This window comes from Rhinolophus sinicus, linkage group LG04, assembly GCF_036562045.2.
Source record: "Rhinolophus sinicus isolate RSC01 linkage group LG04, ASM3656204v1, whole genome shotgun sequence".
NCBI classification, from domain to species: Eukaryota; Metazoa; Chordata; class Mammalia; order Chiroptera; family Rhinolophidae; genus Rhinolophus; species Rhinolophus sinicus.
The window spans coordinates 64,287,317-64,359,189 of NC_133754.1; the positions used below are offsets into that span (position 1 = coordinate 64,287,317).

At 43.5% G+C, this 71,873-nt stretch overlaps 2 protein-coding genes across 4 annotated transcripts; both read left to right on the forward strand.

The window, feature by feature from the left end:
• Nucleotides 1–28,675: 28,675 nt before the first annotated feature.
• On the forward strand, nucleotides 28,676–34,473 carry DUSP26 (dual specificity phosphatase 26). Of its 2 annotated transcripts, XM_019743183.2 has the most exons (4): nucleotides 28,676–28,949; nucleotides 30,867–31,162; nucleotides 32,608–32,822; nucleotides 33,599–34,473. In XM_019743183.2, the coding sequence occupies exons 2-4, from the start codon at nucleotides 30,942–30,944 to the stop codon at nucleotides 33,796–33,798; spliced, it is 636 nt and encodes a 211-aa protein (XP_019598742.1). In that variant the 5' UTR covers nucleotides 28,676–28,949; nucleotides 30,867–30,941; the 3' UTR covers nucleotides 33,799–34,473. The 2 variants fall into 2 exon arrangements, with proteins under 2 accessions (XP_019598742.1, XP_019598740.2); XM_019743181.2 differs by lacking the exons at nucleotides 28,676–28,949; nucleotides 30,867–31,162 and having other exon boundaries at nucleotides 32,184–32,822; nucleotides 33,599–33,948.
• Nucleotides 34,474–45,265: 10,792 nt separating this feature from the next.
• Nucleotides 45,266–58,014, forward strand: RNF122 (ring finger protein 122). Of its 2 annotated transcripts, none has more exons than XM_019743185.2 (6): nucleotides 45,266–45,663; nucleotides 50,291–50,447; nucleotides 54,937–54,982; nucleotides 55,300–55,341; nucleotides 56,594–56,676; nucleotides 56,940–58,014. In XM_019743185.2, exons 1-6 carry the CDS (start codon nucleotides 45,639–45,641, stop codon nucleotides 57,052–57,054), a joined length of 468 nt encoding a protein of 155 aa, XP_019598744.1. In that variant the 5' UTR covers nucleotides 45,266–45,638; the 3' UTR covers nucleotides 57,055–58,014. The 2 variants fall into 2 exon arrangements, with proteins under 2 accessions (XP_019598744.1, XP_019598746.1); XM_019743187.2 differs by having other exon boundaries at nucleotides 56,597–56,676.
• Nucleotides 58,015–71,873: the final 13,859 nt, after the last annotated feature.

Below are 71,873 nucleotides of genomic sequence, written 5' to 3' on the forward strand. Positions count from 1 at the left end.
CACAGATCAGTAGTTGAAGGGAATCTGAGTATCACTGTGAACGTGGATACAAACTCCCACATGAAGCCTGCTGATGGAGTGACTACAAGCTAAGAGACAGAGAGGAACTAACTGCTGATGACATTACCTAGCGTCAGCTTTACAGTGGGATTTTTCAGCCAGATGAGCTAATAAGGTTCCCTTTTGCTTAAGTCAGTTTGAGATGGGTTTTGTGTTATCTACAACCTAACTTACCACTTAGAAGCAAGTTAGAGGCCTGATTTACCAATCTTTCCAAATGTGATATCCCATATTGAGAAGTGATTCAGCAGCAAAGGAGAAACTGAGCTCTGTCCCCTAAGCAATGATATAACTGTACCCACCTTTACCTCACCAACCATCACTCTAGGGCAGAGTTTTCCCAGACTTGGATTTGGGAGGATCTGAGCACATCATCTTGAAGAAAAGCTAAACATTCATTTCAAAGTTTTTCTTAGTTTTTAAACTTTTCTTCCTGTTGTCTATCTCTCCTCCCTTGTCTGAAAATAAAGAGTGAAAGAACCACTGCCAAGAAAGATATTAAATAAAAGGAAACAGAAAAAGGCAAAGAGAGGGAAATCAAAGGGAGAAATTTAGTGCAACCAGCAATGGCTTCATTAAGCTCACAACAAAAACAAGCTCAATTTCTTTCTTACTGATTTGATGTCAGTCCAACATAATAGCCAGGCAAATCTGCTCCCTCTAACTGGGAGGGGGGAGGGGGGTCTCAGGATCTCTGCAGCTGCTTGCAAATTGCTTAATTCCACTAAAGGTCATCTTTCTTGATTGGTTTTCATTCCTTTCTATGTCCAACCAATCAAGTGCTGGCCATGCAGATGGCTCCAAGCTGGTCATCAGCGGCCAGGTCAACAGCTGCAGCCTCACCCGGAGCTCATCTTCCCTCCCCATCATAAAACTCCTTCCAGCAGCAGCTCTTTAACTAGAAACTAAAGGGGCCCGATTGATATTTATTGAATAAATAAAAGTTACTGACTAAACTCTGTGCATAGCACAAAGGCAGGAGCTGGGAGTGGAACAAAGAAATGTAACTCAAGGAATAAAATGAAAATAGCTTACACAATTGAAAAAAACTAAGTAGCAGGACTGAAATTCAAACTCCCATCTCTATATCCAAAATTCTTTATTCCATTAACATGATGTCTGTCTGAGATGGAAAAGGGACAAGAAAAGAGGAATCAAGCAAAGAGACAGAAAGACAGGATGGGAAGAAAGACTTAAGCATAGGATAATGTGTTGGTTTTTCTTCCATGTGGCAAGCATTACACCAGACCTCTCGTGTTACATTGTATCTTACTCCTTATGACAATCAATGCTGGGTAAGACTATCTCTCTTCCTACTCTAATGCACCAGAGACTTAGGTGTTAAATTTGTTATATGATAAAGGCCTGACATTGTGCCCATTCTCTACTACAACTTTTTAAATTTTAGAAATGTTGATGTAAATGTGATTTAATCATTGAGAAATAGATTTTTTTTTTTAAGATATTTCTTTAGTATCTACTTTATTCTGGACAGGCATTCAGTAATTCAACAAACATTTACTAAGAGCCAGTCACTCTGTTAAGTCCTAAAGATGGAAAGACAATTAATATCACCATAGACAGAAATAATAGGTCTGTGGGGAGAGGGAGGAGAAAAGGGAAGGAGGAAGCAAGAGGAGACAAAGGAGGGAGGAGATGAGATCATCCTTAAGAAAAAGTGCAGCTACTGAGAACGGCCAGAACTAGATCTCAGTGGCTGAGAACAGATCTAAGACACTACCTTGCCCCTGAAGGTGAACTTTAGCTAATTATAATGGATTCTAATATCAATACCATTGTAATTAGGGAAAATCTCCACCTCCTGTGCCACCATAACAGTTCTGACAAGAGCCAAATAAAGACAAGAGAATCCCACCTCCCAATGGGAAGGAGTGGTTAGTGAGGACCCACATAGGACCGCTTATAATGCCACCCCTAAGTCCTGACTATTTCACGCCTTCATTTTTAGTGAAATAAATTCCCAATCCCCATTTGTCATGCAGGGTCTCAGCTCCAACTCCCCAAACAAGAACGCAGGACACAGTGAGGCCAAAAAGGAACACCAACGGAGCCATAGATAGGGGAGTCATACCACTGTATTCTCGCTGGCTGCTGGTTGAGACACAAAAGCGAACATCTGCCAGTACCCCAATGAGGGGTCTTCCTGCACCCCAGTCTTGCAGGCGGCCGGGCGAGACACAGGAAGTAGGATCAACACGATCCTCAATGTAATCTGCTTGCTAACCGCACTTGCTGCAACAATCCGTCGTCAGCTTCTCTGCCAACCAACCAACCCCCGAGCGTAGCCACTGCAGTTGTATTAGTGGCTAATGGCTAACCGGTAACAGCTGATGGCCACCCAGCCTCAGTGGATGGCCATCTGATTACAGCTGATGGCTATCTAATAATGGAGCCAGCACCTTTCCATATGAGGCCGAGAGCCTGGAAACTGCTCTCTGGGACTCTGTCCCCATACCACCCCTCTTTGGCATGGTTGCTCCCACCATTTGGGGAGTATATTATCCTCTTTTCTTTTAATAAATCCACACTTACTTGACTTACTTGATGCATCCTTGAATTCTTTCCTGTGATGGTACCAAGAACCCATTCCCTCAGGAAGCTTGGAGAATACTGGAAAAAGTAGAGAAATAGACAATTACAAAATAGTGTGCTTACTGCCCCTTAGTTTAGAAGTCCATACAGGCTGCCTAGGGATCTCCGAGGCAGGGAAATGAGCATAAACTGGATAAAGCAGAATGTCAGGAAGTATTTCTTGGAAGAGGTGACATATGAACTGAGTCCAGATGAAGTGGAGGTGAAAGCAGGGAATGGGGAAAGTGTTCTGGGCAGAGGGAACAGGGAGTGCTCAAGCTCAGGGAGAGTACGAGTATACTGCACGCCTGAAAAGTTAGCATTCAGTATAGTTTAGGCATCAGCTATTAATAAGCACTGTAAAGAGATTATGGGTTGGGACTATGTGACAGCTAAGGGCTCCAGAGTTTATTTTGAATGTTATAGGAAATCATTGAAGGTGTTAATCAGGGAAGAAGCAGAGTCACATTTGCACTTGAGAAACCACTCCTTGATCACTCACTGTGAAGAAGGGCTTGGAGGGAGCCATACCTGACAGTGAACAAGGTTTAGGGATTGATTTGTTTCCGAACTCTGCCACTACTAGCCATGGGAATTTAAGCAATGTACTTAATCTCTCTGGGCCCATTTCTTCTACATGGGGTAGAAACACAACAGAGTTGTGAAGACCCCACCAACATATTAAATGTGGCAAATGGAAATTCCAGTGCAGATTCTGACACGTGAATGAAAGCTATTATGGTTCATTTGGCTATCTGTCAAATTTTGCCATATTAATAAATGAACCCCATATCATTTTTTCCTTGATCTTATTATTTCGCTCTGTTCTCCTGGGCTACACTCGACTCCAGGTGCTCTCATTTCAGGACCCAAGTCAATGAAGAAGCTCCTGAGACATACTACATGCTCACAGCAGAGAGCAAAGTATAAGAAGGTGATCACATTTAAAGCAATGCATTTAAAGTTTCTGTTTGGCATGTGTTTCTTCTACCCACACTCTACTGGCCAACTCAAGTCATAAAGCCAAAACCAAAGTCAAGCGGGCATGTGAACTCTGCTCAGGGAAACACAACAAAAGTAGGAAAAAAATAAGTCATTTGAACAAATAATACGTTCCATTATCTATTGCAATGACTCTGAGCTGTCCAGCATAAAGCGCTCATTGAAGGCAAATGTCAGAGAACACTCAGAAGGCAACCTGGCCCTCACTGAGACGGTTAAGGTTTTTCCAGGCTCTGGACACTTAATTACTTTCGCAACATCCACATTTGTTATCTCTGATTGGTTCCCACAATGGCTAGTGTATTGATTTGCTGGAGCTACTGTAACAAAGTCCCATAAACTGGGTGGCTTAAAACAACAGAAATGTACTGTCTCACAGTTCTGGAGCCTAGAAGTCCAAACTCAAGGTGCAGCAGGGTTGGTTTTCTGAAGACTGAAGGAAAGGCCTGCTCTAGGCCTCTCTCTTTACCTTGTAGATGGCCACTTCACGTAACATTCTCCCTGTGTGCATGTCTGTGTTCAAATTTCCTTTTTATTAAAGACTTAATAAAAGGCGACCACACTACTCCAGTATGATGGCATCTCAACTAATTATATCTGCAACAACCCCATTTTCAAACAAGGTCACATTCTGAGGTACTAGAGGTTGGAACTGCAATATATGAATTTAGGGGAACAGAGTTCAATTCATAAAAGGCAACAATAAAACCTTAAAAGCCCTGGCTTGTTTTTAAGAAAGGACAAGGGATTGGAGAGCTGCTATGCCACTGTACAGACTTTTTTGTCTAGAAAGGAACTCCAAGTAATGCATTTCAGCAGCATGCAATGGAGAGCCGTGAACTGAGTCCCTTTAGCACACTAAACCAGGAACTGACGCCGCTTGCCCACTGATAAAACCAGTGCACAGAGCACTATTCAAATGGACAAGTTCTGTAGAGACACAAATATCTATGGGGATTCTTGGTCAAGTTGAATTCATTGTCTAAGCTGAATACTTGTAATTTCCTTAAACGCCTTCACACAGAGACCCAACAGAATTTATGCTGCATATTTCTAACTAATCACGTACTAGCCTGTTTATCCATCACGAAGAGGCTGGGTGGGGAAGTGCAGCTCCGTTACAAGGCTGTTCAGCTCAGTCCCACTTACAGTGGCTGCAGAAGGAGTCAGCAGTCAATAGTAGGCTGCAACTCAAGGTGCAGCAGGGTGGGTTTTCAGAGCACCATGGAGGATTTCAGCAGCACTCTGCCCCTGCTAACACCTGTCTTCCTTCGACCTTTCTTATTTTAATAAAAGCCATACTCTATCTGGCACTGCAAAGAACAATGCCTCTTCTTCCTCCTCCCTGTGTGAATCTCTTGCTCTCTAGAAAGGTTACTCCTTTCATAGTCAGACAATGTTAGATATCAGCTGACGCCTGCTGCCCTTTCCTAAAGTAAATTATCATTGTTCACTTTGATAGGATTTACTGTTGCCCTAGCTCTTTCTCTGTCTCTCTCCATCCTTCTGATTCCTTTCATTTTCTTTATAAACTCTTGCCCTTCTCTTATGCCCACCCTACCCCGACCCTTACACACTCACATACATGCACACACACACACACTGTTACACATCTCTTACCTATTAAGGCTCAACTTGGCAGTTCAGGAAAGGAGGAGGACGCTGCTGCATACAGCTTTTGTGTTCCCATTAAAAGATATAAACTGACTGTAATGACACCATTGGAACATTCCAAGCCCTGCCTCAAAGCCAAGCTGAAGTATGGATACCTTCTCCTGTCGAACATTTTCTCAGCATCACAAGGCCCCACGACTCAGCCACAGCCACAGGTATAGGCAGAATCTCAGGCTGGGTCTGCACAGAAGGGGTTAACTTGGGAATGATCAGAGGTTCTACTCAGCAGAGCTAAGCTCCTGGCCCAGCGATGTTCCCTGGTATCCGTGACCTAGCACAATATTAGAGAACACGTCTAATAAAACCTCAGTCAACAACCATGCTGGGTTGTATAGACAGCAAAGCCAGAAACTGCCTCCTGCACCCAGAGGTGAGGAACTGGCCTAAAACCCATATCATTATAATACAGGGGGCTGGAGAGGGAAGTGAGATTCTAATGGGCCCATCTGCACTCATAAGGCCCTTATCTGAATACACCTCCAGGTAAACCCTGAGTCAGGCCACCAAGGTTCCTTTCCAGTGCTATCCCCTGACAAAATCTGGAAGGAGGTTAATATTGTCTTTTGTTCTTCCCCCACACCTTTTTCTCAAAATCATCTTAGGGGCCTACAACACTCCTAAGCTCCAGACAGACATGAATGATTGGGCCGGTACATTTCAGTGTGCTGCGGAATCATAAGAAGCAGGTGTCCAAAACTAAACTCCCATCCCCCAAAATCATCACACCAGCTTCCACCCACACAGCCACAAGCTCCTGCCCTGCCCCCTCCCACCTCACACTCAATGGAACCCCTCCCCTCCTAAATGCTTTGGTCCATGTCCCTTCTCCATCCCACCACCTTTTGCAGGCCTTCCTCATCGCCCATTTAGGTGGGATCACGAGGCAGTAGGGCAAGCATTTGAAGAATGGAAAACTGAGCTCAGATCTGAATCTTTCCACTAACCAGCCGAGTCGCTTGGAACAAGGCATCATATCACACTGAAGACAGAATTTATACCAAAATGTGTTTTCAAATCAACCCTATGTTAAGCCATCAAAAAAAAAACAAAAAAAAAAAACACCTTTACTACGCAAACCTGAGTTCATTCATTTTGCATTAAAATATGAAGGGCGTTGATATTTTTAATTGATAAGATGAGAGGTGATATTTACAAATGCTTCTCTGCAAATAACACATTTACTCCCATTTAATGAAGAGAAAACTACTATATAACCACCACTCTATTTCCTCTTTTTACCTTATATTTTAGGCCAGGGACATTCAATGTGTCGCTAAAACATTTGATCAGCAGAAGATAACTCAAATCGATGCTAAAGATCTACTTGAAGGGAATTTGCAGAAATATTTTCAATTTCTCCTAACTTGTTATGTTTCAAAGTCTTAACTTCCTTTAAAAGTCTTACACTTCCTTTCTTCAACCAATGGCACATTATAGGAATATATTAAACAATAATTGATGGACAGTAAAAATCGAGAGTGTACAAAGATTACCATGCTAGCTACTGGTATTCAGCTGAATGGTAACCCATCCGCCAAGTGGGAGAATCACAAATCACTCATTTAAAACTGACTCAGAAGATCTCATGTTGTTCTTTTCAAAGAGCAAAACATATTAAAATACTATTAATGTTATGTGCATTTGTTCACGGAAATTGAAATCCACTACTGCTGCTTTTAGCAATACAGTCACCATGTAACACCTTTGCAAACCAAGCACCTAGGAGCACTTAGCAAATGTTAGATCTCCCTGTTTCCTTTCTGCCATTCAATAAGTGTTTTGAACGCATCCCGTTGCCTAAGAGAGCAACCCATTCCATCCATTCTAAAATCTAAATGTGATATTGTTGCTCCTGCTTAAAACCTTTCATTAGCTCTCTAGAGATTTGGAGATGAAACCCAAATCCCTTTGCAAGAAATTCACAACACCTCATGCAACCTAAGTTTTTGTAGATACCATCCTCTTGTGCACTTCTCTATTTTTGCTTGGATGTGCCCCCCACTCTCTGCTGAGATGTTTTCCCTACTTTTCTACTTAGCTAACACCTTCATATCCTTCTAAAAGTTCTAAGTTCACTCTTCCCAGGAACCTCCGTGATCAAAATGTCTGCCTTTCCTCTACCCCCATGCGTTCTGCTTTTTCTGAAACTTCATTCACAACAGCACTATAATTCTTACCTTAACACTAAAGAAAACTGAGATGTGATGAGGGATGCCTCCTTTCTCACCTTCCCCTCACCTCCACTTAGTTATAGAAGCTATGTGGGAACAACCAACCCCAGAATCTCTAAGGCTGAGAACCACAGAGATTGTTCTTTCTATTAAGCCATGGCTTCACGTCTCATCTCCTGGCATCTAGGTCAAAAAAACAGTCCTTATCTGGGTCTTACTTATCCCTTAGCAGAAGAAGAGAAGCAGGAAATCTAGAGAAACATTCTGATGGTTCCTAAAACTTCTGGAAACTGGTACTCTGCCCTTTTCAATCAGATTGGCCAAATCATATGACAAAGCCTGATACAGGTGAGGTGGGGAGGTACAGTCCTCCTGAGGCAAGCATGGTAAATCTCATGACAACAGGCAGAGATGTATCCTCCTCTTATGGGGAAGGAGAGAGAAAATAATCAGGAACAATAATGCAATCTGCTACAAGCGAATAGCTTTCCTCTTCCCTCTTCACTAATAGGAATTACATCCGTGTATGGTTGTGCCGTGTGGTGAGGCAGAGGCCATCGATACCCATGTCTGAGTAAGCAGTGGCTTCAGATTTCCCATTTTTGTGTGTTGAGCCCCAAGGACTTAACACTTTCCTCTTTTCCCAATCCCTCTTCAAAATTGCCAGCTCTATTTTATTTCACAGGATTCTGTTCCCTACTTCTCCCAACTTACTGTGTAAAAGATTAATTGTTCTCTTCTAGCTCCTTCTTCACAATCTCTACCAAAACAAGCATTCCTATTCTCCTATTCTTTCCCTTCTCCTATTCCTGCTAAGCATGAAAGTAAACAAAGCAGTGATAAAAATGGCCAACAATGGGAAACCACTAAGGTTCAATGAGCCCCCCGGAAAGTCCCCACGGTCGTAACCTGGCTGCCTTTCTTAATAGATATGTGGAAGCTCCAAGATAGCTCTGTGAAGATGGATTCTCCCACCCTCTTCAATCTCTCACTCTACCTATCTTCTTTCCAGTGGCTTAGAACATAAAAATAGCAGGATTTGGTGTGAAGCTAATAAAACATAGCTTCAGGGTTGTATTATTTTCCTACGCTGCTGTAACAAGTTACCACAAACTTGGTAGCTTAAAATAACATGTATTTATTTTCTCACAGGTCTGGTGACCACAAGTCTGAAATCAGTGTCATTGGGCCCGAATCAAGGTGTCTGCACCTGCCGCCCTCCCTCCTGAGCCTCTAAGGGGTAGGTGTTTCTTGCCTCTCCCAGTTTCTGGTAGCTCCCAGCAATCCTGATTTGTAGCCATGTCACTTTAGTCTCCGCCTCCATGGTCATGTTGCCTTATTTTCTTCTGCTTGTGTCAAATCTCCCTTTGCCTCCTTCTTATGAAGATACATGTGATTGCATTTAGGGACCACCCAGATAATCCAGGATAATCACCCCACCTCAAGATTCCATTTGAAAGACAAGGGGATATCACAGTTCCTAATACTCATGACTCCTTCCTTTCCCCAAATCCAATGTCATGAATATAAAATTGAAAACATAAACAAATAAACTGTCACCACGAAGAAAATACTGACTTCTGCCACCTAAGAGTACTTCACATGCAGAAACAGCAATCAAGGGGCTTTGAGCAACTGCCAGCAAATGTCAGGATAAAAGGAGAAAAAAATGCAGTCTCCTGTTTTCAGATTCTGTCCACCAGGTGGCGTGTGCTGAACCTTTGGGGGCGGGGGGGGGGGGGGGGGGGGGGAATCAAAAAAGATTTTGCGTAAGCGACTTGTATTTCCTTCTAAGCAGAAACAGAAACTTTGCTTTCTAGGAATGTGAGGCTAAGCTCAAGAAAAAGGAAACCAAATTCAGGTCCAAGATTAGGGAAGAATTTTTTTGGCCAGACTTCTGCCTTGTATTTTCTCTCTGGAACTATCACCACTGAGATTCTCCCAGATCCTTCCTGATCAATAAATGGTGGTTAAGCTTTTCAAGGATGTCATCTGTTTTCTTCATGTCCTTAAGAATGGGTGGGAAGAACTACTGTCAACTTTTTAGAATAAAATTTTTATTGCTCTTATGAGTCTTAAATATTCATGCTTGAAACAGAAAAGCTTGCCCAAAACCTTGACTTACACCTTGCCATGTAAAAGTAGCATTAAGATTGCCTTGTATTGTAAGGTGCTCAACAATTTGCAAAATAAGAAGGGACATTGGAGTCAGAAGTCCTGAATTTCCATCCTGGCTTCAACTCTTAAAACTGTGAAACTTTGGTCAAGTCACAACATGTAAGAGTGTAAGAGCCTATTTCAATATCCACAAAATGATGAAACTACTGATAAGTGGGAAACCAACTGAGAAAATGTGTGTGAAATCTTAAGGCCTGAGGTACTCAACATCGCTAGTCATTAGCGACATGGAAATCAAAATCACAATGAGCTACCACTTGACACCCATTAGAATGTCTAATTAATTAATTAATTAATTAACAAATGTTGGTGAGGATGTGGAAAATTTGGAACTTTTGTACATTGTTGTTGGGAATATGAAATTGTGCAGCCACTGTGGAAAACACGTTGGCAGTTCCTCAAAAAGCTAAATGTCTACTCATTTTTCAGGCCTTATCTCAGAAGTCTCTCTCTCCTGAAAACAATCCATGCCACCTCCACTCTCACCAAGACTGAGTCTGACTCCTGTCCTTCTAAATCCCATAGGACCCAATTATTATCTCTATATGGTGGCACTAATCCGACTCTTAAAATGAAAGTTGGTGTTAACTTTCCTGTTTTCTCCACTAAGCTGAGAGGTCCATAAAGATAGAGACCATTTGTATACCCAGAATCTCACTCATTATCTGGTATATGGTAACCATGATACATGATAAGCACTCAACAAATCTCTGTTCAATGGTTATGATAGGTATTCTTTCCCTATATTTTAGAGATAAGGAAGCTGGAGCTAAGGAGGTTTAAAAATGTGTCTAGAGCCACAAAGCTTTTAGGTATAACACCTAGGTTTGAGCCTTGGTTCTTCTAGGTCAAAAGTCCGCACTATAAGCAAATCCCTCCACTAAAGTGTATAAGAATTTGAATTAATCAAGGACTATTCAAAAGGTCCCAGGAGTCCTCAGTTCTTTTATTTTCGATAATGCTCCATCAGAACTCCCTCACCATCCAGTGAAAATCCCTACAGCTCATATTTATAAACATAAATCAAAGAAAGACAGGGGCTGTATTTATGTAGTGGGTGTGCAAAGGAAGTTGAAAATATTGGCATCTCCTTTTCCTAACAGTTTGTTTTCTCTTTCAATTGTATATGTTTTGATGGCCCTAATGTCAAATAATAAGGCCTGAGAACTTTACTGAAACCTTCCCTTTTTCCTGATACAGTAAAACCAATACTGATTGAGTTGCCCACCTAATTACTCTGCCCACCTAAGAGCTATTTAGGGCCTTTGGGAAACCTGTAAAAGCCAGTTACATTTCAGAATAAAGGCATTTTCATAAGAACTGGAAGAATTTTCAGGATTTGAGACTTCTCAGTGGTGCCTTCCAGAAAGAAGCCATGCTTCACTGTAAGAAGCCCAAAGTGATCTTCGCCCATTGTGTAGTTTATCTATTGCTGTGCAACATACTACTCCAAAATGCAAAGCTTAAAACAAAAACTTATTATCTCCAATTTCTGTGGGTCAGAAATTCAAAAATGACTTAGCTGGATGACTCTGGCTTGGGGTCTCTCATGATGTTACAGTCAGGATGTTGGCTGGGGCTGCAGTCATCTAAAGGCTTGACTGAGGCTGGAGGATCCACTTCTTAGATGGTTCAATCACTCCTGGATGGCTTTTGGCAGAAGGCCTCAGATCTTCCATAGGGCTGCTGGAGTATCTTCACTGTGATTCTGACACCAATTCCAATGTTTGGGTTCTTCTCCACACCAAGCAATTATCTGACACCAGCTGGGTGTCCCACAATTCAGCTCAATTCTGACACTCTCTACCTGGAGATGGCATCAGATTCCATAGGTTAAGGGTTCTGTCCCACAAGACTGTCTCTACCTCAGATGCCAATCACAAGTCCAGGTTGTCATAGGTACTTCTGACATCTGGCTATAACTCAGAGGTTCCCATTCCCCATTTATTATATTAAAGGATAGGAACCAATGGCTGGAAGAAGAGATACATAGGATGAGGTATGTGGGAAGGGGAGCAGAGCTTCCATGCTCCCTCTGGGTGTGCCACTTTCCCTGTACCTCCACCTGGTCACCAATCCAGAAGCACTCCAAACTATGAACTTTGGGGGGGGGGGGGGGGGTTGTTGAGGCTTCATCACAAAGTCATGATTGATCGAATCATTGGCTGTTGGTGACTGAATTCAATTTGGTGACCTATTGAATCAGGTCCAGATGGGAAAGGAACCAAGGGAGACTGAGGAGGTTCAGCTTCGGGATTAGGCAACCGAAGAAAGGGAGTGCACCCCTAATGAGATTGGAAGTAGAGCAGGAATAGGGAAAAAAAAGAAATCAATTTGGTTTGGAGTTCATTGGGTTTGAGTTCTTGTAGATAATAGATAATAGTACATAGTAATATGAAGACCACTCATTAGTTTGGGTTCACTGGGCAGAGACTAATTTGAGTTAATAGAAATCTAAATTATAGCCTTTATGTAAAAAGTCATAATTGTGTTGTATTTTTGTTTTATTTTCTTATTATTGTTTTATTTTTTTAATTTTGCTTTGTTTTGTTTTTATTTTTACTGTTTTCTATTTGACCTGTCTTATTAAATCTCCTTTTGTAAAAATATAAGAATATTATAATTGTTTGGATTGAAATGGTTACTTCCAAATTCTTAGAGGTACTAGGAAACTTCTTTTCCTGCATATTTTTTAAATGTCACTTTCTAATTTCTTACCCCATGATTCACACAGTGAAATACTTGCAACCAGTTAACATGGTTTGTATTAAAAAATATATATTTAATGAATGGAGAATCGTCATGAAATACTAAGTGAAAAAGAGAAGGTTACAAAGTAGTATGTACAATACGATTCTAATTTTCATAAAAATAGTTCAGTGTCTTTACACAGGGAAAAAATGGAAAGCAAAACAGCAAACTATCATTCTGAGTGTTGGGATTTTGAAATATTTTTTTATGTCTTTATTGTGCCTTTACGCATTTGCCAGATTCAAATCAATGAATATTTAACATGCTAGAATTTAAAAATTAATATTGTTTCCAAATGTTTTGCCTTATAAATTTGTCTTATACCTACAGTGACCAATCTTAAAACTGGAAATAAATTCATCAAATCAGCAGAAGTTATTTTTGGATGGTGGGAATAAGAATAATCTGTTTTCTTCATAGATTCTTTGCGTTTTTTTCCCCATAGTGGAAATGTTTATAATTAGAAACAGGTTTTTAGAAGGAAATAGATTTATTTCCTTTCTCTGTCTCATGAAAGTTAGCGGTCAGGAAAGGACCTCCTGTTAGTCATTTGCACCTCAGTGTGAATTTGACAGCTCTCCCTCAGAGGTATTTATGTTCACATTATGCTCTCTAATTAGGAGGAAATCTGAGTTCTGTAAAGTTCAGATGTCATGTGGCTTAGCCCACCTACTGCCACACCAGACTTTCATAAATAACATCCTTTTGTTCTCAGAGGAGATACCCTCTGCATGATGAATAGCTCTGTGTTCACGTTTTCCTTCTTTGATCATATTTCCCTCATATTTTGGCTTTTCAGAGTTCAGTGTGAGATTCCCTGGCTAGTAAAGCACATTGGCTGCAAGGAGCTACTTATAAGAAAAACCAGAGCAGCCTCCTGTGGCTGGAGAGTTGAATTCCTCCTAGGTCTCTTTTTCTTTTCCCCAACCTGAAGCCCTTTCTTTTTTGTTTTTTTCCTTGCAGCTCATTTACCCCTACAACAAGTCCCAGATTTTCCGAAGTGACCCAATTTCAAATATCCTGTCCCATAATCCCCTTATGTAAACTCATGCTTTTGTCACTTCATGAATTCTGATTCTTGGTTCAGAAAATGTGGTCACCATAGATGACTTCCTTGAATTATTCCTAATACCGCTCTCGCTTTTTTTGCGCCACCTTAAATGAGAAGAGACTCGAGCAAGACATTATACACATATACATAAATAAGAAAAACAAAGGAATGAATGAAAAAATAAAGTCTTTATGGGGGCGAGGTTAGTCTATGCTTTGCACACCTTGGAGTAAAAATGGCTATTTACTGAGTGCTTACTAGGAACCAGTGCTGTGTAAGTGACTTGCGTGCTTTATCTCTTTCAATTCACACCACAAACCAAATCACAATATATTGAGCAAATTGAGATTGAAAGACTTTAAGTAACTTGTCCAGAGCACTCAGGAAGAAAGCCAGGAGTCGGGAAAAGGCTTCCTGAGCCCCACCGTTCCACTTGAAAATAACCCCTTCAATTTGCATTGTGCTTTATGGAGTGTGTATGTGGTTTATGCACCTCACAACAGGCCTGTTGTTGCAGTCTCGAGGCCCACGTGTTTGGCGCATCAAATATTTAATATTCAATAGATCAGAGTTTAGAATAAGGAAATGTTTATTTATTGAAATTGGCGCCATAACGAGAAGATGGAAGATTTCGTTTTCTCAAATCCATCTTAAGCGTATGTTCAAGCCCAAGCCTCTCTTATCACAACGGTAGGGAGGAAGGGGGCTGGGGTGGTAAAGAGGCAGGACATGGAAGAGCTGAAACCTCCAAATCTGTGTTCCCAGTCAGTCAGACCCGAAGTTCAGACAAACACTTCCAGTCAATTAGCATATCTACAGAAATGCAGGCTGAAATTAAGGTGGAGTCAGGGAGAGAAGCATTTCATCCTGTTACATTGTGACATCAACAGGTCCTGGTAGAGATATTCTCTCCATCTACAGGTCTGGAACTAAGGTTCAATAATTTCCACAGGCCGTGTAAAAAGGCCTAAAGCCAATATTCAAACACTGTATTTCTTTATTTACTCCTGCTTTCCTGTGCTCTGAAGTTCCCTTTCTGGATACAAAACCTTTCATTCCATCGTTAAGAAGACATCCTAGATGCCAGCTGAACTTGAAGGAAATGATTCGTTGTGAATAGTTGAGTTTTCTAGATAGCTAAGGGCTTGCTTTCCTATCACCCATTTCCAGTTCTTCCTCCTTCCTTTATCCCTCTTCCTCTGTGAACCCTCAGTTACTTTTAAATTGTCTTGGATAGCCTATATATGGCTCTCTGAATGTGAGCTACAGTGCCAACTCTATCCACATGGCTACTGGAGCCACTGGACCAAATTCCCTAGCAGAACACACCTCATAAGTTACAGCAAGTCGATTGGGAGGGAGGGGAGGATTGGGTTCCTGTTCTCAAGCACTGATGTTTCATTAACCTCCTTCTACAGTTCATCCAGCACAATATATTGCAAAGTTTCTTGCCTTTCTTGAAATACAAGAGAGCTGAATTTACCCTTTGTGTGACAATACAAAATATCATGATAAACCTAATAGCTAATATTTATTTAGTACTCACCATGTGCCAGACACTGTTCTAATTGCTTTACATATATAAATTCCTTCATCAATATTAACTCATTTATTCAATAATTTTGCAGTGCGGGGGCCAGCCCTGTGGCTCAAGCGGTTAGAGCTCCATGCTCCTAACTCTGAAGGCTGCCGGTTCGATTCCCATATGGGCCAGTGGGCTCTCAACCACAAGGCTGCCAGTTCAAGTCCTCAAGTCCTGCAAGGGATGGTGGGCTGCGCCCCCTGCAATGAGCAATGGCAACTGGACCTGGAGCTGAGCTGTGCCCTCCAAAACTAAGACTGAAAGGACAACAACTTGAGTTGGTAAAAAAAGTCCTGGAAGTACACAATGTTCCCCAATAAAGTCCTATTCCCTTTCCCCAATAAAATCTAAAAATAATAATAATAATAATAATTATTATTATTATTATTATTTTGCAGTGCTATAAAGCAGCAATGCCCAAGGGGCTGTTGAAGTATTTGGAGACTATTTGCCTCTGCATTTTTTAATTCATGGATTTTTCTTTCCTTTTCCTGAACCTCCCATTGCTATTAAGTTGCTAAATATCACCACTCTAGATTTTTTATTTGCTTCCTTTAATTTCCTATAGCTTTACCAAGATAAACTAATCATGTTAGAATTATATCCTAAGAGAGGTAAATATGCTTTGATAAGGGCATATAAGTAAAATATATTTATAATATGCCTATGGTACCCAGATAGAACTATACTCAATATATCTATTTCATCCATAAAATAAAGGCACCAGGGCCTTTAACTTTTTATGTTGAAATCATTTCAGATTTACAGAAAAGTTGCAAGAATAGTACAAGAAACTGCCATATACCCTTCACCAACCTTTCACTAACCCTAGTTGGAAATATCCCAGTGAGGTTATAGGATGTAATTTCTCAGGATCACTGGTTAAGAATATGGTCGTTATGGATTTTGTGTAGTCTGTCATACACTTAATCTCCTAACCTTTCCTCCCCCCAAGAATAATTAAGATTTGGCTAAAGTAATGTTTGTTACCTATTTTGAATCTGAAATCAGAAGTATGGAAAAGCTCTAAAGATATCACTGAGGTCACTGACCCACAGTACTATAGAAGTTAACTTGAACCATTTCAGATTGAAGGAAATTAACCCTGACTTGCCGCTATAGTAGTTATTCATTCATTCATTACCAATCTTTACTGCTAGGAACATTCTGTAACTGACATGATACTGTTGGATGTTCTTTTCATCTACTCTTACTCTCTGATATAGAAGTGTTACTGCGGTAACGGCTTGGTTCTTTCGCCGACACAGTCAAGAATTACAGATCAGCAAACATGAAGGTAGAGAGGAAGGAAAGTTTATTAGGATATGTTCTAAGGGAAGGATGGGCCAAGTCAAGAGAGACAATGGCCCCAAAGGATTTGGGGCTTGAGCTTGTATTGTTGGCCCTGGGCCAGCCCTGCGTGTCACGTGCAGACTTGGGTCATTTGATTGAAATGTATAGGTTATATAACGCATTTTTTGTGTGTGCATGTCCTTTCCCATAATGTATACAGAAAAACCCACAGTCTGGGTGATTAAAACTGCAATACTAATTTATTGTAACTATATTATAATGAGGCTAAGGTTAAACCAAGGGTAAGCTTTAACATTCTGCGCAGGCGTCAAAATTCAGATAATTCTAGACGGGTTTTACTTCCCTCTTTTCAGGATGTTCCAAACACAAAATTAATTCTGGGGGGGGGGGGGGGTTGGACCTCGGTGGTCCCTGGGGAGTGGACCTGGGCCGTGCAAAGCCCTGGTTACATTATCGCCCACCCTTCCTATAGCGTATACCTATCTTCTGCCTAACATCAGCACATCTGACCTAATCAAGGCTGGATGATACTTTGATAAACTAAAACAAAAGTGTCTGTTTCATGAAATTATACTAGAAGTGGACAGAATGGAGCTGCCTTAGATTTGATATTAGTTTCTCATGGAGAAGCAGGTACTCATGTAGAATGTTGTACTTACATACCTGCAGACCTCTCTAGAATCTTTAATGTTACTACAAAAGATCTAAGACGTAAACAAAGAAACCAAAAAATTAGATCATTGGTTAATAACACCAAATCTAATTTGGGGGATCTTCATATTAGGGATGTGTACCGTTGTCTTGATTTATGTGTGCACGCTTGGTTCTCAGTGAGAAGTGGATTACAAACTCTGAACATAGTCCTTCTCTTAGTATCTTTGCCTGTGGTGCAGTGTTCAGATGGGTGGTCTCCAGAGTCCTAAATGCTAAAGAGCAAGAGCTGTCTCATCGGATAATTCAACAAATAACTATCCAAAAAAAAGAACAGGAATATCTGATGCTTATGGAGGTTAAAACAAACACCCTCAAAATTTTGGGGATTGAACCAACCATTCCCAGAAACGATACATGATTACGATACCTCAAATAGCAGTGAAGTTCTACATCAATCACATACCCAGATACTAACAGCCTGTTTTCAGCCCAGGCTAAAAAAGTGGCCACAAAAGAGGACAATGAAAACAGTTTGCTGTCTGCATTAACATAACCTTATTATGCCATTGTCTCCATTAGCATAATTTTGCTATCCCTGGAGAGTCTTGTCCAGAAGGTAAAAGTTGCAAATAACCTTATAGCTCATCATAGGAACTTATCAAGAGACACAGAAACTCAAGAAAGCATCAACACTTATGTACATGTTTAATTACTATGCTGTATACCTGAAACTAATATAAAATAATATTGAATGGCAAATTTAAAAAAGAAGAAAGCATCAATATATACAGTGTATATTCTAAGACTCTTTAAACCCCTCACCTCAAAATCCTCACTTTGCTGTTTCCACATATCCTCAACTCTACGTCAGGATAACTACGCAATTCCAATCAAGCCCCTGCATTGAAAGACCCACCTTAAACCGGACTTCAAAAGCTCAGTAAATCAGGCCTTGCAGTTTCTTCTCTTAGGTGCTATCTGCCGAGTTAGCATTCTCCCTTACTCTAATAAGTAACAAACCCAGTTTTGTGTTACCTATAGGTTATTCGGGCACTATTTGGGAAGTCAGCAATCTACAAGGACAAAGAGAAAATTCTAAAGAAAACAAAGAGAAAAGGCAGATTACAATAAAATAATGGCAAGAACACTGAAAAAGACTTCTCATCAGCAAAAATAAATGATGGGAGACAATGAAGTAATATATTTGATGTGCTGAGGAAACATAATTGGGAACCTAACTTCTAAAGTCAGGCAAAAATATAATTTATAAGTCAGGACAAATTGCAAATTTTTAGACATGAAAGCACTTAGAAATTACTATTAATAGTCCCTTACAAAAAGAACTACTAAATAAGAAAAAAAAAAAATGAACCTAGAAGGAATGAACAGGAGAAAGAATCAAGAGTGTACAAAAGAATTGTTAAAATATGCTGATAAGTCTAAATAAATATTGAGTGTGAAAAATTCAAATATCAATCATTTTTGTATGTTTTCATAGACCAGCTGGTATTCCAGTTAAAGCTAGCATATTAAAAATAAGCATTTAATTCTGCTTCTTCCTGAAAACACAAAAAAAGGACAGTCAAAAGATTTTTTAAAAAAACATAAGATCCACCAGAATGAAAAGAACAGGAATATGTCAATAACAAAGTGTTGAATCCTGACAAGCAGAAGGCAAGTCAGTTGAGGAATATTGATGATCAATCTGATTTATACCACAGAGCACCCAAAAGGCCAGGGAACTGGCAACAGCAGGTATCGCTGAAAGTGTGAAAATAGACTGAAAACATAGACTTGATTGGAAGTCTGTTTAAACTCCACAGACTTCCTATTACTGCACAGTCAGGCAACTACTCTTTTCCCTCTCCAAGATAAGACTGAAGGTTTATTCTCTGAAGAAGGAAAACAGAGGGTCCCTTGATTGGGAGGATATCAAGCATATTTGAGCATGATGGCATCATACTAAAAACAGAGGATGCCCAGGAAACAGGATTTCCAAAGGTAAAAGGAGTTTCCTGCATGAGAGGAAAAGGAGATCCCAGGGTAACAGCTCTGCAGTAGTGTAGAAACCTACCAGTTCAGATGGAGACAAAGCAGAAAGTTCCCGGAAAGGCTTATGGGGGGAAAAATGATACTGAGAAAATAATTGATATGTTTACCAAGAGGAGATTTAGACAATTGGGGAAAAGTGTGGGGTTGAATTAGTGAGACATCCATTGAAAATTAAGCAAACAAACAAACAATAATTATTAACTGAAGGGAAAGCAAAAAGTCATGCAAGAAAGGAAAAGTAATCATAGTAAGCAACATGGCTCAACTCTGAATAACAATTATATGGTTGTACTATCTTAAGCACTGAATAGTTATATAACAAAATTATAATATAGCTGTATAAGAAAAATGCACAGAAAAGGGATGTTTACATATATCTTGCTGGGATGGAATCAAAGAAAAATAAGCCCTCAATGTTCATAGTGAGAAACAGATAATGTCTAAAACGGAACAATCAAGAAATAGCAACATGGGCCGGCCCGATGGCTCAGGCAGTTAGAGCTCCATGCTCCTAACTCCGAAGGCTGCCGGTTCGATTCCCACAGGGGCCAGTGGGCTCTCAACCACAAGGTTGCCAGTTTGATTCCTCGAGTCCCGCAAGGGATGGTGGGCTGCGCCCCCTGCAACTAGCAATGGCAACTGGATCTGGAGCTGAGCTGCGCCCTCCACAAGTAAGACAGAAAGGACAGCAACTTGACTTGGAAAAAAGTCCTGGAAGTACACACTGTTCCCCAATAAAGTCCTGTTTCCCTTCCCCAATAAAATGTTGAAAAAAAAGAAATAGCAACATAAACACTATTGAGAGATATAAAATTTTTAAAATACCTGAAATTTTGCTTGGGACATGGAGGACAGTAGGTAGAGGGTTGTTATTTTTTTTATAAGTTTTGCAGAATGCATTGATGCTTTAAACTATGTCTGTTTATGTGATTGCTGACTATTAAAACAATTTTTTTAAAAGCTGGATTCAAAATATGGGATGATAATAATAATAAAGAAAAAGGAAGAGAAAGTATTTCTGAAGGAAATTAAAATAAAAATTCTTGTCTTATTCAAGGAGAGTGTAAAAGTACCAATTAAATTTAGACTTTGTTTAACTTTCAAATCAACAAGAGTTCAATACAATGAATAAAGAACACTAGCTAAATCCAATCAAAGAAAGGGGAAAGAAGAAAGAGAAAGCATGACAAATAGAAAACACAAAATAAGATGGTGAAACTGAGGGTTCCTTGACTTTGATTAAATTTAGTTTTAAATCCTAGCTCTAGAAATCATATTCGCCTCTCTCTCTCTCTCTCTCTCTCTCTCTCTCTCTCTCTCCCTCCCTCTCTCTCTCTCTCTCTCTCTCTCTCTCTCTCTCTCCCTCTCTCTGTCTCTGTCTCTCTCTGTCTCTTTCTCTCTCTCTCTCTCTCCCTCCCTCCCTCCCTCAGACCTAGCCTTTACCTCGGATAATCAGCAACCCCCGAGGCAGCAGAGGACAGTAGCCAGACCTGACTAATGGTCACAGGGTCCACACCTCTCACAGGCTAAAGAAAACATCTTGACCTAAGTTAGGTTCCAGCTCCTGAACCCTAAGGTGGAAGGACCCCCTGGCTACTTTCCCACGAGAGCAGACTGAGGGACTCCCGCATATACCTCAGAACTGTCCTCAAGACCTGAAGAAATGATTCATTACCCTTATCTCAGTGCCGACCAATCAGCTTCCAGCACGACCCAGAAGAACCCTTAACCGAAGGTGTCTTGTGATTTTTGCCCTATATAATCTGTAACCAACATGCCATCAGAGAGTTCGGGCTTTTGATCATTAGCTTCCCGTTCTCCTGGATGACGCCCATTCATCAATAAAATAGCCAATATTTCTCCACTACAATTCTTGTTGTTTAGTGTTTCCCAGCACCAGGTGAATGAACTCTTTCTGTTCTATAACACAAACCTAATTGACTTGCCGCTACAGAATCCTGACCCCGAGATATTCAGGGATGGAAGCAGGTTCATGGATACGGGAAACCAGAAAGCAGGATATGCTGTGGTGACTCTCCAGGAAACTTTAGAAGCTGAGGCCCTACGAACAGGTAACTTCAGCCCAGAAGGCCCTATTATTGGCCCTGACCCAAGCCCTACACTGTCACGTCCTTCACGAGGACGAGGGTTGTGGGGAGGGAGAAGGGCGGCACAGGGCTAAGAAAAGACAGTAGCCAAAATTATAATACAGGCGGGACCAAGGGGCTGCAGCCCCAAGGACTGGCTCCGAATCGGGCCAACATGTAGTTTTTATTGGTAAACGTCTAAAGAGGTAAAAGATTGTTAATCTCAAGATCTCTGGGTCAGTAGCCTGCTGGCTGTCTTTCCGGAAGTTCCCATTGTGTTCCAGCTTGTACTTTGCCTTCACACACGCACATCTCCAAGAAATCCACTGAAGGGGAGGGACCGATATAATTCCATAGGGCCTCAGTTTGCTAAGGCACTGCCTTGTGAAATCCTGGGGAGAGCGCGGGGGAACAAACGGTTTGGCAGCTGTAAGGCAACACTACACCTGGGAAAAGGTAAGAGGGTCAACATCTACACAGATTCCAAACATGCATTTATGGTAATACAGGTCCATGGAGCTATGTGGAAATAAAGGGGACTTTTAACATCAGGAGGAAAATAAATTAAACATGCTCAGGAGATATTAAGCCTCCTAAAGGCAGTTATGACACTGCCCAGGTCATCAGAAGACCAATGGCTTAATTTCCTAGGGAAATAATAAAGCAGATCAAGCTGCCAAGCTGGCAGCCCAAACTATCCCTGGTAGCAGCACTTATTCCTGACATTGATGAAAAGCTAGCTAGCTCCGCCTAAATATTCCTCAGAAGACTCAGAAAGAGCAAAAGAATGAGGCTATGCTACTCACCAGAAAGATGGATGGATTAGCAATGAACAGCGGGTCACCCTGATCCCAAAACGGCTGCTGGAAGAAACAGGTCCATCTACCTTAGTGTAAGGGTGAAATTCGGTACATCAATACTGTGGTTAAACTTAACTAGTTTGCAATTTGATCCACCGTGATTTCAGCTGTTTTTTCTTCGTTTCTCCCCTCACTGATTAACTTAAGAACTCTGTTTTGTTCCCTTTCCTAAGTATACAGTTCCTTGCGAATCCACTTAATCAACAGAATCCTAGCCTGAAAAGAACAATTTCTTAATCCTCAGGTGCCCAGAATCCAATTTGCAACTTCCTTGCAGTTTTTACTGGTGATGCATAAAACCCCAGGCCTCGATGGCAATGTCCTGAGTCCGGGAGTCCAGAGATAACATTATCTTAAAACAGACCAAGGGAGGCTGGTTGGCTCAGTTGGTTAGAGCACAGTGCTCATACAGCAAGGTCGCCGGTTCGATTCCCACATGGGCCAGTGAGCTGCACCCTCCACAACTAGATTGAAAACAATGACTTGATTTGGAGCTGAGCTGAGCCCTCCACAGCTAGATTGAAAACAACAACTTGACTTGGAACTGATGGGTCCTGGAAAAACATACTGTTCCCCCAAATTCCCCAATAATAATTAAAAAAAAAACCAGACCAGACCCCAGGAAGTGATATCAACCCTGGGACCTGCCTAACCAATTCCCCCTTTCCTTTGTTCTTCTTATATATCTATAAACTCCTTCTGTCCATTCCAGGAACCGGGAGATGGCCTTTGAACAGAAGTCCACCATCCTCCAGCATGCCGGCATTCTGTAAACCTGCTTTTCTTTCTGCCGGCCTTGTCTCTTGATTCTTAACATTTCCAGCATCAGGCAGGTGGACCTTAGCATGGTATGAAGAGCGCACATTGTGGACAGGATGCTATGTTCCAATGGATGCAGACATATATTACTGGGCCAGATATGCAAAGAAACCGTTCAAAGGTAATTCAGAAATGCATTATCTATGCCAGAAAAAAATCCTAAAACCGGACTTCACCCCGAAGTCAGAGGAGTCCAGAGCTGAACATTAGGCCTACACACCATCAGGGAGTTGGGTCTTTAGAGCATTAGATTCCTGTCTCCATATTGGCCAATTCAATATTAAACATTTTTTTCTATACTGCAAACTCCTGCTTATGCATTTCTTTGGGCCAGAGAGGTGGACTCAAGGAAAAACACTGGGGTTCTGGTAACAATGGCAGAAATCATTTTTAAACACCAGTAACTACAATAAATATAAAAAGAGACTCACTCATTAACATACAGATTAACTTTTTAAATCATACAAATTAAATTTTTAATAAGCTATAAACAGTTTATAAGAGTTACACTTAAAATAGAAGCCATATATATATGTATACATATATACATATATATATACACTATACACTAAAGATAGATTTTTTTTAAAAAGAGTCTTAGAGAGACTGCCTATTTATGTTAATAATAATAAAATAAATGTTCATAATAATAAAAAACAGAAATCTGTGAATGTTACTAATAACATAGCCAGGTACTATCCCAAACAAAAATTTACACAATTAGAAGGGGAAATCAACAAGCCCACGAACATGTAAGAGATTTTAATTCCTCTCTCAAAAGCTGGTAAAAGAAGGGCCAGCCCGGTGGCTCAGGCAGTTAGAGCTCCATGCTCCTAACTCCGAAGGCTGCCGGTTCGATTCCCACATGGACCAGTGGGCTCTCAACCACAAGGTTGCCAGTTCAACTCCCGCAAGGGATGGTGGGCTGTGCCCCTGCAACTAGAAACGGCAACTAGAAACGGCAACTAGAAACGGCAACTAGAAACGGCAACTGGACCTGGAGCTGAGCTGCGCCCTCCACAACTAAGATTGAAAGGACAACGACTTGACTAGGAAAAAAGGCCTGGAAGTACACACTGTTCCTCAATAAAGTCCTGTTCCCCTTCCCCCAATAAAATTTAAAAAAAAAAAAAAAAAAAAAGCTGGTAAAAGAAGACCAAAATAATAATAATTTAGAATATTTTAAAGTCTTACATAGAAGGGAAATATAGAAATTTGCATCCCAAAACAGAAATAGAATATTCTCTGTAAGCATGTGTGGGACATTTACTAAAATCAGCCATAAAGGAAGCCACTAAGGAGGTCACAACAAATTTCAGAGAACTGACATTGATAATTGATTCATACTGATTGTATAGAATTTGGGAAATGCAGACAATTAAAAGCACAATATAAAAATTATATGTAATCCCACAACAGCTAGAGTTTACCTTTTTAAATGTTTAGCATATTTCCTTTCAGTTTTTTTCAAAATGCATGCTTTTCTTTTTTCGTCTGTAATACTGAGATTTACTGTATAGTCCCTTTGTATTCTGTTTTATTTGTAAATACTAATCTTGGTTTGTTTCCCCTATAGGTGCACTCGTGTCTCTAGAATTTATTTTCATTACTAAGTCAGGTTCCTGGGAAGAATATCTGCTCCCTGCATTGACATGTGGTTCTTAGAAGAAAATTAATAATCACAGTGGTAAGATGTGTTCACCCCTAGGTAAATCAGGGAGGAAGAGGCTACTGAATGCATTTGGTGGAAAAGTGGAGAAGGAAGGTATTAGAGTTGAAACAAAAATCAAAGTCTCACTCTAAGCAAAGAACACATTTGCCTTCCTCCCCAATTGGGGGGGGGGGGCGGGGAGGGGCGGCAGGCAGGGGAAATCACCATTAACACCTGCCTGACACCTGAGAGGACACACACACCAATCACTACTGGGGACTTGGGGAAGAGGAAGTGCTACGTAAATAGACGCCAAGAAGGAAGCCCAAGTAGGTCAAGGACTGAGAGGATGAAGATTTAGAAAAGTAAGTCAGTATCAACATGGGGCACCTCAAAGGACATTGGGTCTTTCTCTGCCCCCTTTCTCCTCACCACACGCCCATCGATTAAAAAAAAAGTCCCAACTGTTGGTCCTCGGCTTGAACCTTTAGGTGAAAGAGCAGCAGAGTACAGATGGGTGTGATGGTACTTAGGAAGAAAGCGTTTCCCCTTCTTCTGCATTACTCTACATTTGAGAAAGGATTATTAGCAGAGAACACTCAGGGGACTGAAAGTTCGTTTCTCCCAACCTCCAGCACTCACTCATTCGCAGATCCTGCCACAAGAGGAGTCCTAAGGGAAGGGAGGATTCTTGTGAGAAATTCCCGTAATTTCTGCTAAATGCCTGACACACTATAGTGCTTGATACATTTTAACTATTACTATTACTTTTCTTCAAGTGTACTGCAGTGGTTTGAGGCACAGGCTTTGGTTTAAAAGAGTTCTAGGTTTACATCCATGCTCAAGTCCCACTTACTAGCTATTAGGCCTCTGCAGAGTGGGTTTACCACCACTCTGAACCTGTTCTCTCAACTGTAAAATGGAATTAATAATACCTACTTTATGGGATTAAATTAGCTAATATATGTGGACAAAAACTAACTTTAAACAATCAGTTGGAGGATGTATGGGAGGAATATGGTTTATGGAAGTCCTCACACACCAGCACTCTACATAATCTCCATAACCCTATAGGAAGAACTCTATGATTATAATCAAGCTCTATGGTTCTCACTTTCCCTTCCCTTTATTTCCTTGCCATTCTATAAATTCCCCTCCATCTTAGCATCAGGTGAGAGAGTATGCAATTAGTTTACCATGTCTGCATGCACGGGGTTGCAGCCTTTTTCTCTTCCCCATCCCCCCCCCCAATAAATCCTTTAAGGTGACAAAACACCCAGTTGATTTTTTTTTTAGTTGACAATGTGAAATACTTAACAAAGTGCTAAGCCCATAGTTAAATGGTAGCAGTTAGAATCACCATTTAACATATATTTGTTGGTCTTTCTTGTTTGTTTGTTTTTTCCCCACTCTTACTGAACTTCTCCCTCTCTCTAATTTTTTTGGGGGAAATGGGAGTCCTTTTGAGATCATTTGGAAATCTATTCCCATCTTCCAGTAGCCGTATTTTGCTATCTCTGTTATCTTTATCCTAGTGTAATACATATCCATTCACGACTTCTAGTATTGAGAACAGATTTAAATATAGAAGTGAGGTAAAATATAGGTCATAGGTCCTTGGATAGAAGTTTATGAGCACAAAGGAAGAAAAGGACAAATGGAGTGGACCCAATATGGCTTTATAGAGGAAGTGACTCTTCAGCCTGGTCTTGAAATATAAAAATTTGAAATCACATGATCCTGGGTTTGCACCCATGTTGTGCTACTTGTTAGCTATGGATGAGTTAACTAATCTGGCCAAGTGTCAGTCTCAAGTATTCAACAAAGATAATAAACCTAAAAGGTGTGTGGGATTTAAAAAGCTGATAAATGAGAAAGCCCAATGAATGGACAGATAAATTATCAGTACATGCCACTTATCCTTCCTTCCTACCCTTTCCTGTCTTACCTTCTCCATTACCTTCTACCTGCTAACTCTTTCCTCCATTATCCCTTCTCCTCTCATCCTTGGTTTAGTTTGGTGTCACTTGGGAACATAAACTTCCTAGTTACAAAGAAAACTATAAATAAAATAATTTAAAGCCACTTGAGTTGTAGGTGGACCCCTGGAAATGAACCTCATGAAGATGTTGATCCATGGATAATTTCTATGGTTACCCATAAACACCTACCCATATTGTCCATAATTTGCTTTAAAGCATATCTTCCCAGCTTTATTTTTTAATATATAAACATGCAATGAACGATTGAAACAGAAGCCTTGCTAAAGATTGAGATTGAATTCATCTATAATACCTGGTTTCCCTGAAAATAAGACCTAGTAGAACAATCAGCTCTAATGCGTCTTTTGGAGCAAAAATTAATATAAGACCCGGTCTTATATTATATAAGTACTATATTATATATTGTACTATATTAATTTTTGCTCCAAAAGACGCATTAGAGCTGATTGTCAGCTAGATCTTATTTTGGGGGAAACACAGTATCTTCTCAACCAACCAACCCTAAAGACTGTCACTTAAAATGAGGTGTGATCTGTGCTTTTTCACAATTTGATATGTGACAATTTTTTATCTGGGTTTTCCTGACTCTACAAATTAAAATTTCAAATTTCCCAATTCTTTCAAATTATGAGGATTTCATTTCATTTTTTTCCCCTTTCTTCTGCCTCCTCCCCACCCTCCCCACTCCCACCCCACCCACTCCAGTTCAAGCGGTTGTTTCTCAGTCTAGTTGTGTAGGACACAGCTCCCTGGCCCATGCTGGTATTAGGAGCCTTGAGCTCCCTCCGGCTGAGGCAGTGGGTCTCTAGCCACTGGCTGCTTACAGCTGCAGCAGCCCATGGCAAGCTCAGGCCAACCTCCGGCTGTTCATGGCAGCCCAGCTCCAGGGAGAGCCATTGTTCACAATCTTAGTTGTGGAGGGCACAGCTCACTGGCCCATGTGGAAATCGAACCAGTGACCTTGGTGTTAGGAGCAGAGCGCTCCAGCTGATCCACCAGGCCAGCCCAGGATTTCATTGCTTCATTTAAACTGCCATACCAAGAAGGCACAAGGAAAATGGAAAGGAATTAAGTTTGCTTCTGTAAGGGCTTAAAAAAATAATACTTTTCCTTTCACCTCCTAAATTCTTTTGGCTGGGCTATTAATCAAATTAACAGAGACAGATTAACAGGAGAAAAATCAAACTTTAATATGTGCACATGGGGAATTCACCTAAGCACATCACTTTGCCCAGTACATTCTCTGACCCAGAGATCAAAACCTGATCTACCACCCGCACTGGGAATTTAGTTAATCCTGATTTCAGCTACAGTTGATACCATTTTCTTATCCAAACTAGGTCCAGTCTGACTTTACTTCCTGCCTTCCTCCAGCCAGAGAGTTCTGGATTCCAACTCTGCTTGGTTCTCAACAGCATCATCTAATAACATTCATTATTGCCCCCGCCTTCACCATCACACAAGCTAGGCACTGAAGAAGGCAACACAGACCTTACCTTCAAAGTGTTTACAGTCTCGGAGCTGACAAGGTGCTTACAGTAGAAAAGCAAGTAAAAGTAAGCATCACTAAAAGGCAGCCCAGGTCAAGAGGTATGGACATGCGTTTCTTCAGAAGCCCCAGGAAAGTGGAGTTGAGCTGTGAGTTGAGATGGTGGAAATGACGTGTGATAGAAATCCATTGTGCTGAGGCACTGGATTAGAAAGCATTAAAAAGCCATTAAGGGCATGAAAGTGGGAGCCAGACTGCCAGGATGTGAAGCTCAGCTTTGGCAATGCGTAGCATGGGACCTAGGCAAATTATTTAACCTCTCTGTGCCTCAGTTGCCTCCTCCCTAAAATGGGGACAATAATACTACTACCTACTTCATAGACTTGTGGTGAGTATAAAATGAGTTAAGATACATGAAACACGTGGTATGTAGTAAATACTAATAAGGGTTACCCACTATTATTTATGAGTGGTGTTCTTGAGAATGAGAAAGGTACAAATGAGTGTCAATGTAATTAATTAATGCTGTCTGGGGAGGAGCGTATGTATTTAAGACACTGTCTGGGACGACTTGCATAATCTCATCTTTAAGCAAAATGCCTTGTAATTGGCGCAGCTCCGAAAATACACATGCACAGCAGCATGTATGCGGGGCGGAGCTGCTCTGGCTGCGTGGTCGGTTTCTAGTCTGTAAACACGCGCGGGCCGGAGGGGGGTGAGCGCGAGCCCACGCTGCGTGTTGATTCCGACCACTGGGTGTGAGACTGCCCCTGTGTGTCACCAACACACACAGATATGAGACCTGCTTCGACGTGCGTGTCATGGCTTAAAAATAGATGCTAATCCGTCAAACGGTCTGGCAGTGACAGCCACGGCGGCGACAGCAGGAGTCATGGCCGAGGGGCTGCCCGCGCCTGCGATCCGCCTCTGGGACTGAGACCCCCGCCGCGTGCAGAGAGGTAGAGGGGCTGCGGCGGGTGGTCGCCTTCCCAGCCGAGGCTGTGAGGGAGGGTGGGGCGGAGAGGGGGACTGGGAGCCGAGCAAGCTGCGCCCTCCTGGGCTCCCTCCCTCCATCCTCAGCGCCAGGCTGTCTGGGTTGGCAAGGGCTGGGCGACAGCCATGAACCTGTTACAACCGTGATAGCAGACGGAGGTGGGGGGGGGCAGCGAACTAGGGCCCCTGGCAGTCGGCAGATGGGATGGGAGAATGCCGAGGGGTGTATCCCGGGACAGAACGGCGCTTCTCCAACCCCAGGAGAAACAGAGTCGTTCGCCCCCCCCTCCCCCGCCACACGCCCCAGGGGCTTCCAACACCAGGTCTCCTTCCTGTCTCCGTTTACCATTCGGCATCCCGCAGGCAGCAGAATCTGCTTCTAGAAAAGGTTGTTTTGGAATCAAGTGATGGGGTCTTTAGGCCTGAAGAGATGAGGTAGATGATGATGATGATGATGATGATGGCTGTAGGGCTGTATTTCTGTGCTCTTTCTGAACGAGACATTGACAAATTTCACCCTAAACAGCTTAAAATCCAGTCTCCCCCCGCTAGTCCTGATCTTAATATCCCTGCTTCTCAATGCTTTGTAAGTGCTTGATCTCTGCTGACCTGGGGGAAAGACAGGAAAGTGTGGGCAGGACAAAGACGGCCTTCCACTGCTGGACTTTGGGTTGAGGGTTCTGGTGCTGAAGACAGGGAAGAGGGTGGGAGAGAGATTTTTCGCACTAGCCCTCCTGCCTTTTCAGACATGCAGGACCACAGTGTGAAATGGAGGAGCAGGGAGGCTCTTGCCACAGCCTTCTCTCTGCCTGAAGGTCCCAGGGCAAGTCTTAAAGGCTGGCCCTTCCCCGCTCTGCAGCTCAGCACATGGTCTCACTTTCAGAAGAGCTGGCTGTCCAGAGAGTCCGAGGCACACCTGCTAGAACCCATGCGCTGCTGACCATCACTTAACTCCCACAGTAAAACGGATGGTAATTCCAGCCCCTGAGTCCCCGGGCCTGGCAGGATCCCTCATCCTTCCCTTTCCTCCCCCATCTCCAGTGCCCCATCCTCTGCTTCACACACCCAGACACACACACACTACTCCAGCCCTGCTTCAACTCAGAAATTCTCACATTAGAGATGAGGTTTAATCAATTTTTTCTTTATATAGATTAAAGGGAGGTGGCTTGCTTGTTATGCACAAAGATTTGTGCCTTCTTATGGTAGCTCATGCATTCAGCAAATATTTTCTAAAAACTTACACTTCCTCTTTATTGCTATTCCCCACTCACCCCATCCCCCGACATACACTTCCCATAACAAGCTTATCTCTGAGGCAGTGGTAGGGCAAGAATGGGTTAAAGCAGCCCATCTCTCTGGCACTGAGAAGGCAGGCTTGGCATATGTCATGGCCCCAGCTGCCACTGTCTTTCTGCTAATTCTCCCTGGATGGAGAAAGCCACCTCCCCCCCAACCCCCACTCCAACTCCCTAGCTTCTCTGGCTGTTGCCCCAGGCAGATGAGAACCATATTCAGGCTGGCAAGTGCTCCAGCAGCGGGCAATGCCACCCAAACACCAAATGTTTGTGTGTGTGTGTATTTATGTATGTGTGGTGGGAGTGGGGGGTGGGGCGCTGGAGCAGAAACTCAGCAGCTGGGCAGCTCCCTCTCCCGTAAACAAGGACATGTGACTCTCCCACCTCCTTATGTGGCAGAACCAAAGAGCACAGAGAAAGGAGCTGCCGCAGCTGAAGGAAAAGATAATCCTGGAGGCTCTGCCAGAGCCAGACTTACATTTCCTCCCTTGAGAATCTTCTCCCCAAGGCCCAGCCCAGTTGGCAGGAAGGGAAGGAGCTGCTCCAGACTCACTCAGGTGTGTCTCACATCCCTTCCTCTTCCAGCAACAGCTACTGGGAGACTGACCCGTCATTACCGCAGCCTCTCCAGCGCCTGCCACGGTTCCTACCACCTCTAAGATGTGCCCTGGTAACTGGCTCTGGGCCTCCATGACTTTTATGGCCCGCTTTTCCCGGAGTAGCTCAAGGTCTCCTGTTCGCACTAGAGGGGTCCTGGAGGAGATGCCAGCTGTGCAACATCCCTTCCTCAACGTCTTTGAGTTGGAGAGGCTTCTCTACACAGGCAAGACAGCCTGTAACCACGCCGATGAGGTCTGGCCAGGCCTCTACCTCGGAGACCAGTATGTACCCCGCTGACTGGGGCCACAGCTGAGTGTGTGTGCGTGTGTGTGTGTGTGTGTGTGTGTGTGTGTGTGTGTGTAAGAAGAAAAAAGGAATGGTGGCAGAGGGCACTGAGTTGTGTTGTTGGTACCAGGTTGAGGATGGAGGAGGGGGGGTGCATGGGCAGAAAGTGGAGGCTGGAGGATTTGCGGGGAGGGTTGGGCAGGATTATTGATCTACCCAACTCTGGACAGAAAGACTCTGTCAAGTAATAATGTCATTTATTTAGCAAAATTTATTATTGAATGCTATGTACCAACATAACAGATGACTTATCTGACCTTCTGTCTATTGTGCTATGGCTCTGAAAAAAGGCAGTCATTGGAGCCAGGAACAGTGGGTAGTAAGGTGAAGGGCTGACCAAGCAAAGCCGCAGTATATGCAAAGGTTCTGCAAGATGGGGCTGTGGAGAGAAGAGCACCAGAGGAAGAGTAGTCCCCACTTCTCTCTCTCAAGGGTTCTGTAGTATACAAGGAGTTTTTCACGTGCATTTTCTCTCTTGATCTTCACAACAGCTTTGTGAGGTAGGTACCACTATCCCCAGGTTACAGATGAGGAAACTGAAGCTCAGAGAAGTTGTGACTGGCCCAAGGTCACACGGGTCGTAAGTAGCAGAGCCAGGACTTGGAGGTTCAAGTTCAGTGCTCGCTCTACTTGAAGAGTTTGCACTGGACAGGGCATTTGCCCTGGGATATGACCGTGTTGCCTGAAAGATGTCTACCACTAAACTGAGGGGTATGGGCCACATGAACACCTGATGGTGACATCATAAAACAGGGTAAATGTGAACATGGAATGACTAGCAAAACACAAGAAGATTCTGGGTGTCAAAGGGAATATAAAGCAACAGGGGAGTTAGGTGTGGGAGCAAGGAATCATATAATCTCAAGGTTTGCAGGGATGTTAACTGTGACTTGGTCCAAACTGATGTTCCGTTTGAGGTCCAAATGCCCTCTGGTGCATACATGCCCACATGTTGACCTCCTCTCTGAATGAATACCCTGGTGACAGGAAAATCACACTCTCCCAAGGTGTTCCCATCTTTTCTTAGCTAAATTCCACTGTTAGTACATACTTCCTTCCATGATGCACAGTTCCAGTAAATCCTTCTTCGGATCAAGTAAATGCCCCCAGACTCAGAACACTCTCTTAGTGCTTTACTATGGCTCAACCACCCCCTTGGTCTTCTCTTCTCCAGGCAAAACCCCCCCAGTACACTCAACTCTTGCTCCAGACAAGACTCCAGGTCATTGCCCATCTTGGGTCCTCCCTTTTGGGTCATCAGTAAGCAAAGTGGGGGCCTGGCACCAATGACATTAGCTCAGCAGTGGACAGGGTACATACGAGGGATTCTTGCCCCACAGCCTTGCTTCCCAATCCTCCCTCTAACCTCTACCCAATGCAGGGACATAGCTAACAACCACCGCGAGCTCCGGCGCCTGGGCATCACCCACGTCCTCAATGCCTCACACAGCAGGTGGCGAGGCACGCCCGAGTCCTATGAGGGGCTGGGCATCCGCTACCTGGGTGTCGAGGCTCACGACTCGCCAGCCTTTGACATGAGCATCCACTTCCAGACGGCTGCCGACTTCATCCACCGGGCCCTGAGCCAGCCGGGAGGTAGGAGGGGACAGCAAGGAGCAGGGAAGGAACAGTGGACATTGAGTTACAGAACAGCCCAGGGTTCAGGTGTGGGGAGGGAGAGATTTGAATGACATGACCAAATGCTCAGGATATAATGTTAAGGAAAGAAAAGCATTCTCTCAACCATGTTTAAAATACATGAAATACGTAAAAGACGTAAAAAGATGAGAAGAAAATAATCCAAAATGTTAAGAAAGTGGCAAGTTACACCTGGGTGGTGAGATTATGGGTGATATAGTTCAAATTGTTTTGCTACTTTATATATTCCAATACTTTCTAATCATTTCTACTTTGAGCATGTCTTGCTTTAGTGATCAGAAAAAAGTATATATGAATAAAAAATATATGAACACCCCCCCAAAAAAATGGTTGATAGAAACACCAAAATGGAAACATGGGCGAGACTAAGGAAGGGACAGATTAGATCCAGGGTGTTTTGGGCTGATGCACTCAGCAAACATCAACTGAAGCCCTACTCTGTGCAAAGCTTGTCTTTGCATTACTTATGAGTCTCTACCTCTGAGCCCTCTTTGGGTTTATAGATGCAGAACAGCTGCATGTTCTCCACCTCATTCTGTCTAGAGAATTTGCCAGGGGCCTGCATTTCTACCACCACTCATCTGCACCCCATCCTGTCTCCACGAACCTCTACTCTCGCGTCTTCCTCCTCACTGTCTGAGTATCCCTCTCCCTAGTGTCCTCCAACCCACCACAAATCGTCCCACAGCCGCCTCTTGTGTCTGTCCTCACAGGGAAGATCCTGGTGCATTGTGCTGTAGGAGTGAGCAGGTCTGCCACCCTGGTGCTGGCCTACCTCATGCTGTACCACCACCTCACCCTCGTGGAGGCCATCAAGAAAGTCAAGGACCATCGAGGCATCATCCCCAACCGGGGCTTCTTGAGGCAGCTCCTGGCCCTGGACCGCAGGCTGCGGCAGGGCCTTGAGGCATAAGGGGAGGGAGAAGGAGGTCAGTTGGGTCAGGCATGTGGGTCCCTGGCTCCCAGCTGGAGAAAGGAGGCCCAGTTGGCAGGTAGCAGGAGGCCCAGATAACCCATCTTCTCCTGTAGGTTGGAGAGTGAGAGGGCTGGGGCGTGGTCTCAGGTCACCATTGTTATTTGTCGGGAATGAGGATGGGGAATTTGGTGGATGCCCAGGAGGGAGTTGGCCAGGGAAAGAAGAAACTAGGCAGTAGGTAGAAGTCAGTCCTGGGATTCAGACACTGCTTCATTCCAGCCAGGGTGCCCCTCGTGATTCAGAATCCCTTCCCCTCTTTGTGCCCAAGTGTTCCCCTCTCTCACTTATCAAAACAAGGGTCATCTCTGTCCTGTGCCTGTGCAGGGAGTCAGGGATACAGCAAGAATGAATGTGATGATGTAGAGCTGTGTGGAGATTGTAGTGTAGAGACAGACGGTGAAGAGATGGTGTGAAAAGCTGTGAAACCCGAGGGAGAAACCCACAGACTTGTTACTCCAAGCACAGGAAGAGGAGGTGTGGGAGGGTTGGCACTGTGCTCGTGGGTGTTAGTCGTGGCCACAAGCTGCAGGGGTGCATGACTGGGAGTCTCAGATGATCACTCGCTTACTGGATCCAGGTGTCTCGAGGAAAAATAAAGATGGTGGACAAGAAGAGAGCCTCTTGAAGTCATTGACCGCTTGTATGAGTTCCGCACCTCTCCCCTGAGAACTCCAGCCCTGCTGGGGACAGCAGCAGTTCCTGACTCCCTCATATTGGTCATAAGCCCCCACCACCAATTCATAGGGGAGGTTTCTCCCAAGTCCGATTTCACACTCCCACTGCAAGCGACATTTTGAACTGTTATTTCCAGGCATGTCCACACTGGGGCAGCAGAGGATCAAAAACTTCAAGTTTGCAACTACTGTAGTGTAGCCACTGAGAGGGCCCAATGTTCATCTCCCAAGTTTAAAATAGGTCTCTGTTCACAAGCTTGGATGTGTAAAAAATATAACTTTATTTTCAAAAAGTTAGTCTGATTTCTTTATCAAGTGCCCACTCTAATGGGATAGCAGAATATTATCTTAAGTCAACCCCAGGCCTATCCTATCTTCAGGAGTTTGGGTTTTCCTGCTGCCAAGAAACTGGAAGGGAGGCAAGGAGAGGTAATACAATTTCTTCCTCTTCTAATCTTTCCAGGTTTGCCTCAGAGGACTATAACACAATCTCCTTAGTAAACTTAATCAAACACTAGGCTCGACAATCGGAGAGAATAGTATGGTCTTTCTGTTATCCCAAGTGCCAAACTGCCAGTTACCACATCCCTCCTTTAAAAGAGGCATATTGCCACAACAGAATATCTACTTGAATGGGGGAAGGGGATGGGATGGGAGAGGAAGTAAAAAATACAGAGAAAAACAATCACAATGTATCTAAAGTATATGTCCTATCCAAAAGTACAAAACTCAGAATCTCAAAGCTGGACGTTGTCTTCATATATGTTCCATTTCTACTCTCCAACGAGATATCGATGAATCATCTTTTCAATATCTTTGACAATAGTCATCAAGCATTTGTTTGAACACTTTTTGATGGTAAGGAACGACTATGTAATTCTCATATCATTTTACCAACTCTGAATATATTAGAAAGCTCTAATAAAACACACGCATCACGCAACCCATGTTACAGTGGTAGTGAGATAGGAGGAAAGATCGGATAGTCACTGGTTGTAGCATGTAGCAGTGAGGACATTTGTGTGTCACTTTACCTCTTCCCCATCTAGTTACATGCAGTAGTTTTGTCTACTTCCACAGGCCTGCTATGGGCATTTAATTAGACATAAGACACAAAGCTCTGAGCAGTCAGTATTTAATAAGTATTCTTTCTCTCTGTCTGTTGTTTGAAGCCAGCTCTCATGACTCTTTTATGTCCTCCCACTTACAACCTAATGGCTCTCTGATTGTTTCTAAGAGTCTACATTTGTCATATTTCAAGTTTCCTCCCCCGCTTGCCAATTTTGGCATCTCTTTCTAATTTTGGCAATCGGAACTGGTTGCAATGCTTCAGGCTAGACCTATAAGATGTGGAGCCTCAAATGTTGGTTACTGTTGAGGGACAAATTTATCTAAGGGATAAGTGAGGTCTTCATTAAGAATGTTGATTCTAATTAAAATGCATTGATTCTCTGTCCAAACCATGGGCGAGAGAACTTAAGTATAAATAAAAAGAACCCAAAAATAACTTAGGCGCTTAGAGCAACTATTGCTATGATCTGACCAGGGTAGAATACAATAGAACTGCCACCTCCTTTGTTCTAATAGCAAGTATATTACTATTAATGTAACCTACAGTCGCAACCGTATTTGTGCAGTCTGACCGTGCCTCAGCTAAATCCCCTAGGTTTCTTTCAAGTTGGATAATTTAACTGAAACTTGAAAATTTAATTCTAACATCTAGTAGAAAAGCATAGCTACTAACATATATTCAACGAAAGAACAAGCTTTCAGGTTATCCTCACAGAACAGATTATATGTTTATTATTTAACAGAGCCAAATTATAGCTATGCCCAGGCATGCTTCTGTTTTTACAGATATTAACTCATTTAATCCTTATAAAAACCATGTGAAGCAGGTATAATTGTCATTGCTTAGGAACAGGGAAATTGAGGTGAAGTCACTTTCCCAAGGACACACAAATAATAAGTGAAAGAGCTAGGATTCAAGCCTGGGTGCTTTGACTCCAGAATCTGTGTGTGTGTGACCGTCGTGCTGCAATAGTTTGGGCCTATAAGATTCAAGGGAGAGAAAGGGCGTCCACAGCCTGGTCATCACGCAGATAGAATCAGTCCTATCGTCCAAGGGGACTGAGGGTGACACCAGTCACAGTTATCAAAACCAAGGTTAAATGTCCAGTCTCCCTCATCCTGTTCTTGCGGGGGGGCGGGGGGGGGTTGTTTTTGAACCTAAGCAGAGGACTTGGAGATGAACAGGAATAAATGTGCTCTTGTTAGATTCAGGCTGTGCTTCCAGTGGCTGAGCCTCGCCCCTCGGGAGCTGCTAGCCAAGCCACTCTGTCATCCTGCCCTGCTGCTGTCCTTGCCACCTCCAGCCACAATCACAGTCAGTGATTGTGACTCAAACCTTTGCGGCAGGCCCTCAGGACCCTATGCTGCCTCTGGGGAGAGAAAGGGAGAAAGGTTGCCCTGTCCTTCACCCCTATAACGAATCCCAGCTGAGAAGTTCCACAGGGAGAGGGAGCAAAGAGAAACTGCTTCTCCTGATGTCCAAAGTAGCAGACGGAGCTGGAACCAGACAGGCAGCTGGGAATTATGCTGGCGCGAGAGGGCTGGGCCTGGCTGCGCCGAAGCCCCTCCCCCACAAAAGAAGCTCCCACCCCCACCCCACCCACACTGTCCCTAGAAATGATCCTTTAAAGAAAAGGAAGTCTGAACGGAGGAGGAAAGCAAACTTTGTTATCATAGGTTTGTGTCATATGAGAGAAGGAGGGAAAAATCCAAAAGTTGAGGAAAGAGCTCTGTTCATACCCTAATCCCTGGGACCTATACATCCATGACCTCATGTGGCAAAAGGGATTCTGCAGATGTGATTAAACTACAAACTTGAGATGGGGAGATTACACTAAATTATCTGGTGGGTCCAATCACAGGGATTCTTCAAAACAGAGAACCTTTTTAAACTGTGGTGAGAGATTTGATGGATCCCCCGTTGCTGGCTTGGAAGACTGGAAGAGGCATGAACTAAGGAATGTGGGCTGCTTTTGGAAGCTGGAAAGGGCAAGAAAATGGAGTCTCCCTAGGTCCTCCAGAAAGGAGCACAGCCCTGCTGACAGGACTTGACTTTAGCCCAGTGAGACCTGCGTCAGAGCTCCGATCTACCAAAGTGTAAGATAATAAATTTGCATTGTTTAAGCCAGGAAGTTTATGGTGATTTCTTATAACAGCAATAGAAAACAAATGCAAGCCCCTTGAATCACATGAAGAGCTTTCCCCATGAACATCTAGCCACCGGTTAAAAATGCTAGGACTGTCCTCTACACTGATTTTCAAAATTGAGAACTGGTGACGCACGTACAGGGAGAAAGGGTCATTCCGCAAGGGCTTTACTTACATCAGAGGAGCGGAGAGCAAAACTCACAGTCACAGGGTGTTTCCCTTTCTGTGCAATGTTTCAATAACTGGGAAACGTTACACAAAATCTGGTTTCCAGGAACTCTCACAAAGTTGAAAGGGACAGTGAGCCCGCATTTGCACATTAGTCTCAGTAGGGGCTGTCCCATTTAGATGAAGCAATCCTTGCTCTCCCGTTCATCACTACCCATCACTATCTATTTTCTTAACATTGGACCTGCTTCACTCCTTAAGATCATTTGCTACAACCCCTGGGGTAAATCAACACTTCCCCATTGTGTCCTACTGTCTTACTCAGAAATTTAAGATATATCTCATCCTAAGAAGCCCAGAGTAGTCCACCTCCCCTCATCTTCTCCCAAGCCCGACCCTGCCCCCACCCATTCTAGAATGTTCTGTTTGTAGGCAGTGGTCCCTGGCCTTCAAAATGGCGTGGGATTGTTCCCCTGATTTGGCAGACACTTAAGCCCTCTGCCGAATTCCCATTCAGCATCTGGAGCCAGCCTGGGAGAAGGTGGCTGGCACAGTCGGGCCCTCAGGAAGGAAACTTGGAGGCAAGTAGAAAGAGGCCCAGCCTTGTCCTCAGGAAGTGGGGAGGGGCATGTTCATCAGTGCAGGAGCCAGCTTCTGAAGGTCTGCAGACTGAAAGAAAGGAACCCCCTCCCTCCTAGGCAACGTTCCCTGAGGCAGTGTGTATTCTTGAGAATTCTGAGATAAACTGGGGTAGGGAACTATCACAGGAGGGAGGCCTCTGCCCCCTGGTCCCTGGGGTTCACTCACAAACTGGGTCAAGGCTGGGCAAATCCACATCTATAACCTTGAGAGGGCTGAGCTCCCAATCACAGTTGAGGGCCACGACAAGGCAAGGGGGGTGGAAAAACTATTAACCTGGGGAAGAAGAGAGAGTCTGCTCCAAGAACCTCCATGTCCCTACCCGAGGGTCAGAGCACAAGGCTAACTTGTACTGGCAACTCAGGACTCTCCTGGCTCCACAGTGGTACCGTGGCCCCAGTCCAAGGATGGGGGGCCCTTGCTTACATTAGGAGAGAGGAGAGATCTGTCACAAGATCAGCAAAGGGGTGAAAGGAAGTGAGGCGAGGCTGGATACTAAGGGCAAAGTCTCATTCCGTTTTCCTCTGCCAGAGCATTCCAGGTACCACAAGCTCCCACCTGACAAGCAAGACAAAGTGTGACATAGACTGGCTCAGGGTGCACAGGTGAATGATCACGACTTCCAAAATACCAGAGCTGGAAAGAATCCAGAGGACTTCTCATTCAGTGATTTTCTGATCGTGCTTCAAGGGGCTCTAGTACTGCAAACAGCTTTCCATGAGGCCACCAATGTAGAACAAGGACAGGGAGAGAAACCCCACCAAGATTCAAATAGAGCAACTGTATTTTTATGTCTTTTACACATCCAATTTCTGTTTTTAAATATTGTTTAATAAAAAAAGATTCTGCTACCAAAAAACGTTTAGAAAACCATAAATCAGATGCAATCCTTCACTTCATAAATTGAGCCCCAGAGAGGTGAATAACTGGACATCATAGAGAAGGTGCCAACACCAGGACGTGAGTGTGGGGAAATTGCTCAGCATCCTCCAGATTCCCTTTCCACTTCTTCCTGTTATTCACAGAACTGCCCTGAGTTTCAATCAGACTCATGACTGTCCAGCTGGAGACTCCATTCCCCAGGCTCTTTTGCAGATAGGTGTGACCATGTGAAGAAGCCCTCACCAAAGGAAGGGAAACAAAGTAATGCTTGAATTCTTACAAAGAAAATGCTGTCCTCCCACTCTTTCATACCCTCCCTTGGGGGCTGGAACATGAGATGTGTAACTGGTAAGCCAACTTCTACCATATGAACAAGGGACACATCTTAGGGCAGAACCAAGCAGCAGCAGAAAAGAAGCCTGGTCTCTGACGGCTTTGTGAAGCAGAACCACCTCCCATCTTTGGAATATTCATGAACAGAAATAAACTAGATTGTCTGAGCCTCTACTTTTATGTCTCCTTCCTACCATAGCTGTAATATTTATCTATTGCTAAATAGCAAAAAAAAAAAGCTCAGTGGCTTAAAACAACGAACATTGGTTGCCTCATAGTTTCTGTGGGTCAGGAATTTAGGAGCAGCTTAACTGTGTGGGTGTGTTAGGATCTCTTATGAGGTTGCAACTGGGGCCTGCAGTCATTTGAGGCTTAAAGCTGGAATGTCCACTTCCAAGCTCATTCACATGGCTGTTATCAGAGACCTCCAGGTGGCTTCTCCATAGGTGAGTGTCTTTGTGACCTGACTCCTGGCTTCCGCAGAGCAAGTGACTAGAGAGAGAGACAGAGAGGGGCCAAGAAGGAAAGTCAGTGCATTTTTATCACCCAGTCTCCAAAGTCAAGCACTATCACCTCCACTTCATTCTACTTATTAGAAGAGTCCAGAAGTCCAGCTCAGTCTCAAGAGAACGGGAACAAGGCTCCATCTCTCGAAGGGAGTATCAAAGAATCTGTGGACATATTTTCAAAACCATCATGGGAGCTTAGAATGCATCTTAATTAATACACTGGATGTACTGGTTCTTGGTCCAGTGCTGCCTCGGATGCTTCATGATGCACTTGGATGACAGTAATAACGAATATTTACTGGGGACTTTTTATGGGCCATGCATATGCCAAATATTTTTCAAACAGTTTGTTCCTTGTATGACACTTCTGGGGTAGAATCTACTACTGGCCTTAATTTTCCAAGTGAGGAAACTGAGGTTTAATGTAATTAATACCATGCCAGACTCCAGAAGCTTCACTCAACCGCTCTCCTAGTTAGTGTTGGGGAAAGAGTATGTTTTGTGGAGAGAGGCCGAGTTTGGTTGGAATTCTGTCACCAACACTTAAGAACCATGCAATTTTTAGTAAGACTTAACCTTCTTGAGCTTCTGTATCGTCTTACAGGAAAGTAGAAAATAATAATATCTGGAGGGTTGTGGTGAGGAATAAATGAAAATGTGTGAAGCACTGAGCACAGGGCGTGGAGTGCAGTGTGAGGGTCAATGAAAGGTGGTTGTTTCCCCTCTGCTTCATTCTTGAACCCCCACTCTCATACATGGGATGGGTCAGCTCTGGCCTAGAGTATTGGTTTCATTTCAGAAACCTAAGGACATAGCAGGTCTATGTAGAATTCCTGGGAAATCAGGTTAACTCAAATCCCACAGCTTCTGTTTCCTTTCAGCCTCTTCTGGTACATAAGAAAAACATCAGGGGCTCATTGGGGAAAACCCCAGCATCAATGCCAGAACTGACTCAGCTTCTGGAGAGAGAAAGGAAGCCCTCCTCAGCCACATCAATGCCTTTTTCTCCTACTGAACTTCCCATGTGGATTGGGAGCTGGGGAAGGGAGCGGAAAAATCTCTGCTTCACTTTCCTGAAGGACCACAGACCTTCAGGAAAGACCTTCAGGGGGCATTGCTGGGTAGAGTGTGAATCTTTGGCCAACAGTTGCATCAATCCCTAAAAGCGTTCTGGTACTGAGACCTCCAGGGTATCTGGACAAAGACCAGATCTTTTAAGAATGAGTAACAGGCCTCATTTGCTCAAATATACAACAACCCTAAACCCCTCCAAAGGACTGTGTGTTCCTCTCATGAAAACTGTTCTCTTAAGAAATGAAAAAGTTTGGGAAAACATTGTGACAATTTGCCTGATTTTGAAGTATGACAGGTTTATTTGCAGTTAATTAATCATTTTTTAAAATCGACCATGGTTAGCAAGCTCTTCTGTGTTATAGGGCTGGATTTGAAGGCCATGGAAGAGAGTGTCTTTCGAAAGGTAAAATGTTTTGATTATGGTTTCTGGTCCCATGCTCCTCCACAGAATTAGCTGTCTCTCCCCAAAGTGTTTCTCTAGTGCTGACAAGGCCTAAAAATGAGGAGGCTTACGGGCGGTCCACGAGGATGCCGGGGTGGGGCTGTGGGAAAGAAGAGAATCCCTGACTTAGAAGTTTTCCTAGAGGCATAGTATTACCTTTCCCTCATTCCATGGAAGCTTTAGAAAGAAAATTCTACTTAAGATTTCTCAAGCAGCTTTGAATATATAACCAATGAGCTTCTTTCCTGTTTCCGTTTCTTCCTCATAAGCTAACCAGACTTGGCCTATGAAGCATCATCTGGTTGGGGGGTGGTGGGGTGAGTTATCTAAATTGTATTGACATGATGTGAGAAAGCAACTTGTCTTTGATAGGAAAGTGTTGGAACTGAACCAACCTTTTAAAAAACGTCCAAGACCAAAGCCCTTCTTCACCCTACATCACTCAGTCTAAGCCATCATTTGCGGCACTGCCTCTTCGCCACAATGGCCAGGAGGGATGAGAATGGGAGATTGGGATGGATGCATCCGGTTTTCCAAATTAGAGACCTTGAATGCCTCAGAAGATCTTACTGAATGTCTAAAATATCAGACTTAAAATATGAATTGATATAGAACATTCTGACGACTGTATTCATGGTCCATGTAGGTGCCGCCTGAGATATTCACTGTCCTGCTTGACCAGCTTGGTCTCCAGGAGAACTTCCACTGTTTCTACTTTCAAGGTATCTTCCCACCTCAGCTCCTTCATCTAAGGTGGGGAGGAGACATTCTTACCTGCCTCTCAATTTTCCCTTCAAAGACTCTCCCTCTTTCCCAGTTGTGCCCTAGAGGCACCTAGAAGGAACTCTGTAATGCAGTCAGGCTCACCTATAGACACCTTTTCCCTGAGCCAATTGATCTGAAGAACTATTGCTTAAGTAACAATTACGTGTTTTTTAATCCTCTACACTGTACCTAGAACACAGTTTAAGTTGTATGGTAATTTATATATATGCATGCACGTACATCCATTTCAAAATTATTGAACCAGACACGGGAACCACCACACAAATGGTTCATGCTCTTGGAAAATCTCTTCTGAGGAAATCTCTTCTGAGGAAGGCTCATGAAGGGATCAAATTCAGGGAATCACATAATTATCTTTATAATCCCATAACATACACTGTACATGAAAATTATTGAAAGAGATGCAGAGAGGGAAAACGGTGGGCAAACAAAGAGGTGAATTTTGAGCCGAATCTTGCAAAATGCCAGGCACAGATAGAAAAAGGGCATTCCAAACATGTCATACCTTGTGCAAAATCAGTCAAGAAAGAATATACTGTGTTCAAGGAACAACAAAACCTTCATGGCTGATGGATACATAGTGTGTGGGAAAGGAGAATGCATGCGGCGTCAGGAAGACAGGCAAGCGCCAGACTGAAACGATTTGAATGCCATATTCTAAAGTTTGACTTAATCTTAAAAACCCAAAGGACAAAGACAAAAGTTATTAAGCAAGAAAAATAAATGATTAGGTTTATGTTTTAGAAAGATAATTCTGGGGTCAGCAAAGAAGATGAATTTGGGATTAAAATCAGAGCATATTCTTCTCAGCATTAACTGCATGAGAATTTTTGGGGACAAGGAATGTTAAATGAACAATTCTGGGGCTCACCCTTTAACTACTGAATCAGAATCTCTGGGCTCCAGGCCTAGGAGCCCATATATGTAACCTCTCTAACACAGCAATGATTCTTGTGGGCTCCAAATTCTAAGACATAGAGGCAAAGAGGCCAGTTAGAAAGCTTTTGTAATTGTTCAGTTAGGAGGTGAGCTGAGTTGGATCAGTACATGATGCCCTTCCAGACTAGCTCATAAACAAAACAATTATTTTAAGACAATTGCATAATTAAGGGCTAAACTATTTGTCCTGGCCAAGTCGTTTGATATCTTAACATCATGCTTTTAAATGATAAAGCACTAATATGCAAATCTTATTTGAGTGTCACAAGTTCTCAAGAGATAGGGAAAGTATTTATCACCTTCAACTAAAGATTAAGTTTAGTAGGAAGATTAGATTAAGTCATTCTTATTCATTTGCTTGTTTGTTTACTGTCTGTCTCCTCACCGTAGAGTAGAAACCGAGGAGAGTAGAAACCTTGCTGACATTGATGGGTCTCTGGTACAAAGATGATTGGCACAAAGTAGGCTGGTGATAAGTACATTCTGAATAAATGAAAGACAGAAAAAAAGGAAAAAAGAAAAAGAAAAAAAGGAACACTGCAATGTCAGGTAAAAGAAACCATATTGGGCAGGGGAATTAAGAGTTTCAGTCTTTCTTCCAAGTACTATTCATGCAACACATTCACTGTGCTAGATGCTGAAGATACTGCCCTTAAGGTATTGCCAGTGTTGATTCCTGAATTTGATTCTGTTATTCAGGAGCATGGAGCCCTGACAAGTCTACACTGTGGATGAAAAAGGGTGTTGTAATAAATCATAAATTCCTAACTGAGTAAGTCATGCTGGGTAGTCACAACCCAGGCATATAACTTTTTCGTATAAGGTTTATCTTTGCTTAAGCAAGCCCTGCCCATTGTTTCTGTGCGTCTAGGTTAACACACTTTTGAAATGCCTCTTTTCAGATCCCTCCTTCTAATACATAACCACCCTCAAGAGAGCACATAATTTTAACTATTTTGTAATCTAATCCTCACTTTGTTTTCTCCCACCTTCATGTAATCTTCCTTATGTCCCATCCTTAATTTCAAATGCATAAAAAAACAGACAAAAAAAAAAAAAACCCTGCAAAACTGTTATTCTCCAGAGCATTTCAGATCTTGCTTCTTGTACCTGTCATCAGTTTGGGCTCAAATAAACTCATAAAAATTCTCTACAGGTTTGGATATTTCTTATGTGGACAACACTAATCTTGGCTGGCCAAAAATGAGATGACAACTAAAGCTTGGATTTCCAGCTTTCACTTTTGTAATTCATCTTCTTTACCGTCTTGCTTCAGTTCCCTGCTTTTGCGGTAAGCAAAGGAACGTGCTAGCCTCCATTCAGGACCGAGTCCTTGCCTACCGAACAGAAGTTGAATCACTCCTCAGAACTGGTTTCTCAAGGGGCTATAGCAATGCTAAACAGTAACAGCTCTGGAGGCAGAAAACAAATGTGGCACTAATTGTTCAGTTTCCTCCAAGTCCCTGGCGCAGGAGGTTGGTCCCCGCAGCTTGGGCCATCTCACCGCTCACCGCGCGATACTCTTTAGACAAGTTTTCCCAGGACAGTGAAGGTAAAGCCGGAGGCGCCATACCTTGCAAAGACGCTCCCCTCTGAGATGGTGGGGCGGGCCTGCGAATAATACCCGGGGCCAGGAGGAAGGCTCTCATTGGCCGGAGGGCGGATGACCGGCTTGAGGCGGAGTTTCCCAGGGGTATATAAGGGAGGGGGTGTGTGCAGCCTGTGTCAGTTTGGGAGTCTCTACCTCCTGGTGTCAGTGCTGTGGGACCTGAGCCGAGTCTCCCTCTAAGGCTTTCCCTCCTTCGCGGCTGGTACCCCCACCGGGTTCTGTGGCGCCTCACGACGCCAGCTCCGGCGCTCTTCCTGCATTTCCTCGGTGGGTGCTTTGATCCGGAGGACTTTCTATTTGTTTTCTCCTCTTTCCTCTTTGTTGCTCTAAAACCGGCCTCGCCGAAGCCCCCCACTCCGGAGGGAATTCGACTCCTGGGGAAAGGCGGCTGCCACGAGCTATCCCCGCCCCTCCTGCGGACCCGCCAGCCGCTGCACCCACCCCACCTGCCTCCCCCACCGCCTGCGTTCGTTTGCCGGAGGAAGCCAGCCGCGAGTTCATTGATGCACCCATTCCAGTGGTGTAACGGTGAGTCCCGAGGGCCGGAGGGCGAAGGGGCGCTGGGCTGGCGGGAGAACCAGGACCCGGGAGCAAGGCGTAAGATCACACTGGCTCGTTCTCCCTCTCGAGCCAAGTTTCTCATGAAATCGTACGTCCTCGTGCCCAAATCTGCTCTGTACAGCGCGGAATTTGAAACAAAAAAAAAATCAGGTTTAACTGAGGACGGAGAAGGGTCTCTGAACGTGCGGGGGGCGGGCGACGTGGGAGCCGCGGGGTTCGCGGCCTTTGTGTGGCGGCTTCGCTCTTCTCCCCGCTTCCCCTGTCTTTGTGCGCTCAAACTCTGTTCTTTGTTGTGGTTGTCGGAGGAGAATTAAATCCGCGCTCGGGCTAGGATCTAGAGGGAGCTCAAGTTCCCGGCCTGAAACTTTGCAGCCTATTTTAAATATGTATACAGTGCGGGACGGCCCGGGGGTGGCTTCCTCTGTGCCTTTGTTGGCTTCGCACTGGCTGCCAGGGGGCTTTGTGCCAGTGGAAAGTGCCAGATTAAAAAGCGTGGCTTTATTGAGTTGATAAAGCCTTGCAGATATCTCGGCGCCCTGCTATCCTTGAGTGCAGGGCTAGTCTGGCGGGAGCTGGGTGCTTTCTGGCCCCAAACCCCAAGGCCTGACTTCGACTGCGGTACTAGCTCCCGAGCCGCACCTCCAAACCCAAACCACCTCTCCTACCCGATTCACTACCCCCATCCCCCACCTGGCCTGGGTGATGCTAAATTTATCTCACCTGAGGCTTTTTTGCGGTTCAGGTGACAACAGGTTGGGCTTGGGTCTAATTCCTCAGCTACCTGAAAGGAGGGCCTTCCTGAGCGGGTCACTTCAAAACCTGGGATACTAATACCCTCCAATTGCCTTAGGGTCTTGACCGCCTGTACTAATGCTTGAACAGTTGGGGTTGGTGTGTGGCTAGCCTTATCTCTGAATATGGCAGGCAGGTTAGTTAGGGAAAATTCACTCTTGAGAACAGACTCCTGCCAGATCTTGGATTAATTATTTCAACAGGCTTTTGTTTTAAGGCAAGGTTTGGACAGCATATGTATGAGGACCCCCATCCCCCTCTTCCTCTTGCTAGTAGGATCTAATTTCCTGAAAATGAACCAAGCTGTGTGTGATAGGCGGGCACTGCCGGGGAGAGGGTGGAGGATGGGGGTGAGGAAGGACGGTGCATCCCAGCATCTGGGAAAGATTCCCGTTGGCTGGGAAGGAGAAGCATTTCCCAGATCCTCTGGTCTTTCTGGCCAGCCCTTTTCCTGACGTCATTCCCGCTCCCAGCCTGCTCACTTAGATAAAACATTCTGATGTCAAGGCATTCATAGGTTGGCTGAGACAATGGAACAGAGACTTGAGAAGAACCAAGAGGTTGTCAGTCACACTGGCCTTGATTCTGGGCAGCTCTCTTTCTTATGAGGTTTTTAGACCAGCAGAGGACTTGCTGCTTTATCTTTTCACTTCTTAAAGTGACTGAAAGATCCTGTTCTTTGACTCCAATGAGTCCCTCTCACCCTGGAGCCCCTCTATCCTAGGGTTGGTACTCTGTCCTTACACATTTTAGAGGAAAAATGACTTCTGTGTGTGTATATATATATAATCCCCCCCCCCCATTTTTTAAATAGTAATACAAGCAAATGGACCTTCTCTTGACTACAAAGCTCTTCTCACCCACACCTCTTTATCACATCAACTCCTAACCTCATTGACTCAGTCCTGGAGTCCCAGGGAAAGCTTCTCTCATACAGATGAGATGGGCGAGATAAATTGGTGAGAGAGAGGACTGCTGAGGCCAGAGCACCTGCAGCGTGCACACACATACCCTCTGCAATAGCTACTGTCACCACTCTGCAGATTCCCAGAATGGGAAACCAAATGAGGTTCTTTGTGGCCCTAAAGATACTAGGATACAGCTCATAAAAAGTGCACGGAGACCCAAGGCAGATTGTGGGTTAGACCATCTTATAGCCTCAAATATGGCTGGTGGGGGAGGAAGGCCTCATTGGCAATGAGGACACAGCTTCCTGGCAGGGAAGTCCTAAGACCCTTTTCCAGAATAGATGAGTCCTCCATGATGTCGTCATGAAAAATTACATTTCCTTTGGTCCACAGATAGCAAAAATTTGAGTGGAGGGTAGAGGGGTGATGAAAACTTTCTAACCCTTGCTGAAGCCTAAAAAAGCAAGGGCTTCCTGTTGGGCATAGCAAAGGTTATTTATTTTCAGCATAATCAAAAAAATCTTTCAGGACGAGAACAACTTTTTGTTTCCCCACAATGTCTAGGTCAGTGCATAAATAAGGCCTTCTATGTTCTTGGTGATTGACTGGTCATCCATTAGCTGAGGGCAGTTTCTGGGCAGTTCTCCCAAACATCAGTCTACTTTGAAGTAGACAGGTTGCTTTGAGAAAACTGGGAGTTAACTAGTTATCAAACACTAGGCTAGGCACTGGAGAATATACAAAAGTCCTCAGCTGTCCTCAGACCTGGGAGCATTCAGGCTTGTTAGGACTCTCATCTCTGATTTCAGGATTATGGGAGCATCTCTGCAGAGGTGCCTCATTTCGGTGAAAACCTTTGTGTGTGTCTTCCCTAGAAGGTAAAACCATCTAGTAATTCTCCCTTGCTTTTTTATCTTTAATGTCTGTCATGGTACTTGTCATAATCAATGCTTAATGCATATTTGAGTTAAGTTGATGCTGGGAACAATGGATAATGTACTGCAATTACTGAGTATGCAAGAGCCAGAACCCGTGACAGGGCTGTGAGCACTAGAATTCAGGGAAGAGAGGGATCACTGCAATATCACAGAGACCAAGCTCGGCGGACTTTGGGAAGGGAGAGGGAGTTCCAGGCAGGGAAAGTTGCATGAACAAAGGTATGAAGGCAGCGAGTGAGTACAAGGTTGGGCAAGAAATAGTGAGGAGACGGGCCCACATGGGGTGGTGATGGAGGACATGGGGGCAGAGAGTTTGAGAGGGGACCCAGTGCATATGTGTTCAGAAGGACTTGAAGCCAGTCATGAGTTTTGGAAATGCATGATAGAAACCGAGTGGAGGGACAGGACAGACATGTGGGCTAAATTAGAGGAGGCACTAGACGTCAATTAGGTGTGAAGAAGGACTTGGAATCGAATTGGGCCTAAAATCTGCTTGGCGTATGGACTTGGCAATACAATTGCGTGCAAAATGGGAAAGGTTTGTAGGAAGGCTCATTATATGGTCACAGATTGATCTAGGGAATAAAGAGGTCTGAGATATGTGATGCCAAAGATGACTTCCAGTCTTTCAAGCTAGACTTGTGTTGAGTGGTGGTAGCACTAATACTTATAATGTAGAATTCTGAAATACATTAACAGGTTCTGGCTCCTAACCAAGATGTCAGGAAAGTTCTTAAACCTATGTTGAAGGCTTGAGTACAGAGGTCTTTGGAGCCAGGCCTTGTTAACTGTTGGACTATAAACAGTTTAATGATTGAGTCTTTTAAGATTAAATTGGTCGCATGAAAATGTGCTTGGGATGCAGCCGGTAGGTGGTAAATTCTAGTTTTCCCCACTTTCTGAAATCCAGGAATTTTATGCTTACCTTTTGGATCACTGGTATTTTTGCCTGCAAGCAGGAATAAACATCTAACTAATTTACTGTTTACGTCCTATCTTTTTTCCCCTTATGGTTAAATAGTACAGAACATTTACGAACTGTCAGAACCAGTAGTCCCAAGATAGAGATTGGCTCCAGAATTGGTTAATCTAGCAACTCAGCTGACATTATCTTTCCTCCTCTTTCCCTGTTCTGTCACCAGCTTTGTACTGAATTGCTCTCTTTCCAGCTATAGTTTGGCTGCCCTCATTCCAGGTGTTTTGAGGAGATGTGAGCAAAAAAGAAAAATCTTTCCAGCAGACAGTCTGTTTGTTTCTTTGGCCAGAACCCTGTCTCATATCTGCCTCAACACCAAACCCTGGCAAGGGGAAGGTGACTATCAAGGCTGATAGACCAATCAGGATTTATCCCTAAGTCAGGTGAGAAGGGGCTGCATCTAGTGGCCAGCGCTTCCCATGCTGCATGTACAGGAATCTGCTGACGACCCAGTTAAAATGCAGATTGTGATTCATTTCATCTGGGGTGAGCCCAAGATTCTGCATTTCAAACAAGCTCCAGGGAATGTCATTGAACTATGGAACTGCACAGGGAGGCTCTGAGTAGAAAGGGGAATGGTGGCAGTAAAAGCTGCAAATTCTACACACACACACACACACACACACCACTTTCTGGAACACTGGATTAGCTTTGGAGTGAGTAATTTCTGTTCTTTTTTCATTTTGCTAGTATACCATATGGGCTCTACCGTTTTCTGCCCATTTCCTGAAGCCTTGATCCCCTAGATGGAGATGCTGTTTTAAGTGCTATGTGTAGTAGTCCATTTCATAGGTTGTTTAAATAATTTACCCATGATCACATAGCTAGTGTTAGAGGTAGGATATAAACGGAAGCACCTGAACCAGGTGTAGGAGCCCAGACCTTGCCAGTTCTCTTTCCATCCTTGCTGACAGAGGACCATCAGCCCCAGTGGTAAATTTCCAACTATAATATTATTTTTCCTCCCCCTTTCTCTACAGGGTGTTTCTGCGGCCTGGGACTGGTTAGTACTAACAAGTCCTGCTCAATGCCACCCATCAGTTTCCAAGACCTTCCCCTCAACATCTACATGGTCATCTTTGGCACAGGCATCTTTGTCTTCATGCTCAGCCTCATCTTCTGCTGCTATTTCATCAGGTGGGTGGCTCACTGGCTGACCCAGGGTGGAGAGTCAGGGAGGAGGCCAGGAGTAGGGGGAGCCAAGTGAGGCTTTCACAGTAGTCACTAGCCTCCCACGGGGGCCCCTGTTTTGGGGACGGGGCTTAGCCTGCCCTTCCCTGGGCCCTTGAGGTCTGGTGTTTCTATTTCTATCAGCCTATCCAGCAAGTTGTCCCAGAGCATATAAGGTCACCGTGGGTTGGGCTACATCCCGCCTCTTGGCCAGTTATTCCAAGGTTGCCTTTTGACCGAGTAATATCATTGGTGGTCCCTGAACTATCTCTCTACTCCCCACTTACACACTCTGGATAGCCAGGGGTATGTGGGCATGAATTACACCAGTGGCACATACCTCTGCCCTCCTGGGAAATCCTGTTGTCAACCCACCAGATGCTAGCTAATATTAGCAAGCTGATGTCTGGAGAGCTGCTTGTTTATTCTGCTTTGTAAGCTCTTATTTTTGAGAGTGAAAAAAGTAAAAATGTCACTTACTCATGTTGCACAGGGATCTAGGGAAGGACTAGCCAAGGTCCAAGAACTGTTTTTTCTCCTGTTGATAAGACATGGGAACTGGTGCTTGTTTTGTACCAGAAATTTGGGGCATGACTGGTATTTAGAGTGGAAATTAAAGTAGTGTTTCTGACAAGGGGATGCTTTTGGTATTAACAGTTCTTCATTTTAAAAAGTCCCTAGGGCTACAATTTTCCACTCAAGCTACTATCTTCTCTGAAAATACTTTTATTTTTCCCTTTTGTACAATTGAATCTAAAATTTGCATCGAACTAATAAGTGGGGTGACAGTAGATTTCTGGTATCTCCCCACTCCCTCCCCTTTCCCCAAGGCTAAGTTTTCTTTCTCAAACTTTTTTGTCTTCCTGACCACCAACCACCCCCATCTGCCCATATCAAGCAATTGATGCAATTCCCCAGTCACTGAAGATGGACACATTCCAAATACCAGAGATTTGTGTATGATGCTGTGAGGAGTCTGTAAAACCAACTCTATTTGGTTCCTAAACACACACACACACACACACACACAGGCTCACACATGCCAAGCTGAAAAGGGGGTCAAGTGAAGAAAACCTAGAAAAGCACTCTGGGCCTGTAAGTGGGTGATCAGTGTTCATTTACTAATTCTGCCACTAATAGGTATGGCCTTAGGTTTTTAGCTATTCTTTACTAACTGCCATCTGTGTTCCAGGCATCATGGTTAGCATTTTATAAAATATTTAGTTCACTTAGTCCTCAGAATAGCCCTCCAGTTTAGGTATTAGCCCACTTTATAAATGAGGAAGGTCATGCTCAGGCCGTTAAGGATTTGCCCAAGGCCATGTATAGGGGGATATATAAAGGCAGACTAGGTTGGTGACAATTAACTAGTTTTTCAGATTCCATACATTTGACTTCTCTGATTCTTATTCCTTGAATGGGGAGAAGTGGGGCAGCTGTGGTATCCGTGGCCACCCCATTATAGCTACAGATTGGGGTCCTGCAGGACAGGCTGGGGAGCTGGTTACGGCTGATTAATGTTTGGCTGGACTGAAAGAACAGAACAGCAGAACCACAGGACATCAAAAGCTTTCCCCACTGGGGCTGTTCACCACCACCTGTCTCTACTGCAGGAATCTGTCCCTTCACCATCCCACCCTCTGTTCTGCAGCCTGCCCAAAGCCAGTTCACCCTGCAGTTTCATCGTTCCAGAGGCTCACTGGTGTGTGGCAGCCTGTGGGTGTCTATATATAGAAAGACACACAAGCACAGAAGCCACTTCCTCTCCCAGCTTCTTGGTTTCCTTCTCAGCCAAAATAGACCCATGACCCCAGCTCATGACCTGGTGAGCTCATTGGCCAAGGCCAACTTCACTCCCAGCTCCCCTCCCTCAGTCTCTCCTCCCACCCCCCAGGGGCTGACCTCTGCCCTACACAGGATGGAGGGGCCAGTGAAGTACAAATAGGCAGGAAAGGAACAATTATTTTCAGGACTTGGTTGCATTGTTTGTTCCAAAAGGGAAAAGAAGCAAAGGGAGAGCCCATTGGCAGTGGCTAGAAAATGGTGTCATTGAAATCAGGATATTTTTAGTAGCTTTGCTCACCCAGCAGCTGAGAAGGCCACCTGTCCAAAGTCGTTGGCACTATATCCCCTGCTGGGATGGCCCAATGTCCTTTTCTGCTTTGTTTCCTTTGCAACCTCCCATTTCATCACCATTGGTAACTACCTGATCCATAAGTCTACATGTATGGTGAAGGGTCAGCTCTGAAGCTCCTCACTGTTCTGAGCATCCTGGGCTCTGAGAGTCAGGCTTCTGGAGTTTTCCTGGATAAGACCATTAAAAGGAGTCAGCCTATAAAAGGGACGAGGGTGAGGATGGAGGGAGCCACTGCTATGATATAGCAGGCGAAAAGGCACCACACGCACTACATAATTATAGCCATTTTGCAGTTGAAGCTCACAGGATGTGTGGCATGCCCTTATTCTTTGAGTTAAGAAGCAGGCTCCTTACCACTTCCTTATTTACTCTGTACACAACCTGGTAACAGCCACAGCGCCTTCCGTCAGAAGGTGGCTGTGAACACACTGACTAAATACTTTTCTGCCTTCCTCAGCTTAACTCAGTGTCAGTCAAGTAACAGTTGTCATGTAAGCTTTGGATGCATCCTTTCCTGCCCTCACTTGGAAGTGGGGACAGAGATGCGCGCGCATGTGTGTATACGAGTATATGAAAGTGCAAAGTGAAGGATGGGACAATGGGAGTCCTGGTTAGGCATTTAACCCAATCCTCCAATGACCAGAAACCCTCCAATGAGAGAAGAGAAAGGGGGCAGTGATATGTTGCCCCAGGCCTCAATCCTGTGGCAGGAGTCACTTAGACAGCCTGGAGTTCCTAAGAGGCTCTTGGCACATGTGGCCTCGCTAGGTCCCCTGACTTCCTGTTAAGAACGATAGAGATCTCCCAGCCTGATCTTCCTTACCTGCTCCCTGGCTGCTTTGGGCATGGCTGTGTCCCACCTTCTGTATCTCTCACCACCCTGGGAGCAGTTTCAGCTTTTCTTCCATGCCCATGGAGCATCTTACCTCATGTCCTTTGATGGAGGCTTGTGATTTGAGATTCTCTCTTCCTCTAACTCAGGTCAGCAGTCTGTTTCTGCAAAAGGTCAGCTGAAGGTCATACGGTCTCTACTGTGCGAAGCAGCCACAGACAATTTGTAAACTATGAGCGTGGCTGCATTCCAGCAAAATTTGAGTTTCATATAATTGTCACATAAAATGAAACAGAAACATTCTTTTGATTTCTACTTTTAACCATCTAAGGATAGAAACCATTCTTATGTTTATCAGCCTTATAAAACAAATGATCAGCTGGATTTGGCCCTCAGACCAGAGATTGCCGCACCTACTCTAATTTGGCTTGTTTTGGAAGCTTCCTTCCAATAACTTAGACCGATGATAGAAATGACCAGCGGGAGAGAAAGCTCCATATGGCACCCACACGTAGGAGGCCAGAGAACTGCCTGTAGAATTCGGAAGGTTTCCCTGACTGAAAAATTAAATGGCGATAAATGGATGGAGTGATGTATAATCACGGTCCCAGCCATTTGCACAGTAAGCTGAGAGCTGTAGGCTTGTTAACAGGTGTTAAAGAGCTTGGGCTCTGTAATCAGACTTTGATTCAAATTCGGACACTGCCGCCAATTACCTCTGAAGTTTGGGCAAGTTAATTAACATCTTTGGACTTCATTGTTTTCTCATCTGTAAAAAGGAAAGGATCTCCCTCTAAGGTTGTTTGGAATCGATGGGCACATATGTGAATGTTAGTGCAGGAATCGATACATAGCAAGCCCTCAATAATGATTTTCCTATTGCCATGAGTGACATCCTGCCAGGTTCAGGCTATTGGGAGTTAGGCTGCATACAGGCCACCAGCTTGAAACAAAAAGAAGAAAAGAAAGAAGGGACTGCCTGTGTTTGCCTGGCACTGAAGGGAAGAGTGTGCTTTGGTTTCAGAATATTTGTGTTCTCCGGGTGGAAAATTCCCCAGGGTCGACAGACTTATTTATCCTGCTACCCTGGCTTAATGGAAATATCCCTTTTAAGAATATCTTAACTTCTAGTATACATTCAATAAGCAATTGTTGATCTCTATCGTTTGGGAATCTGTAGAAATTTATGTACTGGAAAATGGCAGGGAGAGTGAAGGAACTATTCGGGGTGCTCTGCCAGGGAATCTGGGCCCTGGCAGTAAATTTTGAGGCTGTTGAGCCTGAGTAACAGCCTGAGTCCTTAATCCACTCTGGGGGACCTGCATAGGTCCAAACCATATCCCCCAGTCTCTAGGATGAGACACCCCTGTGGGGAGCCCCCTCCCTGCCCCCAGAATAATGCCAAGCCGCCATCCCGCTTCTCCTACTTGGAATGGCTGTTTGTGTGAAGGCATAGTAACCCCTTCTCTTCCTTTTTTCTCCCCCAGCAAACTTCGGAACCAGGCACAGAGTGAACGATATGGATATAAGGAGGTAAAACACATCTTTCCCTGAGACTTCCTCCTCTGCTACTTGTCCTGCTAAAGACAGAGATGGAGGAGAACAAACCTAAGCTGTCCTGGCCTGGAATTCCCCTCAGGCCCGCCCCCCCCCCCCCGACACACACACACTGTCTTCACTGTCCCCAAGTCTGGTTGGCGCAGGCAGGTTGGCTCAGAGCCCTCCCCTTTATGGGGTGAGGGAGGGAGAGGGAGGTGGGGCTACGCAGGGCTAGGGACTCCATCCATTGGTTGATACCACCTGATCCCTGTGGCTGCTTTCTTCTGACACCACGCCTCTTTTCTTTCTAGGTGGTACTTAAAGGTGATGCCAAGAAGTTACAATTATATGGGGTGAGTGTACTGGGATCGCACGTCTGAGGGCCCCACTCGGTAAAGCAAATGGTACCTTCTCCGGTTTTCAGCCTGGACACTTTCAGGGGCCTTTTTAGTCTTTTAGTCTCTTCCTTCATATCTCCTTGGGCCAAATAAGTCACCCATCCTAGCATGACATCAATAGACTTCATTATGTCTGGAACCAGCACTGGCAGAAAACAAAGGGGTCACAAAAGGGTTTGGATGAGTGGTGACACATGGCCTCAAGAAGCCTGCTAGTTGTGATGTTTAAGTGGAGGATGGTCATACCACTCCATGCCAGACTGCAGCTAACTTGCCCCATGTTCAGACCCATGCCTTGTTTTTCCATTAAAGAAAAGACGGTCCTTTTACCCTTATATACATGCTGTCCGAGCACACTGTGGATCAGACTAGTGTCTCCATTCCTCTGGTTCTCCCCCTCCGCCCCACACACAAACCAATTCCTGGGTTCCCCTCAATGCTGACTGCTTTCGGAAGAGGCCATTCATTCCCATTCCTTTCCCGCTATGCCTTTGAGGTCACCCAGCTCATTTCCCAAGATCTCCTTCCATAACCATGGACACTCCTGAGTGTGTTTGTTCTTGTCTGGAGCAGGGAGGACCACAGATATCTTAGATACCAGACTACTTAGAAATGGCCACATTTTGTCCCATTTTTGATACGTTATATCTCAGCAAGTTCAGGTATTTTCTAAGCACCCCTTTAAAAGAGTAATTCAGTTGAGATTGAATTAGGGGGACGTAAGGCTGGATTTAAAGCGTATAACTGACCACATACACCATACCCTCTCATCCTTACCTCTAGTTATTGATACATGTCCCCTTGCCAAATGTATGAGTCTGGAATGGATTAAAAGCCATTTCTCTAGAACGGCACTGCCTAATGGAAACCCCTGTGATTATAGAAATGTTCTATATCTGCACTGTCAAACGTGGGAGCTGCTGGCTACATTGTGACCATCGAGCACTTACAGTGCGGCTAGTGCAACCGAAGAACTAAAATTTTAATTTTGTCTTATTTTGGTTAGTTTTAATTTAAACAGTTACATGTGGTTAATGGCTACCATGCTGTCAGTGTCGTTTTTAAAAAATATGATCAAAGTTTCGCGGGATGATAAGGAAACTGTGCTACATCTTAGTCTTTTGAATGGGGTCAAGATAATGTGTGTTTAGGACGGGTGAGTGAGGTTCTTCCCCGATCTCTCACACTGCCCCTGTTCTTTCCACAGCAGACCTGTGCAGTCTGTCTGGAAGATTTCAAGGGGAAGGATGAGTTAGGGGTGCTCCCATGCCAGCATGCTTTTCATCGGAAGTAAGTGTCCACATTGGGGATGTGTGTCCACATTGGGGATGTATGTCCAGGGGTGCCTTTTAAAAGAAATAAGCAAGAAGTATCTTTTAGAACCTCCAATCTCTACCCTCTCCCACCTATCCCTGTATCCTATCGGGATAGCAGTCAGGCTGGAGGGGTTAGACTGGGGCAAGGATAGAGACGGTTTGTTCTGAGAAGCAGCTGGGCTCTGAAGGACAGCCAGCCAGAGCAGGTTGGGATGTCTCAGTCTCTTTTGCCCACAGGTGTCTGGTGAAGTGGCTAGAAGTTCGCTGTGTCTGCCCTATGTGTAACAAGCCCATCGCTGGTCCCACAGAGGCCACTCAGAGCATCGGGATTCTGTTGGATGAGCTGGTGTGAGTGCTGCCCCTGCACCAAGACCTGGAGAAGACCTCTTGCCTTGCCTCGTGGGTGCCTGGTCCCTTTGCATAGCTGCAGTAAACAAGACTGTTGGGTGGTAATGGTCATGCTTACCTGAAAGGGAGGGAGTGCAGGGCTGGTCTCCCACCATCAGGGTGAGACCAGACTGGCCCCACCTTCTTGCCTCCCGAAGTCTTGTCTGCTACTCAGTGCTGACAGCATCACCCATTAAGACCAATGTATCCTGGTACTGGACTATTTACCGGCCTTGTCTCTGCTCTGGGGAAAAAAAATCCACCCCTGTCTGGCCAAGAACTTGGAGCATACCCCTTCAGAGTTCCCCTTAGGAGGACAAGCTGCCCTAGAAAAGGGATGAGATGGACTCTGCCCTCCACTCCTATCCACTCCTTCCATAAGCAGGTTAGAAGGGAAGGAAGGAAGGAATGAAAGATCAAGTGCCTCCAGTAGAAGTCGGGGAGGCGCTGTGGGAGATCAGGAAGAGCAGGGACAGACAAAAAAGTCAATGTTTACATGGGACCTATGGAAACAGGCTGGCGGGCCAGCCTGCTGACTACAGGGTAATGGAGGGTCAGTCCCCTCCCCCTGCTAGGGTCTGAGGTGCTATCCATTCACTCTCTTCCTCAGTTCAACTCAGAGCTTCCTATTGGAGGGCCCCTCCAGAGAAAGGGCTTGTTCTACACTCAAATGGATTCCCAGGGGCTTTTTCTAAAAGAGCAAAAGGGGCCTGGGGATGGAGGTGTCTGAAGGTTAAGGTAGCAACAGATATCTTCTTCCCCGGTGTAAATAGTATTTTTATACTTCATCCTCACCACCTCAGGCTTTATACATGGAATCCCCCAGAGGGAGAGGGTGGGGGTTTCTGTTCCTCCCCAGAATGGGTGAGGGTGGGAGAAGGTATGTATTTAAAGGAAATTAAATTTAATAACAAGTTTCTCTAAACTTTTGTCTGTGGTTGTGGCCTGTGTCTGTTGGCCCTTTTCTGCCAAGAAAGGGAACAAAGTTCTCTAACTGCCTCTTTTCATTTCCCCACACTCAAATAAAAAACACACAAAGATTCCTTAAAAAGAAAAATTGGTATTAGATTATTATCTGCCACATAGATTAAGACTATTGTCAATGTACTTGACTACGTGACTGAGCCAGGTTCATTAATTGGATTTCTAGAACATTTTTAAAGAAGGTCAATGAATGCCACCACAGTGTTCCACTGACTAAGAGTTCATAGAATTCTACTTGTAATTCAAGGAATTGTGTTCTTAACATAACTGAAAAGGTCTGGGTTGCTATCATAGAGGCTTGATCTCTGTTTCCTTATACTTTTCTTACCTGCCAGCGGATGCTCACTGACCCATCCGACCCTCCCATGCCATGTTTAGAAGTGGACTTAACATTTTATGCCCCTGTGTGCACTCGAATCTTGCCCCTGTGTCTCCCACCTGTGCTCTGTCAATGTCCCAAGGGAGCTGAATCAATAACGGATTGAGTGCCAGGAACTATCTTCTTGGCCAACAGAAGTATGGAGCAGCTGGGCTGTGGTCGCCCCCTGCTTGGTGGAAGAGGGCAGTGCCAGTGGTCACCCCAGGTGGCAAGCCTTGGATGCCGTGCATAGTAGGCGCATTGCTGAACACAGTATAGTGTCATGGTGGGTCACGACATGCAAGAGATGCCCATGCACCCAGAGGAGCCAAGCCCAGGGGTAGGCGATGCCCTTCCACCCCAGGAGGCTGGCACAGTAGGTCTCACACTGGACACACCCGAGGTGCAGCTGGCACCGGTCTTGGTGGAGTCCTGTGCCTGAGGGCGTGCCTGTTTTTGTCACTTCACACTTTCAGAGGTTATTCCTACTCCTTAAAGCCTCTACCACCTGCCTGCTGCTGCCAAGCCTATGGGGCCTGGTCTTTTCTCATTGGAGCTCCACTTCCTCCAGTGCTGCCAGCTTGCTTTACTGGGGAATAAAATGCATTTCCTTAGCAAAACAGTCCTCTCTCTAGCTCCGCTCCAGCCTCCAGGCGGATGCATCGCTGGGAGGAAGTGGGGAAACCAGTGGGCTATAGGTTGGCTTCAACATCTACGTGCTCCTCCCTCACCATCCTCTCAAGGAAAACTCATCAGTCGTGGCATATTCTTATCAAAATGTGGGCACTCAAGTGTCTGCAAATTTGAACAGCATGGTCCTAAAGTCAAAATGATGGTAAAAATGCCTTGTATTATTTTCAGTGCTTCATTTAATACAGCAAGGTAAAATGGTACTCCAGGGAAGAGAAAAGTGGGTATTTTTGGTTATCAGATGTGAACTGGTAGTAGCCATTCATAAGTAAAATAGTCACAAGTTCCAAATTCAGTCATTAGTGTGGTCTTGTTCCTCAGGCCAGCGTTCCTAGAACACCTGCCACCTGGGCCAGGCACTGTAATGTAAGACAGGATGATCCTTGCCTTTGGAAAAGATGGAAGCACTGTATTTTGGGTGAGCAAGCTTGTGGCAGATCCTTAGCTCAACTGGTGTGGAAATGACAGCAGGAGTGTCTGCAAGGAGATGATACCTGAGCTGAGCCTTGAAGTACACGGACAAAAAGACTCCAGGATTAACAGGCCTGTTGGGTACCAGAGAATGCAAACAATTCAATATGAAGTTGAGGTGGGGAAAGGCTGCAGTGAGATAGTTTTGTGTGCTGCCAGGAACCTGGGACTTGGTAGAGAGAGAATCCTGAAATTTCTTTAGATCAGGCTTTTAAAAGATCTGGACACCATTTGAGAGCTAAGCCAATGCTTTTCTTCTCTGTGCATGAAATATTCATGGGCAACAACTGTGTACTTAGTCCTGTTCCCATTACTGAAGAAGAATTTGCACTCTAAATGATTCAAAGGGAAACAAAACAAACCTGAAGGAATCTGGGTGATAATATGTCCCAGGATTCTAATAATCTACACACGCACACACCATTTCATCAATCAGAAGACAATGAGCATTTACCCACCAAGTTCTTTTCTTTCCTTCCTGTATGTACCATTCTGAGTTTGGGATTAGGAAAAGTGTTGAGAAAAGCAAATAAATGGCAATTTGGAGTGTGGGAAGCTTGCTGAGATGTCAAGGGCCCAGCTTGTCCAGACTGCACACAGCTGCCACCACTGACACCATCTTGAAATGCTACCTGGGAGCTAAGGTGCAAGTCCTCACTAATCTTGGGATCTGCCACATTTATTCTTTTCAGGTTGAAGAATTGTGGAGTTGAACTGCCTACATTCTACGATGAATTTTGCTAAAATTTTGTAAGGTTATAGTATTTCTACACTTTCCTATATTTACTTTATCCTATATCCATCTAGCTTTAACCAATTTATTTTTCACTGCATTTCAAAGCAAGCTCAGATACCAGTACACTGTTTATATTAGATTTTACAACTACCATGTTTCCCCGAAAATAAGACCTAACCTGACAATTAGCTCTAATGCGTCTTTTGGAGCAAAAATTAATGTAAGACTCTGTCTTATTTTACTATACTATAATATATAAGACCCAATCTTCTATAATACAATATAATATAATATAATATAATAGACCCGGTCTTATTAATTTTTGCTACAAAAGACGCATTAGACCTGATTGTCTGGCTAGGTCTTATTTTGGGGAAAACACAGTAAACGTCTTTTTTTTTTTTTTACAGGACTTCATTGGGGAACAGTGTACTTTCATGACTTTTTTTTTTTCCAAGTCAAGTTGTTGTTCTTTCAGTCTTAGTTGTGGAGGGCTCAGCTCAGCTCCAGGTCCAGTTGCCATTGCTAGTTGCAGGGGGCACAGCCCACCATCCCTTGCGTGAGTCGAACCGGCAACCTTGTGGTTGAGAGGACACGCTCCAACCAACTGAGCCATCTGGGAGGCAGCTCAGCTCAAGGTGCCGTGTTCAACCTTAGTTGCAGGGGGCAGAACCCACCATCCCTTGCGGGACTCGAGGAATTAAACTGGCAACCTTGTGGTTGAGAGACCACTGGCCCATGTGGGACTCGAACCAGCAGCCTTCGGAGTTAGGAGCATGGAGCTCTAACCGCCTGAGCCACCGGGCTGGCCTTAGTAACGTCTCTTTTTACAAGTGAACTGAGAATGATCAGAAATCTGCCTTGAATATGAAGAAGATAAGCATTTTCTGATAACTTGCTGATAAATTTTGATGAGTAGCTCTGGTTTCGGGATGGTTTTAGAAATAAGTGTGATGTGAAATCATTTTATATTTAAAATGTGGTGATGGCAGTAAAAGGTTCTTCACTGCACCTGGTAACTTTTCATCTTGCTAAATTATATGTTGTGTGCCAAAGGGGGGAAGAGAGAGAGAGAGAGAGAGAGAGAGAGAGAGAGAGAGAGAGAAGAGTGTAGAACATCCTACCCTTACTGAACAACAGTAATATTTCTTACACAATGGGCCGTGGAATATTCTCGTTTTGGGCTTTTTCCATACCCTAAATTTAGCAAGCTAGCATTATCTTTTAAGAACCACTTTAAGCTCCCCTTTTCAAAGGAAAAATGCCTACAGAGGGAAATCTGCATTTCTTTGTAGTTAGAATGCAATGTCCCCAACTTCATTATTCTGCAAAGAAACAAATTCTTTATTATATGCTGAGGATATAGCAAAGACAGTAATGCAACAAATTCATTACAGGTTTGTAAAATTAAAAACTTATATATTCAGATTGAGAAACAGGCAATGCATTACAGGCATCCCTGTTTTATGTGCTCTGGCAATTGTGCACATTGAACTGTACAATTGTCTTACATGTGCCAGGCGGATTTCATTATTTAAAAGAATTCTATGTTCCGTCTTTTTACGACTGAAAAAGTCTTTAAAATGAGATCTAAGGACTTTTTCACTTTTTAATTTATAGACTTTGAAACATTAAAATATTAATATAAAAACCGGCTTTTCTTAAAGTGAGATGTATCTACAGACTACAACAGAAGTGATTTCTTTGAAGTCTGGTTTACGAAGAGAAATGCATTAAGCTAGCACAGGTGAAGAAAGGGCAGTTTTGAATGAATGTTTTTTGTTCAGAGTTATTAGTTTTCAAAAGGGTTTGAGAAAAGTTTCACTGGCAAGAGTCAGATATGAACTGTGGCTGTGTTGTAGGAAATCGTGGGTGCTTTCCCTTCTGCTCCTCATTTTGAGGTTAATTTGTATAGTGGAATAAACAAAGTTAGCATTGGAATCCAGAGAATGGGTTTCAAGCCCCAGCTCTGCCTTTAATTAGCTGGGAAACCCTGGCCTTGTTCCTTAACCTCTCTCAGCCTCACTTTTCTCCTCTGTAAAATGGAGGTATTAGTCACTGCCTCAAAGTGTGATTAAAAGAGTTCATAAAAGAAGGTATAAAAAAGACTCAAAGTGATATTCAAATACAAGCTATTTTTGTTTCTAAAGTCATAGGGATTTAGTCCCCTCCCCCTCAAAAAAATAATTGGGCTAAATAGAAAGTCTATAAGAAACAAGAAAGCTTGTATATTTCCCCTAATTGCCCTATTTAATACAGCGTCCTTTATTGAACAGACATTGTCACAGGTGCTGCACTCGGGGTTTGCTTTGCTTTACTTCATTGGGCATCACTGATACCATTGAATACGCCATTTGTAGAGAAGTCTGACATGATAATTGTACTTAGAGTCAAATATTGAGGAATATGTACTTCAAACTTTTCATATTCATTCAACAGCCACTGTGCCAATGAACAAAAACCCAAATGGTCCCTACTCCTGAGATGTTTATGGTCCAATGGGAAAGAGAGTTTCTAAACAAGCATAACATATATGTGTGCCAACCAGGAAAAAGTATGCAGTACCTACCTAAATTAAACTTGGGGGGATGGGAATATAGGCAAAACAATCCTTTCAGAGCAAGAGGCATTAAAGCTGAGAACAGAATGACAAGAGTTGGGGAAAGACCAGATAAGAGCATATGTGAGAACTCTGAGGCAAAATAGAGCTTGGATTGTTGGAGAGCAAATCCAGTGTGGCTAGAGCTCAATGAGAAAGGGGAAGAGAGGGACAAGGTGAGGTTGAAGGGACCCAGAGGTCAGATCATATAGGGCCTAGTAGCCACAGTAAGGAGTTTTATGATACTGGGATTTCAGCAGAGAAGTGATATTATGTGAGTTAGGTTTTTATTGGAGATGGGATGGTGGACAAAAATGGAAGCAAGAAGCCAACTGGAAGGCTACTGGGTTAGTTCAGATGAAGTGGGCTTGGACTGAGATGGTGGAGTGACAGCAAAGAAAACATGACGAATTCAAGATATATTTACGGAGAGAAAATCAATAGGACTTGCTAAACAATTGCATGTGGGGAGGGAGGGAAGTGAAAGGATGACAGTCTGGTTTCTGGCTAAATAACTTGGTAGATGGAATATAATAAGAATGGTTATTCAATAAGAACGAAATTATAGAAAGAAAAGCTTTGGAAGTTTTTGGAAGATTTAAATTTCAGTTCACAAATATTAGATGTCCTCATAAAACATACAAAGGGAGATGCTAGATAGGAATTTGAATGTATGATTCTGAAGCTCAGTGATAAGTATGGGCTGGAGGTCCATAGTGAGGGTTGAAAACATAGATGGTATTGAAGGCTGTGGGAGGCATGACATCACCTCTGGAGAGGTTTGCAATGATGAAAGGATCCATGACAAGTCCTGAGGAAGTACAACCAAGACCAAAGGAGAAAGCTGAGGACATGGGAAGGGTAAAGGAGTGACGGAGAGATGAAAAGAGAACCAGGAGGGGTGGGCTCACCATAAGCAAGAGAAGGTTTTAAGGAGAGAAAAAGCAAGAGTCAGAAGTTCCTTAGAGATCAAGTGAAAGGGAAATGAACGTGTCCATTGAATTTAGCAATTAGGGAGCTCTTGATGGCCTGAACAAGAGCAGTTTTGCTGATTGATGGGGTGGATGCAGAATTGAGTGTGTCGAAAAGTGAACAAGAAGAAAGAAAGAAGCCATTCCTAAAAGACTGAAAAGAAACAAAAATAAGAGAACCTAACTATATCAAATTGGTCACACAGCCACATAGAAAAGAAATTTTTTTTAAGTGACTTGAAAAATAGTATTTGATTGTAATTATTTACCAGGTATATCCTAGAGACAAAAAAAGAACAGCAAGGAAATATTAAATTGTGCTCAATAACCTTATGTTTAGTAATAATACTATTGCTATTTTAATACCTTTATGTATATATTATGTTATTAACATAACAACATTATATTGATGTTATTAGGAAATAAGATTTTCAGTGAAAAAGAAGAGAGATATGCCTCATATTTAAAAAGTAGAAGCCTGGAATCTTCCATTTGAATTGTAAATATCAATTAAAATTCATGATTTATTTTCTCTTTCTAAAGAACGTATTTCCAGGAATGGCTGGTTAGTTCAGTTGGTTAGAGCATGGTGCTAATAACACCAAGTTTGCTGGTTCAATCCCCACATGGGCCACTGTGAGCTGCGCACTCCTTAAAAAAAAAGAGGAGGGCGGCCTGTTGGCTCAGTGGTTAGAGCACAGTGCTCATAACACCAAGGTTGCTGGTTAGATTCCCACATGTCTGCACCCACCACAACTAGATTGAAAACAATGACTTGACATGGAGCTGACGGGTCCTGGAAAAACACACTGTTCCCCAATATTCCCCAATAAAAATTAAAAAAAAAAGAGGAAAGAAAAGAACACATTTCCTAGATGTGTCAGCTGAGCCTAGAAGCCTAAAATTAATAAAAAAAACTCAGGAGCAATGGCATCCCACTGGACTCTGTAGCCTGTAAATAGCACTTCCCATTAGAAGGAACAAGGGCTCTTTGTAAAATGGTTGAATCGATCCTGCCATCCTAGACAGTAAGGAAGAAATCCAAGATTTCTGTTGTGTCAAAAAGACACAAAGGCCAAAATGAAAAAAAATTCCCATTGGACTACGCATGTGTGGGGACAGGGAATATATGGGAAATCTCTGTACTTCTGTGCAATTTTGCTCTAAACCTAAAACTGCTCTAAAAAATAAAGAGAGAGAAGAGAGTGTAGGACATCCTACCCTCCTACATGCTTAAAAAAAAATTCTTTTAGACTCCCTCTGGCCAAAGATAGGACAATTTGAGGATGAAAAAAATAATGATAATGAGATAAAATTCATCAAGTCTATAAAATTCCTTGAGATCTAAGAACAACAACAAAATATCAAGTATTCATTGAGGGCTGCTAGGGCACTAAGCTCATTATTCTAAAAACTGGTAGAGGGGAAGAATCAGGCATTTGTCTTGCTTTTCCTGTACAAACTGTATTTCAGAGTGATCAAATAACTAGGTGTTGATGGAAGGTTTTATTTAAAGCAGTGCTACAGGTTAAAAATACAAAGGGAAATAACAGAATTAGAAAACTGCGATTTTATAACACTTAATGAACTACCAGAATTAAGTAATGATCATCTATGGCTGCTAAAGTCACCAGAGGAAAAACTGATGGGTAACCTTGTATCATATAGATCTCTTATCATCAATAAAAGCGCGACATCACATGCCTCCTGTGATACAGTCAGAAGTACACACAACCCCCCACCCCCCAATGGATCCTGAATTTAATCCTACCTCTAGAGCTAACTACCTATTTACAGGAAATGGAGGAGATAGAGGAACAAATTAAATGATATCAAGAAGAAGCAATCCGTCGAATTCAGAGTTTCAGTCCCTTAACCAGGAAAAATGGTCTTGTGTCTTCAATGTCATTTTTAAAAAGGAGAGGGGGGCTATTAAAAAGTTTTAAAAACTTATGAGACATAACCAGGTTCAAACTCCATAAAAAAAAGTTCTAAGTGAATGACAGGTGGGCAATAGGGCACATGTGTGGGTTTGTTGTTTTATTTTTTTGTTTTAAGACATTCTGCTGAGCAGAGAAATAGGATGGTTGCTGAAGGAGACTATGGCATCAGAAATAACTGTATTTGTTTTTGTTTTTAAATTGGGGAATATTGGGGAACAGTGTGTTTTTCCAGGACCCATCAGCTCCAAGTCAAGTCGTCATTTTCAATGACGTGTGGAGGATGCAGCTCATTGGTCCATGTGGAAATCGAACCGGCAGCCTTGGCGTTATGAGCCCTGTGCTCTAACCACCCAAGCCAGCCGGCTGCCCAGAAAGAACATTTTAATGATGAACTAGAGTGAGCATTTTGGAACACCACTAGGAATGATGGAGGAGAGCATAAAAAGGGAATGCCATTGGAGGGAGGTCATCAAGGAAAAACGTGCGCAGGAGCCATTTCCCCCCATGGAAGGAACAGTCCTTGGGTAAGGTATTCTTAGATGATATACTACCTTAATAAAAATACTTGTCAAAATATTAAACTGATGGCACAGACGTGAAAAGGAAACTGAACAAACCTAGAATTTTAGGAGGGTGAAAGGTATATTGGAGATGTACTGGACTTACATCACAGTGAAAGCTGACTCATTTAGTCAAATTTTCAACATGGCTATAACTTTTAATTTGGATGGGTAGTCCATGTTTACGAGATTTTTTTGTTTATAGCTTTGTTTACATTGTTTCCAAGAATTCCGGCTCATTAAGAGCCATTTGGTGCTTGTTCTACACATTTTATAAACATGTGAACCTTCAAAATAATTAGTATGCTCTTCAGCCCAAACCAGTCTTCATAATCAGTGTTAAAAATGTCGTCTCATCTGCAAAAGAATATCGTGGTGGCCTCATTCCCACAGGCATTAACGGGCTGTAAATACTGTACTACCATTTTTCCATTTGGCCTGCAATCAGAAGAGTAGCTCTGCTGCAAGCAGTCATTATCTTACAAATCCTATTGTTAACCACGTTTAGACCATATGAACCTTGAAAGACGTATAGTTGGCATACCGTCATGCTGCAATCACATCAGCTGTTAGTCTTATTAGGGTGAAGGGGAGCAAACACTTTTTTATTTTCTCTCACTTTTCTTTTTCCTTATGAAGAGGTTTTGAACCCAAATCGTTAATCATATGGTCTTTGGAAAACTGAGAGGTATTGCTAAATGTTTAACCACAAAATCTCTGGAATTTATTGCATTCTTCCATTTCTCTTTAAAGGAAATACTTTACAATTTAATCTCCTTATACATAACCACATTCATACATAATTTCATGTAAGTACATATATACAATCATATATATGTTTTGTAAAAAGGTGCGGTCATTTTTTTCTTTCCATTCTTTTTGCTTGGTTTGGCTTCTCCATCTTCCTCTCTTCCTCCTTTTCCCCACATCAGCACCCAAGGTCATCTATGCTGAGAACCTAGGATGTATCCTACCATATTTTCCCCTCACTCATGTAGTACTAGACCTATACTTATGCATGTTCCGTGTTTCCCCAAAAATAAGACCTAGCCGGACAATCAGCTATAATGAGTCTTTTGGAGCAAAAATTAATATAAGATCCAGTCTTATTTTACTATAAGACCGGGTCATATAATATAATATGATTGATATGATATGATATATGATATGATATGATATGATATGATATGATATGATATGATATGATATACCCAGTTGTCATGCTGGGTGTCAGGCAGGGTCTCTTCTGGTGTCTCTAGTCCCGCTCCCCGCATAAGAATGCAGGACATGGTGAGGCCAAAACAAGGAACACCCACAGAGCCATAGATAGGGGAGTCATACCACTATCATCTTGCTGGCGGCTGGGTTGGAGACACAGGAAGCAAACATCCGCCAGCACCCCAACAAGGGGTCTTCCTGCACCAGTCTCGCTTGCTAGCTGCAATCCGTCGCTTGCTAGCTCAGCCACCATCTTCTTGCTAGCCTCCATTTTTTGCTAGTGTAGCCATGGCAGTTATATTATTGGTCAATGTCTCACTGGTTACAGCTGACGGCCAACTAGCCACAGCTGATGGCCATCCAATCACGGTTGATGGTAATTTACTACCTGAGCCAGCACCTTTCTACGTGAGGCCGAGAGACTGGAAACTGCATTCCTGGCTCTGTCCCCACACTGGTCTTATATAAGACCGGGACTTATGTTAATTTTTGCTCCAAAAGACGCATTACAGCTGATTGTCCAGCTAGGTCTTATTTTCAGGGAAACATGGTCCAAACAGGCATTCGTATTCTAAAGCATTGTCTTAATAACGGGAGTATAGCATCGCATATTCACCATTGAACCACACCTTGTGGAAAGCCTCGTAGTCCCCTGGTTTAGCTCCACTTCATTCTTTTAATAAATGACTGGAGAATTCCCCAGTGTGGATGTGCCATTGATGAGTCTTCACTTTGTTTTCAGGTTTTTGCCCTATGAGCAGAGACACAATGAACCTACTTGCTTATCCTTGGGAATTTGAACCCATATCCTTAGATATGGTTATTTATATTTGATAAAGTCTCAGGAGTAAAGCTGCCACTAAATTCATGTATTCTTTTTAAGAATTGTCTGATTGTTTTCCAAAAACTGGAGGCAGAGAAAGTCAGGGAATGGAAGATGAATGTGGATCAAGTGCCTCCCCCCTGAATTTAACTGTGTGGATTGAATGAGGGGACAGTGCAGTGTAAAGACCAACCCAGTCGACAATATTATTAATTTTCTCCTAAAGACAGTGATGTGAGGACAGAGCCAGGAGTGGTTTCCAGGCTCTCGGCCTCACGTGAAAAGGTGCTCACTCGGGTAGTAAATGGCCATCAACTATGGCTAGTTGGCCGTCAGCTGTAACCAGTGAGCCATTGGCCACTAATATAACTGCTGTAGCTACGCTAGCAGAAAATGGGGGCTGGCGAGAAGATGGTGGCTGGAAAGGGCTAAGTGTGGGTTGCGGATTGCAGAGAGGTGGATTGCAGTTAGCAAGTGAGGTTGGTTGGCAGAGACAAGTGGACGACGGGTTGCGGACAGTGTGGATCCAGCCTCCAGTGAGAGTATAGTGCCGCCAGCGAGAATATAGTGGTATGACTCCCCTATGTATGGCTCTGTGGGTGTTCCTTGTTTTGGCCTCACCATGTCCTGCGTTCTTATGTAGGGAGCGGGACCAGAGACTCCTCAGGCTGCCCTGCATGACAGGAGGGCTCCCTGAGGTCACTGTCTAGGCCTCTCTGGAGGGGGTGGCATTTATCAGGTGTACAGTGAGAGTGACATTCTGGGATTATGTACCTGGACAGATTAGAAAGGAATGGTAGAGGGCCAGCCCGGTGGCTCAGGCAGTTAGAGATCCATGCTCCTAACTCCGAAGGCTGCCGGTTCGATTCCCACATGGGCCAGTGGGCTCTCAACCACAAGGTTGCCAGTTCAACTCCTCGAGTCCCTCAAGGGATGGTGGGCTCTGCCCCCTGCAACTAAAATTGAACACGGCACCTTGAGCTGAGCTGCCGCTGAGCTCCCAGATGGCTCAGTTGGTTGGAGCGCATCCTCTCAACCACAAGGTTGCCGGTTCGACTCCCGCAAGGGAGCTGTGCCCCCTGCAACTAGCAACGGCAACTGGACCTGGAGCTGAGCTGTGCCCTCCACAACTAAGACTGAAAGGGCAACAACTTGAAGCTGAATGGCACCCTCCACAACTGAGATTGAAAGGACAACAACTTTGACTTGGAAAAAAAGGCCTGGAAGTACACACTGTTCCCCAATAACGTCCTGTTCCCCTTCCCCAAGAAAAGGAACGGTAGAGCTGCGAAGAGCACAGGTTTGGGGAGTCAAAGGGACGTAGCTTTAAGTTGCAGCTTTACCACTTTCTGCTGTGAGATCTTGGGCAAGTTACTCAACTTCTCAGAGCTTCAGTTTCCTCATCTGCAGTACGGAGATAACGACGCCAGCCTGCGAGAGTGAGAGTGAGTGGCTGTGAGAAGGAAAGCACATAAGGCCCTGAGCAGTGTGCCTGGCCCTTGTTAAAAGTGACAGATTATTTCTCAGATGCCTTCATTATAAATCTTTCCCACGACTACCTATCACTGTGTCCCCCAGGAGATGGAAACCCATGGCAGGCAGGAACTATATCGAATTTACCTTTGCATCTTTATATATCCAATCTCTAACTTGGTTTTCTCTCCTACTATCTACCGCAAGGTCATTTGCTCAGTTAAACCAAGACTGATTAAAACTAAGGGCAATAACAACAATTTGTTATTATGGAAAGTTTTGGGTTTATACTAAAATTATAGAGAGAGTGATATAAAGAACACCCGTGATCCACTACCTAAATTCAACATTGTCAACATGTTGATAATCTTTTCTCACAACCATTTCTCGATCAATCCTTCCCACCACTTCTCCCATGGAGTAATTTAAAGTGAATCCCAGATATCACGTCAGTTGTTAATACTCATGTGTATTCCTTAATAGCAATTCTCAGTGTGTGAGATAGAAACCCCTCAGGGTTTCCAAGACCCTATCAGGAGGTTGGACAGGTCCAAACTGTTTGTATAGTAATACAGTGTTTCTCAGAAAATAAGACCTAACAGGTAAATAATCCCTAGCATGATTTTTCAGGATGACATCCCTGGAACGTAAGCCCTAATGCATCTTTTGGAGCAAAACTTAATATAAGACCTGGTCTTATTTTCGGAGAAACACGGTATTAATATACTGGTTGTCTTTTTCACTGTCATGCTCTCCTGAATGTACAGTGGAGTTTTCCAACACAGATTGAATGCTACAGCAGATCTGAGAATCCAGCTGTCTCCTACTAAACCAGAAATGAAAGAGGTGCGAATTGTCACAAATCTGTTTACAAAAATGTAACACAATGCCACCCTTCTGGTTTTTTTTGTCTTGGAAAATATAGTTATTTTTCATAAAAATAGTATGCAACTTGTTTATTGTTGCTATTTTTAAAAGAATTAAATGGATATTTTAAGTTTGTCAGTTTTGATTTCTAACATAGAAAAAGATCTATCTAAATATCTATCTCACATAAAGCAAAGCTGTTTGGGGTCCTCAATGTTTTATTAAACTAGTCTTTAAATTGAGATTTTATTCATATACCGTAGGAATCACCATGTTAAAGTACGTAATTCAGTAGATTTTAGTATATTTACAAGGTTGGGTAATCATCACCCAACCAGAATATTCTTTCTTATCACCCTAAAAAGAATGATAAGCTGTCATTCCCAACTCTCCTCTGTCCCCCATCCCCTGACAACCACTAATCTAATTTCTGATTTTCCTGATTTGTCTAGACATTTCATATAAATGGAATTTTTTTGTATCTGGCTTGTTTTTTCCCCCCTTTCTTAGGCCTCTCCCCCCCCCCCGCACCTCCCACTTTGGTTCAAGCTGTTGTTTCTCACTCTACTTGTGTAGGACACAGCTCCCTGGCCCATGTGAGAATCGAACCGGTGACCTTGGCATTAGGAGCATCGTGCTCCAACCACCAGAGCCACCGGGCCGGCCCCACTGGTCCTGCTGGCCCCTCTGGCTTATTTCATTTAGCATAATATCTTTAAAGTTCATCCATATTATAGCACATATCAGAGCCTCATTCCTTTTTATGGATGTATAATAGTCCATTGTACCTATATAACACATTTTGTTTATCCATTCATCAGTTGACAGACAAATTTTATGTTGTTTCCATTTTGGGCTATTATGAATAATGCTGCTAAGAACATTTGTGTACAAGTTTTTTTTACGAATGCATAGTTTTAGTTCTCTTGGCTATATCCCTAGGAATAGAATTACTAGGCCATAAGTTTAACTCTAAGTTACTCTATGTTTAACTTTTTAAGAAACTATCAAACTGTTTTCCATAGCAGCTGCACCATTTTACATCTGAACCACCAATGTATAAGCATTGCAATTACTCCACATCCCTGCCA

Coding starts and splice junctions, on each gene's coding strand:
- DUSP26 (XM_019743181.2), top strand. CDS start 32,327: ATGCCCCCAGACTCAGAACACTCTCTTAGTGCTTTACTATGGCTCAAC. Junction 32,823..33,598: donor GGCCCTGAGCCAGCCGGGAG/GTAGGAGGGGAC, acceptor CTGTCCTCACAG/GGAAGATCCTGGTGCATTGT.
- RNF122 (XM_019743185.2), top strand. CDS start 45,639: ATGCACCCATTCCAGTGGTGTAACG. Junction 54,983..55,299: donor AACGATATGGATATAAGGAG/GTAAAACACATC, acceptor TTTTCTTTCTAG/GTGGTACTTAAAGGTGATGC. Junction 55,342..56,593: donor AGAAGTTACAATTATATGGG/GTGAGTGTACTG, acceptor TTCTTTCCACAG/CAGACCTGTGCAGTCTGTCT.